This window comes from Fukomys damarensis, unplaced genomic scaffold, assembly GCF_012274545.1.
Source record: "Fukomys damarensis isolate Sample0158 unplaced genomic scaffold, DMR_v1.0_HiC HiC_scaffold_19, whole genome shotgun sequence".
NCBI classification, from domain to species: Eukaryota; Metazoa; Chordata; class Mammalia; order Rodentia; family Bathyergidae; genus Fukomys; species Fukomys damarensis.
Genome location: NW_022900931.1, coordinates 61,170,224 through 61,240,962, shown reverse-complemented (window position 1 = coordinate 61,240,962; position 70,739 = coordinate 61,170,224). Strand labels below are relative to the sequence as shown.

The 70,739-nt window shown below is 48.0% G+C and overlaps 2 protein-coding genes and 1 pseudogene across 2 annotated transcripts; 1 reads left to right on the top strand and 2 right to left on the bottom strand.

Annotated features, from left to right (window-relative positions):
• Positions 1–466: 466 nt before the first annotated feature.
• Positions 467–4,269, bottom strand: Tex101 (testis expressed 101). The gene is given in 7 exon segments (XM_010623275.1): positions 467–710; positions 712–868; positions 1,014–1,139; positions 2,198–2,380; positions 2,505–2,651; positions 2,787–2,851; positions 4,172–4,269. Coding segments are annotated over 6 exon segments (741 nt in total). The 5' UTR covers positions 2,845–2,851; positions 4,172–4,269; the 3' UTR covers positions 467–640.
• A 17,448-nt stretch (positions 4,270–21,717) lies between these two features.
• Cd177 (CD177 molecule) lies at positions 21,718–42,204 on the bottom strand. Its single transcript, XM_033765828.1, has 18 exons — positions 41,642–42,204; positions 41,418–41,558; positions 41,044–41,229; positions 39,978–40,100; positions 39,665–39,784; positions 38,406–38,546; positions 37,966–38,160; positions 37,246–37,362; positions 36,922–37,041; positions 33,757–33,897; positions 33,327–33,512; positions 32,316–32,383; positions 27,945–27,999; positions 27,634–27,753; positions 24,218–24,358; positions 23,396–23,581; positions 23,162–23,296; positions 21,718–22,165 (listed from the first exon to the last, which is right to left on the bottom strand). The coding sequence occupies exons 1-18, from the start codon at positions 41,691–41,693 to the stop codon at positions 21,915–21,917; spliced, it is 2,478 nt and encodes an 825-aa protein (XP_033621719.1). The 5' UTR covers positions 41,694–42,204; the 3' UTR covers positions 21,718–21,914.
• A 2,002-nt stretch (positions 42,205–44,206) lies between these two features.
• On the top strand, positions 44,207–53,549 carry LOC104861772 (annotated as a pseudogene).
• The last annotated feature ends 17,190 nt before the right edge of the window (positions 53,550–70,739 follow it).

Sequence of the window (70,739 nt, the reverse complement as noted above, 5' to 3'; positions counted from 1 at the left end):
CTATCCAGTCCTAGTTCCCTCCCAATTTTTCTTTGTCCACAAAAGGATTATGAGTAATCAAGAGAGGAGGGCATGATGCTGGGCAGATGCCCCTGCCACCAGACAGGACATGGAAGATGGGCCCATTATAACTGGAGATTCAGAGTTTGATTTTTCTCATTCTCGTTCTCCTAGTGAAATACTAGAAGCATAAAACAGATTACCCGAGCCGTAAGATTTGGCTGGGAGTGCTCTGAAGGGGGCTACTGTTAGTCCCTTCTCTAGCAAGCAAAATGAGTTAGCATATTAGAGTAAAGAAAAATCAGACATTAGGTCAAAACATCTAAATTCATGTCTCGGCTCTGCTCATATCTCTAAAGCATGAGAAGCTCAACAGAATTTTCCAGGTCTGATTCCCCGCCTGGAAAATGTGTGGATTGGAGAAGACACATTTTAAGGACCCTTTCAGCACTACAATTCCACTTCTAGTCTTGAAACATACACAAATCTGAAACTTTATTAGACACATCAACTATATCCATGACGGCTCTCTTTCTGTTCACCTTCAAATCGCATATTCTTTTCCACTTATTGGTTACCAGCAGCCAGAAGGCTCCCAGTCAAAAAAGGTTTCTTGGGACCCAGGAGCAGAAGCATCTTCTCAGGCAAAAAGGAAAAATGACTGCAGTAGCAAAGGCAACCGCAGCTCCAACCTCCAGTCTGAAATGGGGACAGGTGGCCCTACTCGCAGCCTGCCGGGCTTGAAGTAGCAGCCGCTGTGGACACTCTTCCTTTATCAACATGGGCCCTACTCTTAAGATCCGGGCCAGCAGCCTACAACCAGCTGTGGCTGTACAGCCCTTCACCTCCAAAGTTGAGTTGATGCCTCCTATGAAATAAGGAAGGATGAGGAGACTAGGTGTTTTGGGAAATCCAGGCCCCCACCCCACCCGGGAATCCCAACTGCCACAACTTCCAGGGGTCTACTTAGATATCTGGTTTTATGAATCCGTCACATGTTCGTTTCAGCTTACCTCCAGAGACAGTAAGTTTTCCTTGATAGCATCGAGTTGTACCACTGGGGCACGGCAGAGAGGGAGCACTGAGACAGGTTCCCAGAGCCACACACGTCGGGCAGTGGAGGGCTGGCACACTGGGAGCTGGAAGGGGAAATAGTACAGAACATGGCTTGTTCTGAAGAAGTCTCTCCTTGCTGCCTTTTCTACCCCAAATGTTTTTGCTGATAACACTCTGCATTTATGACTACAGTCTCCTCGTTCCTCTCCAGCTGATGTTGTGTGTCAGAACCTCATCTACACGACTTCCAAACTCTAAAGGACACAGTTCTAGTATCAGTGTCTACAAGAATAAAAGCATGTAGTACGTTCAAAGCATAGTGGCAAAGGAATGGAAGAATATGAATTTGGTGTTTTCAAAGAGCTGAAACCTGACCTGAGAGGGAGAACGAGCAGAGGTTGGCTATGTGAAAATGGGGTTCAAGTGGGGGTAGCAAAAGCAGCAAGGGCAAAGGCCAGGAGATGTGAGCCAGTTTGATGGATTTGAAGAATTAATTGTAAGACGGTGCAGGCTGATATTCAGCTGGTAGGTTACAGGTAAGGCTGAACTGTATTGTTTTGGTTTGTCCATGGCCATCATTGGAGAATCATTATGGGGAATCAGATTTCCCCATGAGGTCAACATCGAATCTAACCACTGATTTTGATTCCCTTCTCGTCCAATTCAGTCTGTGATCAGAATTGTGAAAAGAATTCATTTCGTGAACCGAGGGACCATTGCATTAGCCCCAGCTAAGTTACAATAAATGAGACGTAGGAGAGGGAAATGAAGGTGCAAAGATAGGCAGGATCAGATTACTACAGGGCTTGAGGCTAATCGGGAAACTAGGCTGTTGTCACACTGTAATAAGGAACCGATCAATAATTGCTAGACTAGACTAATAAGTCCACTGTCCCACTCAGAAACCTACACAGATATCTTACTGCTTAATAAACACAAACCCAGGTTACACTTCAGCCTTCACTGATGTCCCTTTGCTCTGATTCAAAGGTAATACTTCTGAAAAAGACAATTACTCTGGGAGACCCCATTGGGTCTGGCCAATTTGGGCCTATGCCAAATAACACAAACAGGAAAGAAATAGTCTCCTCTGGTGTTCATGGAGTCTCTCTTAGCACCTATTTCCCCTTTCCCTAGGTACCTGAGGTCTCTTCTTGTCTCCAAAATGAAGATACATTCTCTCTGTTGTTGCAAAGGGAATCCTCACAGTAGTTAGTGTAGGAGACTGCCACCAGGCCAGGGGGTGGAGAGTGCTGGATAAATGTCACGGCTTCTGCCCCTGCAGAGACGCAGCCCTTTGTGGCCAAAATGGCAGTCTTGTCTCCTGCTGAGACAGCAGGGAAGGAAAGTGGACAGTGAGTCTAATGTTCGGTCCGGGGAAGGGGAAACAGCAGTGATATGGTTATAATCACCCTCTCTCCCACTCAGCTGCCCAATTCTCATTTTACCTGCTGTAATCATTAGCATAGTTTCCTGGCAAAATGACCTTTTGTTGTCACAAGTCTCAACTTTTTCTGTAGTCCAGTTAAATGTATTTCTTGGGTCGTCTTCTACAGTCATGAAGACACCCTTGTGACAATACAAATGCTGTGCCACTAGGAAGAAAAGGAGATAAAGATGAGCACTTGCCCTTCTCTGGGGCCAAAGTCATTCCTTTCTTTTCTTTATGTTAAACCCCAAATCCATCTTCTGTGACCCAGCTATTCTTCCCCCATATCCCAAATACATACTGGTCAAGGAAGAGGATCCGAGGAGGAAGAGGAACAGCAGATCCTGGAAATGGCCCATGACTTCTCTTAGAGAGGATGGAAAAGGCTGATCAGAATCTATGACTTGAAATTTAAAATGCAATTTATGAACCAGATAGCAATTAAATCTAGGTTTTCAGCAAGTACTGACTGACTCTGGGGTAGATTTATGATAAACAAGACCATAACTTCTGAAGTCTATCCCTAACTAATTGGGGAGTATGGGCAAATTAATAAATTTATCAGTGGGCCAGGGATTTAGCTCAGTGGCACCACACCTGTATTGAAAGTGCAAGGTCCTGAGTTTGGTCCCTGGTAACGCAAAAAAAAAAAAAAAATCAGCAGTTTCCATGCTGATAATTCTCACTTGTTTACCAAGACTGAGAAATTCAGCAAGATATACACTTTAACTTCTAGGTGCAAGGATCTGGGTCCAAAGATCCTATTTCCCAGGATTCAGGAGTCCAAGCTAAAACCAGCACTCTCTAAAGGACTCAATATTTTAGTCTGTCTACTCCCCAGCTATATCAGAACCCTGATTACTAACAGTCCAAACCTATACTATCTAGAAATGTAGGAGTTTGGTTCCAACTGCCTTTTTTCCTCAGGACACAAAATTCCGGGACCAGGCATTCTTCCTCAAACTTGAAAACCTGGGTCCCAGACCACTGTCTCTAAAAGCAAGGTCCAGATCTACAATGATCTACCCTCAGACAGACACAAGAGCCCAGGCTCAAGTTCTTCTTTGCCCAGACCCAGGGATCCAAGCTCCCATTCCTTTTCCCTCAAACCCAGGGGCTAAAACCCCCAGACACAGGAGCACAGGCTCGAGCCCTTCCTCCCTAAGACTCAGGCTTTCAGGCTCCTAAATATTCCACACTGACCCAGGAGTCCAGGTTATGGTCCCTAATCCCTCAATACCCAGGGGTACAAGCCAAGTCCCTCTTCCTTCAGACAAAGGAGTCCTGGCCCTGGGACCTGTACTTTTCAGGTCCTTGTGCGCTACTCCGTAAGATTCAGGGGCCTAGGTCCTAGCTCACCTCCCTCGGACCCAGAGGTTCAGCCCCATCCTCCGCCCTCAGACCTAGAGACCCAGGCTCCAGTCCTCCCTGCAGGATGCAGGGTCCAGGTCCCAACTCTCCTCACTCAGGTCCATTGGTCCAGGCTACACTCCGCTCTCATTACGAGGGCTCCTGTCCTACGTTTTCCTCTGGCGCGGGAGTCTGTTCCCAGCCCCTCTTTCCTCATCAGGGACTCTAACCCCCTGGCCTTCGCTTTCCACATATCTATAAAACAGGGTCCCTTTCTTCCGTTTTTTTTTTTCTCTTCTGGCAGCAAAATTCTTGCTGTGCACCACAGGACCTCACCAGAATCTCACGACGCCAAAAATACGTTCTACGGCTTCTCGGCCTTCTTCGCTCACGCCTTCCAGAAGCACGGAAGGCGGGGCCAAGATCAGCTGACAGAACACTCGAGGTTCCATTGGTTGGTGTTAAAGTAGAGGATGGTCTCATTGGATGAGCCTGGAGAATCGCTGCGCCTCATTGGCCACTGAGAAGCCAACCCTAGCTGCGTCAGAAGATACAATACGCATGCGCTGATGGCCTCCACGTGGAAAAGGTGCGCATGTGCGTAATGCCGTTGCTGAAATGGCAGCGGGAGAGACTCACGGAGTCTTTGTTGCCTGAGGCATGAAATGCAGGAATTGTGGTATATCTCTAAGTGACCTGGCTTCCTCCCTTGGTGGTACCCTGGCTTTTTGAATTTATACACATTAGGAGCCTAGCTGTTTGGTCTTTACTCAGTGAACCAATGGCTCACCTGTATGGCCTCACATGTTCCTGAGTCGCCACTGCCACTCTCGTGTTCTTGGTCCTGCTGTGGGTGGGTCCCCTCATCCACCGAGTAGCGTACTTGCCCTCCTGAGACTTCACTTGCAGCAGTGGCTGCTCAGCCGCCTTCATGCTCTGGTCACATCATCGCACCAGCAACCCCCATGGTCTCCTGGAAGAGGTGAGTGCCCTCTTCAGTGGCGCTTTGGGCGGCCCTAAATTGTATGCACGAGTAGTAACCGATTGATAGCACTGTTGCCATCAGATTTAATCTACGTATCTATGTCAGTATGAACAAAACACATTCAAATTTGTTGTACACAGATGAGAATTGTACCTTATGTGTATGTGAGCTGTCATTGTGTGAAGGACCCACTTTGTGTGCTTTAAGAAGGACTGGTACTCTCCTGTGGGTTTTGGTAAAAGTTAATATTTAGTTGGGTTTTTTTTTTTTTTTTTTTTTTGGGTACCAGGGATCGAACTCTAGTCCTTGTACTTGCGAGGCAGGTGCCAGAACCACTGAGCTAAACCCCTGGCCCCAGTACTTAGTTTTAATAGAGAAAAGGTTACTATAAGAAGGGGATTGACAGAGTTCTTAATTTTTACGTAGAAACATGTTTAACACTTCCAATAGTTATAAATAGTTTATGGCTAGTTACTAAATCCATTAGGAGATAGTAACTTAGCTCACTTACTTCAGGAAGAATATTATGCCCCTTAAGGGCCTCTAGAAATGTTTCTAAAGCCTAAGAAAATTTAAGACAAAAGCTTTGCAATCATATTATATTATAGTCCTAAGTGTTGTATATTTTGTGTCTTTATTGAGGGGATGGGAGGTAATTAAGCTTCAGATACCTTCAGGTCCTGGGACTTTGGGGAAAAGTTCATTGGGGTCTTCAGGGGGCAGGAAGGAGGGAGCACCTCACAAAAGTGTTGTGGCCAATTCCACTCTTGTCCCAGCAATAAAATGAGGGGCTGTGCATTCAAGCTTTAGGATAGGAGGTGTATTATGATGATGTAGGCATGGCTTAGTCTCACGCCTGTTTGCCTGGCACATTCCGAGAGCTCTGTCCACTTAGTCCTGATTTGTGCCTTTTTAACAAGTAGCAGGCTGATATTACAGAAAAGGCAGTGAGAAACTCACCTCAAATACTGGATCTCTGGTGTCTGGCCTCCCTGGTTTTGTCCTTTCTTAGGAACCTATGGGTCCTTGCCCCAAGCCTTTCCTCCCTCAGACCTAGAAGTTCACCTGGGTGCAGGGATCCAAATTACAACTCCCTCAATTTTCAGCAACCAAATATGTCAAGGTGAAAGGATTCCTTTGAATTTCTTTAGAGTTGATATTCTGGGAGTGAAGAGGAAAATGAATTTTTTTTAATGGAGAAAATGCTACAGTAAGAATAATATTGGTAAATTTTTATTTATTTTTTTGGTGGTACTGGAGATCGAACTTGGGCCCTTGTGCTTGCAAGGCAGGCAGTGGAATGACTGAGCCAAATCCCCAGCCCGATATTGGTAAAATTTTTATGTAAAATGTATTAAAACTTTTCAAATGGTTAAACGTGCTCAGGACAGTTAATACAGCTATCAAGAGAAGGTCCTAGTCCATAGGGACCCAGGAGTCTGAACACTCTCTTGTCTTTTCAGGCCCCAGGCTTGTGGCATTTACTTCCCTTGATCTGAAAGTACTCACTTTATCAGAGGGTGGTCCTCCTGGAGTTCACTCTGCCACTTCAGGGATGGGCAGGGTCCTGGCTATCAGTGACCATTGCCAGTGTGGGACTCATGGATTCGTAAGAACAGGAGAGCATAAACAGTGTGGGGAGTTCCACACCGACCTTGAACTCCAGGCTTTGCTGCCTTCCCTCAGCCATTCCTATCTCTGAGTCTGGCCCTGCCTTGCTTCTTTAAATTTCTGTCCCATATGTGTCTTCCAGGATCTGTAAAGAGGTCATCTTCGATTGGCTCTTGGCCTTTGTGTTGGTTTGCTAAGGCTGACATGAAGCAAGTAACAGGAATATGTCATCTTACAGTTCTTGTGCCTAGAAATCTAAAATCAAAGGGTTGGGCCAGGGATTTAGCTCAGTGGCACTGCGCCTGCCTTGCAGGCATAAGGTCCTGAGTTCAATCCCCAGTACCCCCTCCCCGAAAAAGTGTTGCCAGAATCGGTTCCATTTGAGGGTTGTGAGGGAAAATCTATTCCAGGTATCTCTCTTTGGCTTATGGATGGCAGTCTTCTCCCCATCCCTTCTTATCCTCTTTCCTGTGTGTGTGTGTGTGTGTGTGTGTGTGTGTGTGTGTGTGTGCCTTTGTGTCTAAATTTCCCCCTTTGAAATAAAAAGGACTAAGATACAGTATGTGTGGTCCCAACACATATGATGAATATATTCATTATGTATTGCAAACATGTAGTGATAAAAATAAATTATATAGACAAATTTATCCCTTTTTATTTTTTCAAAGCTTTGCTTTTTATCAGTGCCTGTTAGTAATACAGAGTGGTTAGGTTCATTTTGGTAAATTGATACACGCATTTAACGTATCTTGATTTTTTTTCTGTCCCATTACTCTCTCTCCCCTTGTTCTCCCTTCTAACCTCCTTCCTCATCTCCAAAAGTCTACCTTCTGATTTCCTGTCATACTCCCCACCCCAAATTTCTTATATAAGAGAAAATGTGATACTTAACTTTCTGAGTCTGGCTAATTTCACTTAATGTGATAGTCTCTAGTTCCATTCACTCTTGTGTTTTTTTTTGTACCTGGGATTGAACTCAGGACCTTGTACTTGCAAGGCAGACAGCAGTACAACTGAGCTAAATCCCTGGCCCTCCGTCCATTCTTTTACAAATAGCATGTTTTCATTCTTCTTTATGGATGAATAATATTCCATTATGTATGCCCTACATTTTCTTTATCCATTCATCTGTTGATGGACATCTAGGCTATTTTCACACCTTAGCTATTGTGAATCACACTACTATAAACATGGGTATGAATACATTACTATGCTATACTGACTTGACTTCTTTTGGGACTGTGCCCAGGAGTGGTGTAGCTGGATCGAATGGCATTTCTATGCTTAACTTTTTTTGAGGTATGATTTTAGTGACTTCCTTAGTAGCTTACATTCCCACCCTGAGTGTAGGAACGTTCTTTTTACCCAGTATCTTTATCCCCACTAGCATTTATTGGTTTTTGTTTTCTTGATGATAACCATCCTGACCAGCGTTGTAAATGGCCACTTTCTCCCTGTCCTTCACACCATCCTCCCTCTGTGTATTTTTCTCTTTGTGCCCACTTTCCCCTCGTTATAAGGTCATACTCATGTTAGAATAGGGCCCGCCCATTTGCTACCAATCAGTAAAGGCTCATTTGTTTGCTATGGATAGAAATCATAATTAGGCAGTGTAGCTCACTTATGTTAATCGCTCTGAGTATGAGTGCCAGAGCTCTGAGCTCACAGTATTAGGGGCCTTTCTCTCTGTTCTGACAGCTTGGACCGGCAGCTACTAGTAGCCCTCTGATTTTGCCAACAGCTGTTTTCTTGTGGCTCCTGGTTTCCATTGCTCTTCATTGTTCTCTGGATGTTAGCTGCCCGCGGTGTTGCCAGCTCTTAGTGCACCAGCTTAGATTGCTCTATTCAAGATAGAAATCATGAATAGGCAAATGTGTCACCTGAAAGAGTTACAGCATAAGGGTGGACAGTGCAGGGACTGACCTGGGGGGACACAGATCTGGAGTTCTGCTTATATAGGAAGAACAAGTACTCCTGCATATGCACTATCTTGCCAGCTAACTGCAGACTTTCTTAGTCATGGGTATGGGAGGGGCTCCTTGTGGACCAGTTTGAGGATGGCTACAGGGTGTGGAATCATCCGGAGAGGCTGATGGGCACAGTAATGTAGGATGGGCTCATGACCGCAGATCTTGCCATAGACAAGTCAGATGTCTCCACGAGCTGTGTGAGGCATCTGATGTAGCCAGTCACAGCCAAGAGTACTTGTGGGCAGAAAAATACAAAATACCTCTTTGGGAACATTGGACCCTTCACTTCTTAGTCACTTAATTTTAACCTAAGGACATCTGTGAAGACTCCTTAAAAAAAACCATGTTCTGAGATTCTGGGGTAGGCCTTCAGCATGTTAGGGAGACATTGTTCAGCTTGTAACGACAGAGAGAGAGAGAGAGAGAGAGCTGTGTGCCTCAGATGAAGTAGTAAATGCTGCATTGCACATGGAGCATCTCACCTTGTAACCTCTTCTGTCCTGTGGTGTCTCCTAATGCAGCCCTGGTTTCCCTTGGAGGCCGAGTTGAATGATGAGGGAGGGCTTGGAGATGTGAGACTGACGGAGTGTTCAGGGAGTGGTCAGGGGCCGGAGGCTGTACCTAGGGATCCCAAACAGGCCAGCGAGCTGGGAGCTGAATTTGGGATTCTCTGTTGACATGGGGCTCATACATACAGGGCATCCTAGAGGGTCTGTGGATGGGTCACCCCTGCATACCCCAGATTCCTAACCTGATTTCCATATAAGAGTGATGAAAGAGACCCCTCTAGGCACATAGAATCTGATTCTTAGGGAAGGGCTATGGGGTTTCTTTTACTTTCAGGCTTGAAAAGCCTTTGACATCACATTCAAAAAAGCTAGGGAAAACTCTCATCCCACTGTCAGCCCATGCCTGTTCCTGCCTGTTCTGAAGTCATTCACCTTCTTGAGTCCCATGCAGGTGACCTGGTCACAACCCCTCAATCTCAGACTTAGAAGTTACCTAATAAGCTTCAGCGCTGTCCCACTCCATTCTTGACCCCATTTTTGTACAAACACCCTCAGTGTTGTCCTCTCATGAATCTGTGAGGAAAGAGGCTCCACTTTTGGTGACTGAGATCAATAGATCTCCCTGCCTTGAGCCGGTCTCTTCATTTCTGAGTATCAGTGTCCTCATCTAAAAAACAGGAAGGTTAGTAGTGTACAGCAATGGTTGGAAAGCAAGACTTTAAAAATCATGGAAAATTTGCTTCAAAAAAAATCCAGTAGCTAGCATAAAGTGCAACCATCTTTTCATTAACATTTATGACACTAAAATTGCCCACCCACATTATGGTGACAGACCCTACCCATTTTCCATACTCCAACTGGCACCGTGTGACTTAGCAACAAGAAGACAATCATGTCACTTGTCTTTATTTATTTATATATATGTTCAGTACCAGGGATTGAACTCAGGACTTTGCACTTGGCCAGCCAGGTGTGGTGCCACTGAGCTACATACCCAGCCTTTTCTTAGCCATTTAAAATCGTCAGTGTGTTCCCATTTCACTTCAGGTAAGATTTCAAAAGCTTAAAATTGCCTACAGGGATTTTCACATCTGGCCTCCTGCATGGATATGTTTGTATCCTCAGTGTCCTACCCAACAAGAACATGAGCTTCATGATGGCAGGATTTCTGTTTTAATTTCTTTGTTGCCCAGCATCTATAGCATGGCTGGGTGGCAGAAGGGACTCCTTAAATTAATATTTGTAGCTGGGGATTTAACTCAGTGGTTCCGCTGCCTGCTGCACAAGTGCAGGGGCCCAAGTTCAATCCCCGGTACCAAAAAAAAAAATAATAATAATAATATTTGTAGATGCTTTGGTGAAGGAGGCTTAATGAGGCGGTAACACTTAAAAGCCAGGACTAAAACTCAGTCCATTTGATTCAGGCCCCGAACTCCTAACACGTGTGCTTGCCCTGGTTTTACCTTGTTGGCTGCTTTTCTCACCGGGACCACTGCCCAATGTCTCCATGGCACGGGGACAGGCAGCCCCATATATTCTAGCCTTAGCTGAAAATCTTCTTCAATATGAGCTCTTGCCATGGCCCATTTTGGAGAACCCGTTCTTTTACATCTAGTGCTCTCCTACCCTTTGCATGAGCTGTTCCGTCACCCTGGAATGCCGGTCTCTACTCCAGTTGTTCCCTGACATGGTGCTGTGGCCTTAGCGTCTAATGCATACTCATCCTGATGCTCAAACTGCTGATGTCCAAAGTCACTTGTTCATGCTTTTTGTTTTTGTTTTTGTTTTTTTGTAATGGGGATCAAACTTGGGACCTTGTGTTTGCGAGGCAGACGGCGGCACCACTGAGCTGCATCCCCAGTCCCTTGTTTATGCTTTTGTGCTAGGAATTTTACTCTGTGGTATGATGACTGTATGTGTACACACGTAATTATGTTTGCATGCATGTTTGTGTGTGAGCTTGTCTGTCTGTACGCATGTCTGTGTTCACGTCTCTGTGTCCGTGTGTACATATGTGTGGGACACTGGGGAGAGAGCATCCTCATGTCCCTTCCTCATATGCTCTTCCTACCGGGCTGAGAGTATAAGTTCCCAGCCTTCTTATAGGAACCAGCCTACAAGCTGGGCTCAGACCTGACCAAGGGGTGATGAAGATGAAAAATAAAAAGACACAGAAACAAGTTAAAATCTGGGGCACAGAGGGGCTCACGTCTCCCTTCGACATAGAGCCCCAGTGACTGGCACAGCTTGGCTTTATCACTCAAACATGGGTAAGAGCAATTGGAGTCCCGCAGGATTCTCTGTCTCCCACCCTCCACCGTACTTCTCCCGGCAAACACCTTCACCTCAGGTGTTTCTACTTTTCCTTGCATCACGGCGGCACACTTGCACGCCTTCTTCCTTCTCAGTGCTCACCAAGGAGGCCAGTTAGGCCTGGTTCTTTCCATCTGATCGCCGCACTTTATCCTCCAGCTTCTTCCTTTTTCAAGCCTCTGCAGTCTCAAAGCATCTCCTCCATACATCATACATCCCCACCAAAGGCTGAGCCCCGCTGGCTTCTTTCTCAAACAGGAAAGAAGCTTTCTGGAGAGTATATGGTAGTAAAGGAGAAGAGAGAAGTGGTAGAAAAGACCCTAAGGAGGGATAGAAGGATGTTTATAGAATTAGGTAAAGGTAAGAGAAAACAAAACAAAACAAAATACACATACAAAGAACAAAAGCAAAGCAAAACAGAAAACAAAGGAGAAATTTCTCTGTAATTTTGGATGCGTGATTTTCTTCTGGGATCTACAATTTTGGGGCAGTGTCCAAGTCAAGATGTGTACCTCCCCATGCTGGTAATAAAGAAGGCAGTCAGATCCCAGATCCATTCTGCGTGAAGGCACCAGCAGGTAGTAGGATTAGGGTGAGAGCATCAGTTCCATGACTTTCAAGTGAAGAGCAACTCAGGCTAAGCCTGCCTCTAGCTATGTGTAGGGTGGCTATGCATTATATTTTCTTTTATTTATTTATTTATTTATTTTTGGTACCAGGGATTGAACTCGATCCTTGTGCTTGTGAGGTAGGCGGCTGAGCCACTGAGCTAAATCCCCGGTGATGCATTACATTTTAAACCCCCAAGGAGGTCTCCTTCGAGCTTGACTATGGCTACCTTACCATGGCTGTCTCTCACCCAGTCACTGTGGGACCATAACACTGGGAGCCCTGAAGTGAAACCTTCCGGTGGCTGATCTTGAGTTCTGGGTTCAAACAGTTAGTGTTTCTCCAGAATGGTGTCTGACCAAAAACTGTCTTCAAGGGATATGGCAGGTGCTTGTACTAGAGTCACTCACCAGCTGTTGCCTGTCAAAGCAGCAGGAGCATGTGGGAGAGAATCCCGTGTGCTCCCTGCAGCTCACAGCACCCATCGATCCATTCCTCAACAGCATTTCTTTCTTCCTTCCTTTTTGGTACTGGGGATTGAATTTGGGACCTTGCACTTTCAAGGCAGGCAGCAGCACCCTTGGACTGAATCCCTGGCCCCACAACTGCATTTCTATTTGAAGCCCTTTGGAAACACCAGCTTTCACTTTGACTTGTAGATTTGGTCTGCCTTTCCCATGAGCCACAAACTGGGAGCCAGGAGAAAATACAGATTATCCCCTCTCTTCTCTTTGTTGTGTTCTGTCTCTTCAATTTATCTGTAGGCTTTAATTTTCCTGTTAGATCCTTCCGGTTCCTGGGGATTTCTTTCTTTCTTTCTTTCTTTCTTTCTTTCTTTCTTTCTTTCTTTCTTTCTTTCCTTCCTTCCTTCCTTCCTTCCTTCCTTCCTTCCTTCCTTCTTTCTTTCTTTCTTTCTTTCTTTCTTTCTTTCTTTCTTTCTTTCTTTCTTTCTTTCTTTCTGGTTCCTGGGGATTTCTTTCTTTCTTTCCTTCCTTCCTTCCTTCCTTCCTTCCTTCCTTCCTTCTTTCTTTCTTTCCTAACCACCACGTTATTTTTCAATGTCTACATTCCAAATCTTGGAGAAGCTGAGTTATTGCTTACCACTCTGCCATTTTCTTAGAAGTTCCTCAAATTCACGTATTGAAACCCGTCTTCAATGCAGTACTATTAAGAGGAGGAGATTTTAGGAGGTGATTCTCTGGAATGGGATAGTGCTCTTTAAACACCCCAAAGGGAACTATTGTGCCTCTTCCACAATGTAAGGGCACAGAGAAGACACCCTTTATAAGGCATGGGCGCAGCCAGATTCATAACCCATGAAAAAGCATAAGATTCTGGCTCCTAGCAGTCACATTACGGTTCTCTGTTTTGTGGATTCTGCTCCCACTGTTCCCTCAGCACCAGCGGTACCAAATGGTTCTGTGGTGTCCTGGGGGATAGAGAGCATGGTCTGACATCCTACCAAGTAGCTAGGAGTGGGCTCACCATGGCCTGCTGGCCTTGCCACCACTTCCCACCAGATGGGCTCTGACAGTCTCAGGAGGCTGGGTTTCTTCCGGCCCTGCACCATCCTGAGAGGCAAAACACGTCACCCTCTGTAGCCAGATTTCTAAATGGAAGCGAGTCGTTGAATTCTCTATGGACTTTTGGTTTGTGGAGGAGTTTTAGTTATGTTTCTTGGTTTTATTTCAGCCGAACATGTTTGCTTTTGTTTCTTTGAAGGATAAGTGATCTATGTGCATATTCACTTTTTAAATGTAAATGTTTAAAAGCAAGCATTTATGTGTTTCCACGACTGACATCTGCTTCAGACCTCATTCTCTCCCTCTCTTCCACCCTTCTCTTCCCTTTTCGTACTCTTGTATTGGTTCTAATAAATGTTTTTTTTAAAGGAATGGGCCCATCCCTGACATTAGATCTGCAGTCATATTGATCTTGAACTTCTTCGCCTCAGAACTGTAACTTTTAAATTACCTAGCCTAAGATACTTTTTTTCTTTTACTACAGCCCAAACAGATGAAAACATAATCCTTTGGGGAGGGGAAAGGCAAGAGACAGAAGGTGATGGAAGGTGTCATTTTAGATGGGTGCTGAGGAGACTCTGAGGAAATGATATTTGAGTGGAGAGATGAATAAAACTGTGAACAGAATTTTAGGTAGGGTACATCAAGTGCAAAGGTCCTGGGGTGAGATGATAACATGCTTTGATTGTTCATGTTTGTTCATCAAACAAGCCAGTGAACCTGGTGCTCAGAGGATGAGCAGGGATTGGGGGCGGTTGATAATGTGATATCAGAGAGACGGCTAGAATGTCATGTCTGCAGGGCTTTGTGACTGTAGAGAGATTCCAGTGTTGCTGTGAGATGGGAAGCTGCAAGATGCTTTCTGGGAGCATCTGAGTGACATGACTGATGTCTTTAAAGGTTCACTTGAGCAGAGAGTAGCAGAGGGAAAAGTGCAGGTAGAGTGCAAATCACTGAGAGTTAAAGTAACGGTGGCACTTTGACCCTAGGGCAATGGTGGAGGACATGTTGGTCTAGCGGATTTCTTCGGATGATCTTGGAAAGCAGCATGAAGAACAGGTGCAATGTAAAGATGAAAATATCCAAATGGGAATGTTAGTGTGCAGCGAGAAAGCCTTCTTGGTACTGAGTTCCTCGTCACCTGTAGTACAAAGGCAGATTTGAGTTGAGGACCAAGCCTTGGGCATGAGTGAAAAATGTGAATAAATTAAGTGCTGTGAAAGTAAATTAACATTGAGATTGAGCCTGAAAAGTCCCTGAACAGACAAAGCCAAGTGAGCCTCATAGGAGACTTTAATATTGTTTGATTTGCACACATAAGTGAAGGTGAATTTGACCTGTCTCGTGTAAATCCCTTTGTGAAAGAAAAGTAACACTTAAGCTCAACCAGTCAGAAGCTTTCAACAGTCTTACAGCTAGAGACTTACCAGTGGCATAGAATAAATAAGACAATTGTGTATCTGTAGCTAATTCACTATTCTCTTTGCTCTACATCTGTTTCTACCCTATAAAATCTTTTGTCTGTCATTTTCCTCCTCTATGGGATAAAATACCTGACGCCCAAAACTTAAAGTAGGACAGGTTTATCTTTGCTCACAGTTTGGAAGTTTCAGTACTTGTGTAGTCAGCAGCATGGTGGAAAGGGCTGAGGGGAGGAAAAGTGCTTTCACCGCCGAGCAGACAGGAAGCAGCAAAGGGTAGAGCCAGGGAGGGAGATAAACCTACTAGGACACCCCCCATTGATCCATGTCTCCTGAGCAGACCCTAACCCCTAGCACCAGGCCAGCTGTAGTGTTCCTGTAATCCACTCACCTTGTACAAGTCCCACTTCTGAGAATTCGGGGCTTTGAGGGGTCATCCAGATATAAGCTGTAACAACTTTCCCTGTGAATTCCCTGTGTGCAGTCCCCAAACAGCTTCTAGTTTGGAGCTGCCCAATTCATGAATCATCATTGCAATAAATTCTCTTTAAATCAATCATCTTGTGCCTTAGTTTATTTAACAATGTTTAAGTACCAACCTGTGCTAAGCTAAAGGCACTGGTGGAGAAGGAAGTGTGGCCTCGGACACAGCACAGGGACTTTAGGCTGACCAATCTCCCTGCACTGTGATTGCCTGTGAAGATATCCTCCCTCCTCTGTGAGATAAGCAGCTCTTTTTTTTTTCTGGGTGGATTTGAGACAGGGTCTCACTATGTAGTTGAGACTGACCTGGAACTCACTATGTAGCCCAGGCTGGTCTCAAACTCACAGTAATCCTCCTGCCTCAGCCTCCCGAGTGCTGGGATTACAGGCGAGCACCACCACACCCAGCAACCAGCTCTTTCTTGCGCAGAAGCCTGGCACCTGGGGCAGACTTCTCACAAAAGAGTCTTGTTTCCCTCCACATCCACCAGAGTGAGGTTCCACACAGAGCACGTAGGCCTAGTAGGAGCAAGCCATACACTGAGTGGGCCGTAGGACCTCAGCAGACAGCATGGGCCTGAACCCTGTAGCATGCATGGCAATTTTTTTGTTTTGTTTTGTTTTGTTTTGTTTTTTGTTTTTTGTTTTTTGAGACAGGGTCTCACTATGTAGTTGAGACTGACCCGGAACTCAGTATGTAGCCCAGGCTGGTCTCGAACTCACAGCGATCCTCCTGCCTGCCTCAGCCTCCCGAGTGCTGGGATTATAGGCTGTTGCCACCACGCTCGGCTGGTGGCAGTTATTTTATTTATTTATTTTTTGCCTCTTACCTCCAGATCCAGCTTTCATTCTCCTGCTTATGAGTACCAGAGCTGGAGCTTGCAAATGTTTCAGATCCTCTTTCCCAGGCATGAAGTTGCCAATAGAGGGTGCTAGAGGGACGGTGCAGGAAGAAAAATTTCTCTTCTAGCTCTAGGGATAGACTTCACCCTCTACCTGCCATTCCTTGGCGAGGGGGGCACTTTGAGTGAGCTACATGTCCAGCCCTTTCTGTTTTATTTTGAGAAGGGTCTGCTAAGTCACTAAGTTAGCAGCTGGACTTAAACTTGTGATTTTCCTGCTTCAGCCTCCTAAAGCGCTGGTGTTATAGGCTGATGCCACCATACGTGACCTATATTAAACTTTCTTTGTTGAAATTGTTTATGGTTTCTGATTTCTGCCTGGACCCTGTGGATACAGATTCAAAAGGTGTGATAACAAACATGAGGGCGAAGATGGCTTGATAGGGCCAGATTCTTTCACATGGGCTGTGGGATTGAAGGTGTTGGCTCAGGTGCTTAGGAATGACTTTACTAGTCGGCTGGATTAATGGGGTGATATCTGGAGTCGGTTCTCAGTCTTGCATGGCACACTGGAGAGAGAAGGAGTTCAAAGTTTGTGGGGGTGGGAAAGCGTGAATGGAACTGGCTGCTTGTGTGCAGGCTCCTCAGCTAGCTCCTGCCTGCAACCCCTAGGAGGGCATTGAGAAATGCACTGAAGCAAAAGAAACCCAAAATATAAGCTGGGCGTGGTGGTGCGTGTCTGTAATCCCAGCACTCGGGAGGCTGAGACAGGAGGATCACTGCGAGTTTGCAAGCAGCCTGGGCTACACAGTGAGTTCCAGGGCAGTCTGAATTACATAGCGAGACCCTGACTCAAAAAGAAAAAAGAAAAAAGAAGAAACCCAAAGTATAAATAATCTAAAGAGCAAAATAAAAGATAGATGATAGGAAATAGGGAGGTAGATCTTTTGCAGAGGGGAAGGCAATCTAGGATTGAGGGAGAGGGGAAGGGAAGGAGAGAAGAGGGAAGTGAGAGGACTAAAATTGATATACACCAGCCACGTATGCAGAACGTATTCATTATGCATGGCAAACGTGTACTAATAAGCTTTTTTAAAAAAGGAAATACATTGAGCTCTGTAGAGGCTCACCCTGGAGGCAGAGGATGCTTGTGAGGAATCATGTGATGGAGTTGGATTATCCAATCACAATGGTAAAAAAAGAGGCTCTTGGAGAGAGGTGGTGACGCTGAACATTCAGAAGCAAGGTGTTCCCGACACTGAGAGGAACCACAGAGCAAAAGAAGCTCAGAGTATTTTCACAAGCAGGGACCTGTGGGGATGCTAAATGCCCCGGGAAGGGGAGAACCCCTAAAAGTGTACTCAAAGAGATGCCAACAAAGTCATACTTGATAAATTGGAAATGTTCTCTGGCACAGGAAGAAACCTAACTAGAATGGCCCCAGTGACCTCTTACTCAGTTCCCACGTGGAGCCAGCTCACAGTTCTAGATCCCACGAAGGAGGAAGAGGCTGGGTCTGCTTGAGAAAGACCCTGCTGGGCAGTCAATCATATAGACAGTGACTCTTCCCCTCCCAGAGGGTGCCAGAGCCCTCTGATTGAGAGTTGGGCACCTGTCAAAGGGAAACCGCTCAGGCTGTCCACAGGATTATGTGCATGATGGGGATGTAGGCTCCTCTGTCACTGTGTCAGGGGATAGACTCACCCTGTGTTACTTGTGTCACTCCAGGGTGTATCAGCTGCATAGACAACAGGAAATCCCCACAGAGCTTCCCCCATCCATGGAGTGGGAGCCATTGTAGTAGCAAGGCAGAACGGTAATTCTGGCACCATCACACCCCTGAACAAGAGAGTGAATTAGATGCGATAACGAACCTTTGGGAGAATTCCTGAGATTAGCACCAACATCATCTGAGAGACTCGGGCCTCTAGACGGCTGCCATATTTCTATGTCGTGCCTGCTTGATCCACTTTGAAAGGATTGGGGAAAGGGCAGGGGTTATGGAGAATGAAAGTGGCGATAACAATGGCAACTGTGGATCTGGCTCTGGGTTCTTGGAGACTCTGGATGTAAATCTATCGATCTAACACTGAACTTTTTCTGTCTTTATTGGCAGAGATAATTAGAAACATTACCATTCATCTTCCAGATACAAGAGTTCACCTTGGCTCTGTGGCCTCGTGGCTTTGTCAGCTGTCTTGCTCTTTCTCGAGTTCAAAGGGACTTTGATTACCTGCTTTTCTACAGGGTATCATGCTGGTCTGCTTCATTCATGACATTATGTCCATTTCAGTGGACATAAAAGACAAAAAGTAGAAAGCACGCCTGAGGACTGAGAAATTGTTTGTCGGCAGGTGGGAGAGAAACAGTGCAAACATCCGACTTCCTATTCTGTTGGGTCCTACAGTTTGGGACATGTCTGAGTATTGCTTCTAAGCCAAGACACAATTTTCTGCACCTTGCATCGGAGCCATGAGGAAAGACATAGGTCTTCTTTGGGTGATAGAATATAGTACATTTTGACAAGCTTATCCACATTTGTCAGGAAACTGAAAAGACTGGTAGTTCTGATTGTAGGAAGTCCAGATTGGAAACCCAACTGTCCTGAGGCTCAGGCCATGTGCCCAACAAACCTAATGTTATTGAAAGTTTCTGTGACATTAGAAAAAAGTAAAATAATTACAATGCAAGCCCTCAGGGTTTTGGATCAAATGGATGTCTCCATCTGCAGATAACTATCCTCAATTTGAAAAGAAGCTCCTGGCTATTGCTAGACCCACTGGACTCTGAACACTTGACCATAGACACTAAGGGCACCGTGACCTGAACTAATCGCCACGTCCCAGGTGCTGTCCGGGCTACCAAGCTATGGCATTGGGCATGAACAGCAGCATCTATCATCCATGGGAAAAGTGTCATGAGGTCAGACTCAGGCCAGTTGGAGGGCATGGATGAGTGTCCGGTGGGTGGCCTAGACTTGCACTGGCCCCTACTCTTTCCTCTTCTTCCCCTGCATCGATAGGCTTGTGGGAGTCCTCTGTATCCCCTGTACAGAGGATGGAAAGTGTAGACCAGGTTGATGCATAAATCATCACGGTGAGCTGACACCGTGCAGTCGTGCATGGACGCTGCATCAGCTCCCATTGACGGGTGGCCCTGAAAGGATATTGGGAATTCCTCCAAGCGGGGAGAACTTTGGGGTGTGCCTTGTGTGGACAGAGGCACTGCCACAGGCCCAGTTCTGCATGGACCCATCGTGGGTGCTCTTGCCAGGGACTTGTAAAGGATAAGAATATAAAATGCGGAGAGGGGAGTATGCAGAAGGTTCTCCCGAATGGGCGAGGGTGTGAACTACCCATGCCACACACAGGTGCCCACCAGAACACGTACATGGAACAGGGGGTCTAGTGTGGAACGGAAGTTCAGGACACTTCTTCCCCGTCAGAACTTGCACAGTGGGTCCAGGTGAAAAACGGCCATGGAGATGGTGCCTTGTATGGCTACAAAACAACCTGGCTTCACTCTCTCCCAAGAACTTGGCTGTTGGCTGTACTCGGTGCCAAACAGGGACAGGCAGAAGCCAATGCTAAGACCTTTTTAAATGACCTCCCTGTACAGGGCTGTCTGGTGTCAGGAAGCGGGTCGCTATCAGAACAGTGTCATCATGGAGAGGAGTAGGCTTTAGCTCCTAGCATGGGTGTGTTCCAGTTTGCGCTCCTCACCCTCTATTTAGTAGTTCTGCGGACACCACCACCATCCGAGAGCTTCGAGAGTGACCTTTCTGTTGCTACAGTGTCACATCAGTATTGCTTCCAGCTAGGGGATGTATTCAAAGCCAAAGGATGTGACATAAAGTGGTACCCATGGGACTTTCCCACTCACCCCACTTGAGTGATGCATGGCTTATCAGAATGTGGGATGGCCTGAGTGGCTCATGAGGCCACCAGATGAGACATCATAGCTAGAAATTGGACAGCTTGCTGTACACAGTAAACTAATCATGAAACTGTTGTCCCACTTCCTCCGTGGCCAAATGCATGGGTCTAGGACATACGAGAAGGATAAGAGTGTGTCCCTCCTACTGTTGCACCTGGCAACCTATAGAAAGATGTTTGCTTATATTCCCGGTGACCCTGTGCTTGTTTTTGTTGTTTGTTTTTTGAGACAGGTTCTCACTTTGTAACGCATATTGGCCTTGAACTCACTATGTAGCCCATGCTGGCCTTCAACTCACCACGATCTCTCTGCCTCAGCCTCCTGAGTGCTGGGATTACAGGCGTGCACCACCATACCTGTCTGTGGCCCTGTGGTTGTTTGGATGAAGAAGCCTCTCCGAGTTCTTACTGATAGAAAATACATGTGTCCTCAAGCTATTTTGGTCACCTCATCCGCTGAAACAACCAACCAAAACGAGGGCTGCCGTACTGATCAGTGAGTGAACCTGATTAACAGGAGGAGGTTGGGTTCATGTGTCAGGGAGACTGTTTGGAAGACAGGCAGACCCTTGGGAATTTTTTCCTCATTCACTGGAAAAGTATGACAAATCAATAGAGGCAAGATCATCCATTGCCCACTCCCCATATGAATGAAGATTTGGTTCGTGTATCAACATCCTGGCAGGTGGCAAGGTAGTACTGATGCGTATTAGAAGAAGGCAGCTCTGACTGCAGCCACGTACACAGCCAGGACTTCACAGCTGTTCTAGGTTTTCTCCTCGTCTTCCACTCACGGTGATGACTGGTGACCCATCACCTTATGAGCATGGCTTTATTGTCACTGTCACCCCACTTAGGATACTTGTGTGATAACTCACTGGATGTATATGGCTTCTGCACTAAGGACTCTGACTTCTGTGGACAGAGGAAAAAGGTGGGTGCTGAGGAGGAAAGGGTGAACTGTAGCTGACAATTTCTGGTTCCTTCTGCAGGTTCACTCTTTTCCCGTTACTCCTCTTCTCTGTGCTGTGTTTGGCTGACCTATGGGGACCACAGCAGCGAGATGTCCTGCTTTGTGTCTTCCACCTGGGGTGCAGCTAATGGCAGGGCCCCAACAGGAAAACACTGAGTGATCTTGAAATATTCGTTCCCAGCTTCCTCCCTGTGGTGTCACAGGCTGGATGTGTTTTTCAGCCTGAGATCAGAGGTTCTATATGGTAATTATTTCTAAAGCACTCTCATTCCAGCAGTGACTCCTTCTCTTCACCTTTTCAGGCCTAGGACTGTAGCAAAGACCCAACAGTAACAGCCCTAGGAAACTGTGCTAACCCTTTTGTTCTTGACTACTCTTACCCCTTACATCCATTACCCCCTGACCAGCCCATCTTCCAGTTACTCAGCTGAGATGAGCCCTTGGTTTGTGCTGGGAGCCTGGCCAATAAGGAAGACATTCGTGGTCACAGTGCACCTTCATCTCCCATGCCAAGGTGATGCCAAAATACTTCTGGCTACATCACCTTGAAGGCTGTGCTACCACCCAAGCTGGAATGAAGATGTGAACCAGACCATCAAAGGGCAGACCTTGGAGATTCTCTCTCTGAACTCCTTTTCTGTGTCATGTCCTGACTTCCCCTTATACAGAAATCTGAGTATTAGGAGAAAGGACACAGTCTTTATTACCAGACACACGTGGCCAGTACTTGAATGTCCCCTTTTCCACAGGGACAAGTTCAGCTGCTCCCAGGCTCTCCTGTATGTTATTATCAGGTGAAAGAGTGTGTAGGTGTGTGGAGACATGATAATTCATGGATGGGAAAATAACTTGGTGTCCCAGGCCAGGAGGCTATGAGGTTACAGGGTTCAGGTGGTCAGGTGGGGCTAAGGATCATGGAAAAATGGATTTAACAGGGAGGAGAAAACCCCACACCAAAGAGCTACAGATAGCCCCAGGCCCACTACCCAAGCCATGTAGCAGGCAGGGGCACCTCTATTTAGTAGAAGATGCTCTTTCATCTTTCCCTCAAAGTCCTCCTCCACAGAGAAGATCCCAATCTTCTGGACTTCATTCAATAAGGATCTGGAACTTTCAGGCATGCAGCCTTGAACGCCTAATGTGGCAGACAGTCCACCTAGATGGCGAAGACAGTCATGGAGGACACCTAAGTCCTCAGACCCAGGAGTCCAGCCCCTCGTCCTCCTACCTGAGTCACAGAAGTCCAAGCCTCAGCTCTCACTCTCTCAGGCCAGGAGCGCAGGCCCCCAGCCCTGCTCCCTCAGACTCAAGCTTCTAGATTCCTGGCCCTTCTTCCTCTCACCCAGGAGTCCAAGCATGAACTCGCCAACCTCAGCCCCAGGGGTCCAGGCCCCCAACCCTTTCCTTCAGAGCAGGGGTCTAGACCCTAGCCCTCCTCCTCAGACCCAGGAGTCCAGATTCCAGTCTTCCTCCTTCAGACCTGGAAGTTCAAGGTAGCATCTCTTAACTCACACCAAAGGACCTAGGTCCTGGCCATGCACCGGAGATCCATAATTTGGCCCTCTTCCCTCAGAACCAGGTGTTCAGGTCCTGGCCCCAACTACCTCACCCTGTGCTTCCTGTCACCAGCCTCTCCTCCCTCAAACCCCTGTGTCCAGGGTCCAGGCTACAGTCTCTTCCCTCAGATGCAGAGGTTCATTCCCCACCTTGTCTTCCCTCAGGTACAAGAGTCCAGTTCCCAACCCTTCCTCCCTTAGACCTAGGGATTAAGATCTCCAGCCCCTTGTCCCTCAGACCCATGGGTCCAGGCCTTAGCCCATATCCAGGAGTCCAGGCTGTAGCCCCTCATCCCTCAGACCCAGGAATTGAGGCTCCCAACTCCCCACTTTCAGACCCATGGGTCCAGACCCCAACACTTCTTTCACCAGGTACAGGATTCCAGTCCTCTGGCCTCTCCTCCCTCAGACCTAGGAGTTCAAACACCTATCCATTCTCTCTCAGACCCGAGTCCAGGCCCAGGAGTTTAAACCCAGCCCCTCCTTCCTTGGATGCAGATGCCCAGACACCAGCCTCCTTTCCTTAGTGGAAAGACCTTTTCTTTCCCATGCTACGGTCCTGGGTTCCATCCCCTTAGTCCCTGGGACCCACTCACCTCCTTGGACATAAATTTTGCCTGTATAACAGTGATTGATACCATTAGGGCAGGTAATGAAGTTGGAACCCTGTGAGCAGGATCCACCGAAATTCACACAGATAGGACACTGTTGGCTTCCTGGGACAGGAGCAGCTGGGAGACACAGAAGGCAGGGTGCTCAGCTCTACTCTCAGCTGCAGGTACTCAGCTTGAGCCCTGAGTGACTGTATTCCTCCTCCCTGGATCCCATACCTGGCCTGGGGAGCGAGTCCAGCAGGACGCTGCTGCTTTGGGCGCTGTTGCACAGGATGGAGGAGCAGAACCAGGCATAGGAGGCGACCAGCACTCCAGGGGGCCCGGAGTGAACGAGGACAGTGGGAGCATCCTGTCTCTGAGGACTGCTGCAGCCTTTGCTCCCTGCGAGGAGTGCTTTGTGTCCTGGGGTTGGGATAAAAGAGTAAAAGAAAGCTGGGCTGGAAAGAGTGAAAGAAAGCTGGGACGCTCTGAGGGCAGCTGGGGCTTTGGAGAGAAGGATTTGCATCCTGCGTACTCCCCCTGCCCTGCTGCTTCTTAGATCTCTTTCAAATGCTGCCTTGCCACAGAGCCTTCCCTGAGCACCTGTTGCAAAATTGCAGCTCTTGCCTTACCACTGTCCCTTTCTTACTTTCCTTGCTCAGTTCCTCTGCAGAGCTCTTTCCTGCATCCCCTTCGTTTATTCTCTGCGTGGTTTTTCTTCCTGTTTCCCCACTAGCATGTAAAGCTGCAGTAAGGCAGCGCAACAGGCTCTGTGGTTCCTAAGCTGGCAGATGGACTAAATCACCGAGGCTCCTCGGTCCCAGCTCTGTTGCCAGCCCTTAGTGAGTGAGGATGACCGAGTCTATCCTCACAACCGCCCAGCAGGGCAGGTACTGTCATTGCATTGCTTTGCTCCCAGTTTATGTCAAGAGAAACCAAGAGACAGAGAAGCATGGAGTTGGATTGAGACCTCCAGGCATGAGGAGAAACAGGTGGGAAATTCAGCGTGGAGAGGCACTGGACACAGTGGGGTGTGCTGTCCCCTCTCAGCACACACACCTACGTCTATGAGCAGCAGCGTCTCCTGACACACCTCCCCAGGTTTACAGTTCTCTTGCGCATTTGTCGTCCATTCCCTGGGTTCTTGAGACAAGCTTCTCGCCATCTGCAGCATGACCCCTCGATTACAGGTCAGAATAGCTGGGGAGAGGAAATCACCAGAGTCTTCATGAGCCAGGGAACCTACCGTATATGTACCTCCAGGTCCTGGGCTGGGGAAGGTGACCAAGTTGTGAATCACACTCCACGTTCCCTGGCTGTGGAGTCCCCCAGATCTGGAAGGAACTCAGAAGTCTTAGCTCTTCAGTGCCAACCCTGTTCACTCTGTTTCTGCCTGAACACATGCAGGGTTCACTTCCCATGGTCCTTTGAGGAGGTCAGCTTCTCCCTGTGAGTCTGAGAGCCACACTGGCTCATCCTTATCTCCATCCCAAACCTCTCTACGCAGGCTTCAGTGTTCTTCCCAGTATAATACTGGTAGCTGAGACCATAGGTTTCTTTTATTTTATTTATTTGTTTGTTTGTTTATTTTTTTGGTTTTTTTAGACAGGGTCTCACTATGTAGTTGAGACTGACCTGGAACTCACTGTGTGGCTCAGGCTGGTCTCGAGCTCACAGCGATCCTCCTGCCTCAGCCTCCCAAGGGCTGGGATTACAGATGTGCACCACCACTCCCGGCTCATAGGTTTCTTTTAAACTGGAAACCAAATGTTGTTCTAAACAAAAACTGCTCAAATGTCTAGTGTATACTAAGTACTTGCTTAATACTCAGCTATAGTAATTTCTGTCAGTGGATTAGGCCCTTTGATCTTCATCTTTGACTGGATTGTCTCATTTCCTCATGATATCCCCTGAAGTAGGTGGAACCATTATCATCAGCATCCCCAAACCAGCAAAACAGAAGCAAAGGACTTGTTGAGTAGCTTGCCCAGGGTCACACAGACAGTAAATGACAGAGTTGCCTGGGAACTTGGGTGTTCTGGCTCCTTTTGCTCAGGGTTGGGATGGATGCTGTAATTCAGTCACTGTGACCGTCTTCATCTGTCTTGGTCCTAGTGGTCCACTGGAGTTGAGTTTGAGACTGAGTTTTGGCTTCTGCTTGAACAGTGACATGCCCCAGGATGCAAATACTCTTGGCTCTCAGACTCAGTGGCCATAAACTCATGTAAACTTTGCAGCAGTCCCATGATAAAGGGCTTCTCATTTCTAACTTCGACACATGACAAAATTATGTCTCTGCTTTCCCTTCTCTTAGAGCCGGGCCTTTGCTCTCCTTGCCTCACTCCTGCCTCCCTTCTTCCACATCTTGGTCAACAGCAACTCTTTTCTTCCAGTTGCTCAAACTGAAACATTACATTCATTACCACCAATTCTTCCTCTCACACCCATGTTTCATCTCTCAGGAAATCCTTTGGGCTTATGCTGCAAGACGTCTCCAGAACCTGACTATCAGCCGCCATTTCTACTGCTTCCTCCCGGGTCAGAGGTCTCATGGGCTCTCCCTCGCCCCCCTGATGAGTCACATGTGCTGCCTCTAAGCCCCTCTCTGGTCCCTCACCCTATTTCTTAACCAATAGCCACAGGGATCCTTTCTAAAGGAAAGTCAGTCAACCAATCCCCTGCTCAGAAGGTTCCCATGGTTCCCAAACCATTCAGTATAAAAGTCTTGGTCCTTAAAGCGGCCCTGTGTGTCCTGGCCTCCCCCTCCTTCATCATCCACACAATCCGTTCTCATCTGTCTTGGTCACAGCTCCGTCTGGACCATCCTTTGGGCTAGGAGGTGCAACACAATGTCAGGGAACAAGTGGAGAATGAGGCATTCCGGGGGGGGGGATCGAAACTGCGCAGGCAAATGAATGGGGTATGGAAAACGGGTGCAAGAGCTCAGATTATACACCTGGGGCGTGACTGTAGCCTGTATTTGGGAAAAGCCAAGACCTAGACTGGCCTCCTAAGGAAGTAGTCAGGGTTCTGGTGAGAGTGGAGGGTCAGCACAGCCAAGGACTTTCCTTCCGCCTCAGGACCTCTGCATGCGCTCCCCTCCTTGTGTCTAGAACAAATCCCAGTGTTATGAGCTTTGTAACATGTGCATAGTGTGCAGAAGGGTCTGCATGAGATGTTGCGATTTCTAACACTCAACTGATGCTAGGACTTGAGAGCTGGTTCACTGGCAGAGCAAGTGATAAAGATACCGCTTTATCGCTCTGATAAAGATACCAGGCTCTTAACTTTAATGCTTAAAGCTAGTAGATCATGGATCTATATTAAGAACATTTAGTTGTAGCATAGTAGCTGTGTTCTGCGCAACACGTATGTGGTTTGTGTATACCGTTGTGTGGAAGCCGGTGTGGAATGTGAGGGGTGCATGCATGTTGTATGTGTGTTATGATATAGCCTGTGATATGTGGGGTATGTGTCATGTGTGTTCGGCGGGGTGGGTCTTCTGTGTATCTGTGTTTTGTTTGTGTGTGGTGTATACGGCATGTAGTATGTGTTCGGTATTTTGTGCACTGAGCGCCCCTTTTGGAATTTACAAGGTCTGTAGCAGATGTTCAGTTTATGAGGGGCACATGTGGGGGGCAGATGTGCACTGTGTGATGCGTGATGCGTATGAGGAATAGTACGATGCGGACTTGTGCTGGTTATGTTTCTTGTGTCTTGTGTGTGCGTCTGTATTTCTAAAATGCCTTGTAGGTAATGACTGTTACCCATCCTCAGAGATGAGGGCCAGACCCTTAGAACCAACATGAAACAACAGCAAACAAAATGTTCCAGACTCTGTCCCCGCATCGGCCTGCCATCGCTCCACCCCTCAGCCTGCCTTTGCTCCACCTGCACTGGTCCACGGTTCTGGACGAATCTTCATTTCCCACACACCCTCGTTGTCATAAACATCACCAGAACATTATTGTCTTCTTCTGAGCCACATTATCTTCTCCTCTGTCACAGCTCCCATCACACGAAGCCATGTCTCTCCCAACCCTGCCCAGGGACACTTTTAGGCAGGGCAAGGTCTGACTGGTCTGAGGGATTCTGGGAGACCCTGAGATCCAGCTCGATTTCCCTTAACATATCTGTCCAGGGAATTCAACCCAAGATTTGTTGGATGAACTCACTCTGCTCACTCTAACGTGACACACAGGTGAGGACACTGGGGCAGGAACAGGGAAAAGAGGCCTCTGTCTCACCTCCCTTTCCCACCCCAACTTTCTTTTCCCTGCAACTGCCCTTATTGAGACAATCCAGGTACTTTGCATCTGTAAGGTGGATCCAGCAAAAGCCACACTTTGCACACACTTGAGTAATTAACATCTACGCTACTTGAGGCTGTTGACTTGGGGATGAAGTCTTTTTGTGTCTAGTGACAAGCATTGTCTTCCCTATGGCCACCGCCTTGTTTTCCATTTGTCACTCACCTGCTCTAGGGCTACAGTTCTCACTCACATCCAGGGACCCGATGACCTGGGTCCCATTGAGCAGGTTGCAGCCTGGCTGGGGCATACAGCCCTGGACTCTCAGATTGGTGGCGATGCCCCCTGAGAAGGAAGGACAGGGAGACCGACAGAGATGCTGACCTCCTGGACCACCCAGTTTTCAGAGCGAAGGCCAACCCCACCCTCCTCTGAGGCCCATGTCCTCCCCCAACTGAAATTTGCTTTTCAGAGACACATCTCAGTTCCCAGTGGTCCCAGTTCCGTCCCCATTAGACCCGAATGTCCAGGCTTACCTCCTCCCAACCTGACCACTCCCTTGTAGCAGTGAGTGTACCCTGCTGGGCAGATGTGCTGTGGGGCATTTTCTGGGCAGTCATTTCTAGACAAGCAGGCCGGACACAGCAGGGACCCTGGGACTGGAGAGGGACCAGATAGAGTGAGGGACATGGACCAGGCTCTCTTTAGCCCCCACACACCTGTGCTGGTCCAAACACCAACCTCTACCCTCACAATGCCCTCCGGGGACTCACTCTTGCAGCTGCAAGGAATTGCGGATGTGTAACTAGTGAGAGAGAAGGAGTCACAGGGAACGTGAGCTCCTGAGAGATGCCTGGGCTGGGCACAAGAGGGCTGCTGGGAAACAAGGAGGCAGTGGAACAGGGCCCTTTTGAGGTTAAACACAGGCACAGCCTTGGCCAAGGTGGCACGGGGGCCCCTGGAGGAAACCACTGGCTTCCTCCACAAGTTTACTAAATACTCCAGGTAGATAAGATGTTCTCTTCACAGACTATTCCAGAGGATAACACCACAAAACATTGCCCCAAACTCTAACACCAGGCTGGGAAAGAGAACATCACAGCCCAGCACTGCAGCGGAGGGTACAGAAACAGCCCCAGTGAGATAGGACTGAACCGAACCAAGCAGTATAGGGAGGACTGGAAAGAGAGCACATCACCATTGCGGCCAGCGGCTGAATTGCTGCCCCAGTACCCACAGCCAAGTTTGGAGCCCCAGCACTGTGCGGGAAAGCGGTGGGGAGAATAGACGGGAGGGGGCGGAGCAGGGGAGAGCGACCCAGGAAGAGATGCAGAGTGAGGAGCCGGGGAAGGAGGCTGCAGAGGAGCAGTCGGAGGGCTCTGCTAGCCCTGAGCTAGCAGAGCTGCTTTTCAGCCACAGTGTCTGTAAATAACCAGCCCTGGGCTCGCGTCAGCCCTCAGCCCGACTGTCCTCTTGATTCTCCATTCCCTCTCTCCCTGCGGGATTCCTGCCTACCTCTGGCACCTTCGGACGCAGGTGGGGTCCAGAAAGCCTCTGTGGTAGACAGGTCATTGCAGAAGTCCCTATGGCGGCACACTCGGGTGTAGGAGACCACAGACAGCCCGGGGCCAGCCCTGTGCCAGGTGACTCGGGGCTCCTGGTCCTGTGCCTTAGTGCAGCCCTTGTTGATCACCACGTTCGCTTGGGGCCCTGGGTGGAGACACGGAGGCGGGTTGGGTGGTGTCCAGGGCTCTAGGGTGCTAGAGAGAATGTGGGGATCATGCGGTGGGTGAGATCAGGAGCGGCAGGACCTGGGCCCCCACAGGGCTGCAGCTGCTGCTATAGAGGTGATGCTATCCCTGCTGTTGGGGGAGGGATCCCAGCGGTCCTGCTGGGATCTAGGGCTGGGCTGAGCGGGAAGGTACAGATCTCAGCACTTCAGTGGCCCTTCTCACCGTTCACTATGAGAACCACAGTTTCTTGGCACCCCTCGCCAATCCCACAGGCCTGCCAGCCAGTTGTCCAGTGTACTGGAAGATCTGAAACATCTGTTGTGGTTTCTGTGTTTCCTTTCTTGCATTCCAGAATCTCCATACCTAGGGTGCAAAGAGTTGAGCAACACAGGATGCAGGAGAGTTGAACGGGTTTCTCTGCCCAACCTCTGGGGAAATCCACTCGAAGGTCAGGTTCCCATTTACAGGGAGCAACAAGCTGACTTCCCTTAGCCAGCCAGTAGCTGCGGGAGGCTGGAGACCTAGCTGTGAGCGACAGGCAGCTCTCACGAGGGAGACAGACTGAGACCCCACAGGAGGACGTTTGCTGATCTCACTCTGCTCTGTCCTTGAAGCTCTAAGGGTTACAGAGATGCGGGCAGATGGGGAAACTGGGTCAGGGAGAGGGGAGAACATGCTCTCAGCAGGGAAGCCAGGACTCCAGTTTCTTTCTCTTCTCCAGCCTCTGACCCCACTTCTCCTGCGAGCCTTCCTACGAGTGTTCTCTGTGACCGTGCAGCTGTCTGCTGTGTGCCTGTCTGGCTGCAGAAAGTGGCTGAGTGAGGACTCCTCCCCCAGAACGTGTGTGTGACTCTGCTTCTCTTTGGTCAAAGCTAAAGCCCCAGCAAGTCTCTCCCTCTCCTCCCCTCTCCTCTCTCCTGTGCAGCCGGGCTACTAGGCTGCTCCAGGACTGTAGGGAGGAAAGAGGACGGTAGAGAGAAAGGGGTGGGGACGGTAGGGAAAGGCAAGTGGGAGAGCCAGGGCCACCCAAGCTCAGGGATACGTGGAGTAGAAGTGGAGGCAGCCGGTCACCCTGAGCATCGTTACAACAAGAAGTGCTTCTCCAGTCACATCTGCAGGGTCCCATTCAGAGCCACAAAGCCCTGACTTTCCCACTCACCCCCCTGAGCGCAAGGACAGGCCACTTCGATTCAGCTGGTCCCGCAACACTTAAAAATGCTTCCAGTGGGATCCTGTCCTGTCCGTAGGCCCCCCGGCCACACTTGCTCTCCCTGTCTCCTTCACCTGCACACGTACGTCATGAAGCACAGTGCCTTGCAATCCAGGAAGCCCCTCACTTAGCCTGAGTGAACATCGCCATCCGTAGGGTTGTTGGCTTTGATGTGATGAGTCCGCAAGCTTGCAGGTTCCACACTTTTAAGCACCGTCTTCCCCAACCCAGCAGCGCAGCCCACAGCCCAGTCTTCCCGTGTGGGACTCACCTGACCTGGGTCTGCAGTTCTCACTCACATCCAGGGACCCGATGACCTGGGTCCCATTGAGCAGGTTGCAGCCTGGCTGGGGCATACAGCCCTGGACTCTCAGATTGGTGGCAATGCCCCCTGAGAAGGAAGGACAGGGAGACCGACAGAGATGCTGAGCTCCTGGACCACCCGGTTCTCAGAGCGAAGGCCAACCCCACCCTCCTCTGAGGCCCATGTCCTCCCCCAACGGAAACTTGCTTTTCAGAGACTCACATCTCAGTTCCCAGTGGTCCCCGTTCTGTCCCCCTAGGCCCCGAGATCATTCACAGGGAGAAACAAGCTGACTTCCCTTAGCCAGCCAGTAGCTGCGGGAGGCTGGAGACCTAGCTGTGAGCCACAGGCAGCTCTCACGAGGGAGACAGACTGAGACCCCACAGGAGGACGTTTGCTGATCTCACTCTGCTCTGTCCGTGAAGCTCTAAGGGTTACAGAGATGTGGGCAGATGGGGAAACTGGGTCAGGGAGAGGGGAGAACATGCTCTCAGCAGGGAAGCCAGGACTCCAGTTTCTTTCTCTTCTCCAACCTCTGACCCCACTTCTCCTGCGAGCCTTCCTACGAGTGTTCTCTGTGACCGTGCAGCTGTCTGCTGTGTGCCTGTCTGGCTGCAGAAAGTGGCTGAGTGAGGACTCCTCCCCCAGAACGTGTGTGTGACTCTGCTTCTCTTTGGTCAAAGCTAAAGCCCCAGCAAGTCTCTCCCTCTCCTCCCCTCTCCTCTCACCTGTGCAGCCGGGCTACTAGGCTGCTCCAGGACTGTAGGGAGGAAAGAGGACGGTAGAGAGAAAGGGGTGGGGACGGTAGGGAAAGGCAAGTGGGAGAGCCAGGGCCACCCAAGCTCAGGGATACGTGGAGTAGAAGTGGAGGCAGCCGGTCACCCTGAGCATTGTTACAACAAGAAGCGCTTCTCCAGTCACACCTGCACGGTCCCATTCAGAGCCACAAAGCCCTGACTTTCCCACTCACCCCCCTGAGCGCAAGGACAGGCCACTTCGATTCAGCTGGTCCCGCAACACTTAAAAATGCTTCCAGTGGGATCCTGTCCTGTCCGTAGGCCCCCCGGCCACACTTGCTCTCCCTGTCTCCTTCACCTGCACACGTACGTCATGAAGCACAGTGCCTTGCAATCCAGGAAGCCCCTCACTTAGCCTGAGTGAACATCGCCATCCGTAGGGTTGTTGGCTTTGATGTGATGAGTCCGCAAGCTTGCAGGTTCCACACTTTTAAGCACCGTCTTCCCCAACCCAGCAGCGCAGCCCACAGCCCAGTCTTCCCGTGTGGGACTCACCTGACCTGGGTCTGCAGTTCTCACTCACATCCAGGGACCCGATGACCTGGGTCCCATTGAGCAGGTTGCAGCCTGGCTGGGGCATACAGCCCTGGACTCTCAGATTGGTGGCAATGCCCCCTGAGAAGGAAGGACAGGGAGATGGACAGAGATGCTGACCTCCTGGACCACCCAGTTCTCAGAGCGAAGGCCACCCCCACCCTCCTCTGAGGCCCATGTCCTCCCCCAACGGAAACTTGCTTTTCAGAGACTCACATCTCAGTTCCCAGTGGTCCCCGTTCTGTCCCCCTAGGCCCCGAGTGTGCAGGCTTACCTCCCCTGAGCTTGAGCACTCCCTTGTAGCAGTGAGTGTACCCTGCTGGGCAGATGTGCTGGGGGGCATTTTCTGGGCAGTCCCCGTTAGAAAAGCAGAGGGCGCACCGCAGGCTCCCTGGGACTGGAGAGGGGACAGACAGTGAGGGGCACTGAGAGGGCTCTGGATAGCAGCAGGTGTCTTGCCTGCCCCTGGCTATTCTGGTTCAGGTAACGCAGTCTGCTCAGTCTCCACCCCCTCACCTACATGTTCTCAGTGGTGCTTCGCATGCAGGCCTGGCTGCAGGGAACTAGGGATGTGTGAGCAGTGAGTGCGCAGGGGCCAGAAGGAATGTGCGCTCCTGAGGGGCACCTGGCAGAGTGCAGGAGGATGCTGGGAAACCCCGAGGGAGAAGAGGGAAGGGGTCTTCTCATGCTGGACCCACCCAGCCTTGGCCAGGGAAGGGAGAGGGTGTCCTGGAAGAAACCACTGGCTTCCCCCAGGAGTTCTGCTGAACCATTCGCATAGATGCGGCGCCCTGTTCAGAAAATACTGCAGAGGGGAAAAGCACAACATTGCCCCCACTCTCATGCAACACCGTGCTGGGACAGAGGAACATGACAGGCCGGCTCTTCAAGAAGAGGAAATAGAAAAGCCCTCACGGAGGTAGCGCTGAACCAAACCCAGAGGTACGGGAAGAAGGACTGTGCAGCCCGCCCACGCGAGGATCACGGTCAGAGGCTGACCTGCTGCTTTCATATCAGGAAACCAACCACGTTTGTGCTCAGGAATGTTGGAAGAAGCTGGCAGGGGGTGACTGAGGCGCATGTGGGCAGCACAGTGGGGGCTGGGGAGGAGTAAGGAGGAGCTGAAAAGTGAGGGCCCGGAAGGGTCCAGAGAAGGAAGGAGCAGGGGAGCAGCCAGGGAAGGGTGTAGCCAGTGAGCCAGCCGCGCTGCTGTTCAGCGGTAGGGTGCCTGTGAGCAGACAGCCCCCACCCTGTGTGCTCACGTGGACCCCTCAGCCTTGCGCCCTTCCCTCCGGACAGCCCTGCCCGGCCTCCTCCATCACTCCCGCCTCCCTAGGTACCTGCGTCAGAAGGTGAGGTCCAGAGTGGGACTGTGGAGGACAGGTCATTGCAGAAGTCTCTGTGGCGGCACACGCGGGTGTAGGAGGTGATGGAGAGCCCAGGTCCTGCCCTGTGCTCGGTGACTTTGGCCTCTTGGTCCTCTCGTGTCGTGCAGCCCTTGGAGAGCACCAAGTTCACTTGGGGGCCTGCGTGGACAGAGGATAGCAGGCAGGGATCGAATGTGGGTTGTGGGTATCTAGAGGGAAAAGTTGGGCATGATAAGATGGGTGAGATGCTGGCGCAGAGGGTACTGGCCCCCAGGGGTTTGCACCTGCTTAAGGAGGAATTCGGTTCTGAGTACTGTGGTGGGAACCTCTGGACTCTGTGGTAGGGATCTTTCGTGAGGGAATGATCGGGTGGAACAGCTCCTAGCAAGGGGGTCCCCCTCACCGTTCTTTATGAGCATCACTGTTTCTTGGCAACCATCACCAACGTCACAGGTTATCTCCCCAGCCGTCCATTTGAGCGGCAGTTCTGAAGCATCCCTCACGATCTGTAATGTACCCCAATTACAGTCTCTTCTGTGTGCACCTGTTAGACAGGGATAATAAGTCCATTTGAGCAGCTTTCCTTGTTAGGCCTCACAATACTAAGGCATCCCAGGACAGGAGCAGAAGTCCTCTCCAGTTAAGGTCTAAGCCTCACTCTCTGAGATTCTGCAGCTTGAAAGGCTTAGACAGCAGTGACTTGTCTTCTCTCAACTGAGGAGTTCAGGCCCTCAGGCCCTCCTCCCTGAAACCCAGAATCTAGGCTCCCAGATGTCTCCACAATTAGAAACGAAGTTATCCTGAGCCCCGCAATTCCAGCGTTCACACCCCTCATCCTCTTTTCTTCTTGTGCCCTAGTTTTGTGTGTCCCCTTCCCACGCTGTCTCATTGTAGCCTGAGTGCAGTTTCCTCATGTCACAGCATCCTGGCCTCCCTCTAGCTCCAGGGTCCTAACTGCTCCACTGCCTGTGAGTGCACTGTCCAGTCTGCTGCGGCTTGTCTCAGTTATTCTGCCCTAGTCCCTGCCTCCAACTGTCCTCCCACTTCTCTCCAGCTTTCCATCCTGTATCACCTTTCTGTTTATTCCCCTTTTCATGATTCTTGAGATTTCCTTCTTTTCTCACTCCTTACAATACAATGTAGTCCGTGGAGTTCCTTCTGGGAGGGAGTGGAGCTATACCGTAGGTAGGTGCAGGGGACAGCAGTACTGATTATGCCCCCAGCGCAGGCTGTAAGCAGTGCAGGCTGTAAAGAGTTGATCCCACAATTGTCTTGTTAGTAGAAGAGAGTCCAGCCAAAGCCTACATGCAGAGGTCAGAGTAACTTACACCCAAATTCTATTCCCACAACGAAAACCTTCTTAACTAGAAGGACAATGTTCTAATTACAACTATATATTTTGTCTATTCTGTTCCTAATTTGAGAATGCTTTGTCCTACCCTTTTTGAAGCTTACTTACATTAAATTTTATAGAAACCACACAATTGCATGTCTTTCCATGTAGTTGTGCCCTTGCATGTAGCTCACCCTTACCCCAATTGATTACCAATAAAAATCAGTAGCTTGACTGGACAGTGCCTTTGTCAGTTGCACTAGCATGGGCTGTCCTGGATCCCTGCTTTAAGCCTTTCTTAGTTCTGTCTTTTAGTTTTTTTTCCCTCAGGCTGTGTTGTACACTGGGCAGGAGACTGGAGCCTACAGCAGAGGTTTCCAGTAATGTTTCAGGGGTCCCTAGTAGGAAGGGGGAGGAAATGGAGGCCCAACATCTATAAAGAGTTATATTCCTTGACAGTGCAAGATTTCTTTGCCACAAAGAGATTGGAAAGGTGGTATACTAGAAAACTAGCTTTTCAAAAAAAAGAATATGACCACAAATGTTTACTCATTTTTGTTATGTGAATCTTCCCAATACATAATGCAACCAAAAAGTCAACCCATTCCCAAAATTTCTCCATATTTAACAACTTCCCAAGCCCAAGCAAACCACCACTGTGGGTAGTTACAAGACAAGGAGGAGTAAGGGCTCTCTGTCAGTGCCTGCAGAGGCTACATGCAGATGTGTGTGAAACTGGAGAGGAAAGAGATGGAGGGTGGCACAATAGCAGAGGAGACAGAGAAGTGAATAGCTATGCACTTGTTTTTGACATCTATATACTTTTTTTTTTTTTTTTGAGTCAGGGTCTCACTATGTAGTTGAGACTGACCTGGACCTCACTGTGTAGCCCAGGCTGGTCTCAAACTCACAGCGATCCTCCTGCCTCACTCAGCCTCCTGAGTGCTGGGATTACAGGCGTGCGCCATCACGCCCAGCCATTGTATTTTTATTTGTGCTTGAAATTTTAATATCTGCCACACAGTCAGGGATATGTGTTTCTTATCTCCTGCTGGGTGTATATCACCTACATGCCATGGAGTCCACTGCCATGGAAAAACTGATAAATTCCCTACAGTCTCTACTGCTCCCCTCTTGCACACCAGGGCCTGCACACCTGTGATCAAAGGAGCAAATCTCCTGCCATATTGGTGTAACACCAGTGTAACACCCAGCCCATGTCCCCAGGACTCTCAGACTCACCAGGGAGATAGATTGAAACACAAATCAGAATGCTTGCTCTCTCCTTGAAGCTTTTAGAGGTACAGTGATAAAGAAAGATAAGAATGAGTCATTGAGAAGTAGACAATGCTCCCAGGGAAGCCGGGATTCCTATCTCGCCTCATTTCCTCTCCAGACTTCACTTTGCCGTGCAACGCTTCTAAATAAAACACTCTAAGACACTGTCCATCTGTCGGGTGTGTGTCAGCCTGGCTGCTCAACCTCCCCTGGAGGTTCCACGTAACACTGCCCTCTTTCAAACCCGAAGCCACGTTGATTTTATCTCTGATCTTCTCTCCTGTACCACAAGGCCACTGGGGTGCTCTAGAACTATGGGTGGAGATCGCTGAGAATGACAGTAGCTGGGGAAAGCGGAAGACCCAGGGTTATTGCAAGCTCAGGGGAATAGAGAATTAGAAGTGGCAGAAATCAATCATCCTGGCCATGACAACGAGCAGGTGGCTCTGCGGTGAGGGCTACACAAACTCACAGGCAAAGTCACTTTGCACATTTAACCTTGCTCCCCACCAACCAGCGGACCTGGACAGTCCACTCTAATGAGATTATTTAAAGTAGACAGTCCACTCTAATTTAGTTGGTGTAGGATCATTTAAAATGCTACCATTTGGGGCTGGGGATTTAGCTCAGTGGTTCTAGCACCTGCCTCGCAAGCACAAGGTCCCAAGTTTGGTCCCTGGTACCGTAAATAAATAATAAAATGCTACCAGTGGGATCCTTTCCTATACATCTGTCCCCTGAACTACATTTCTACTCTCTGTCCTTCATCTGGACACATCATGCTGGCACTCTGTGATCCAGGGAAGCCCTCACTTTGCATGTGCCTGAGTGATTTCTAAACATCTACGCAACTAAGAGGTGCTGGCTTTGTATGATACTTTCCAAAGTCCCGTAGTGACCATCAACTTCCCCAAGCTGCACTGCAGTCCTCTGCCTTGGTTTCCCAGTGGGACTCACCGGATTTTGAATTGCACTTTTCACTCACACCTATAGGCCCAATTTTCTGGGTTCCATTAAACAGGTTGCAGCCTGGCTGGGGCATACAGCCCTGCACTCTCAGATGGGTGAAGATGCCCCCTGAGAAAAGGACAAAGGGACAGTCAGAGATGCTGACCCCGAGGACCACCCAGTTCTCAAGGTGAAGCTCATCTCCAGGAGGCCAGCCCCGCCATCCTCTGAGTCCCATGCCCTCCCTCAGCTTATCTTGAATCCACAGAGACTCAGATCTGTGTTGCCAGAGCTCCCCGTTAATCCCCATAGACCCCGAATGTCCAGGCTTACCGCCCCTGAGGCTGACCACTCCATTGTAGCAGTGAGTGAACCCTGCTGGGCAGATCTGCTGGGGGGCATTTTCTGGGCAGTCATGATTAGAAAGGCAGATGGGGCACTGTTGGCTCCCTGGGAATAGAGAAGGGACGGAGTGAGGCTCTGATTAAAACCACATCCTTACTCCTCACCTGGCTGTGCTGGTCCAAATCACCGGCCTCCACAGGCCCCCCGCTCATCCTCACACATGCCCGCCCAGGGCTCACTCTTGCTGGTTCAGCTGCAAGGAATTGCGGATGTGTGACTAGTGAGAGAGAAGGAGCCACAGGGAACGTGAGCTCCTGAGAGATGCCTGGGCCGGGCACAAGAGGGCTGCTGGGAAACAAGGAGGCAGTGGAACAGGGGCCTTTTGAGGTTAAACACAGGCACAGCCTTGGCCATGGTGGCCCGGGGGGCCCTGAAGGAAACCACTGGCTTCCTCCACAAGTTTACTGAATACTCCAGGTAGATAAGATGTTCTCTTCACAGACTATTCCGGAGGATAACGCCACAAAACATTGCCCCAAACTCTATAACACCAGGCTGGGAAAGAGAACATCACAGCCCAGCACTGCAGCGTCTGTAAATAACCAGCCACAGTGTCTGTAAATAACCAGCCCTGGGCTCGCGTCAGCCCTCAGCCCTACTGTCCTCTTGATTCTCCATTCCCTCTCTCCCTGTGGGATTCCTGCCTACCTCTGGCACCTTCGGACGCAGGTGGGGTCCAGAAAGCCTCTGTGGTAGACAGGTCATTGCAGAAGTCCCTATGGCGGCACACTCGGGTGTAGGAGACCACAGACAGCCCGGGGCCAGCCCTGTGCCAGGTGACTCGGGGCTCCTGGTCCTGTGCCTTAGTGCAGCCCTTGTTGATCACCACGTTCGCTTGGGGCCCTGGGTGGAGACACGGAGGCAGGTTGGGTGGTGTCCAGGGCTCTAGGGTGCTAGAGAGAATGTGGGGATCATGCGGTGGGTGAGATCAGGAGCGGCAGGACCTGGGCCCCCACAGGGCTGCAGCTGCTGCTATAGAGGTGATGCTATCCCTGCTGTTGGGGGAGGGATCCCAGCGGTCCTGCTGGGATCTAGGGCTGGGCTGAGCGGGAAGGTACAGATCTCAGCACTTCAGTGGCCCTTCTCACCGTTCACTATGAGAACCACCGTTTCTTGGCACCCCTCGCCGATCCCACAGGCCTGCCAGCCAGTTGTCCAGTGTACTGGAAGATCTGAAACATCTCTGATGGTTTCTATGTTTCCCTTCTTGCATTCCAGAATCTCCATACCTAGGGTGCAAAGAGTTGAGCAACACAGGATGCAGGAGAGTTGAACGGGTTTCTCTGCCCAACCTCTGGGGAAATCCACTCGAAGGTCAGGTTCCCATTTACAGGGAGCAACAAGCTGACTTCCCTTAGCCAGCCAGTAGCTGCGGGAGGCTGGAGACCTAGCTGTGAGCGACAGGCAGCTCTCACGAGGGAGACAGACTGAGACCCCACAGGAGGACGTTTGCTGATCTCACTCTGCTCTGTCCGTGAAGCTCTAAGGGTTACAGAGATGTGGGCAGATGGGGAAACTGGGTCAGGGAGAGGGGAGAACATGCTCTCAGCAGGGAAGCCAGGACTCCAGTTTCTTTCTCTTCTCCAACCTCTGACCCCACTTCTCCTGCGAGCCTTCCTACGAGTGTTCTCTGTGACCGTGCAGCTGTCTGCTGTGTGCCTGTCTGGCTGCAGAAAGTGGCTGAGTGAGGACTCCTCCCCCAGAACGTGTGTGTGACTCTGCTTCTCTTTGGTCAAAGCTAAAGCCCCAGCAAGTCTCTCCCTCTCCTCCCCTCTCCTCTCACCTGTGCAGCCGGGCTACTAGGCTGCTCCAGGACTGTAGGGAGGAAAGAGGACGGTAGAGAGAAAGGGGTGGGGACGGTAGGGAAAGGCAAGTGGGAGAGCCAGGGCCACCCAAGCTCAGGGATACGTGGAGTAGAAGTGGAGGCAGCCGGTCACCCTGAGCATTGTTACAACAAGAAGCGCTTCTCCAGTCACACCTGCACGGTCCCATTCAGAGCCACAAAGCCCTGACTTTCCCACTCACCCCCCTGAGCGCAAGGACAGGCCACTTCGATTCAGCTGGTCCCGCAACACTTAAAAATGCTTCCAGTGGGATCCTGTCCTGTCCGTAGGCCCCCCGGCCACACTTGCTCTCCCTGTCTCCTTCACCTGCACACGTACGTCATGAAGCACAGTGCCTTGCAATCCAGGAAGCCCCTCACTTAGCCTGAGTGAACATCGCCATCCGTAGGGTTGTTGGCTTTGATGTGATGAGTCCGCAAGCTTGCAGGTTCCACACTTTTAAGCACCGTCTTCCCCAACCCAGCAGCGCAGCCCACAGCCCAGTCTTCCCGTGTGGGACTCACCTGACCTGGGTCTGCAGTTCTCACTCACATCCAGGGACCCGATGACCTGGGTCCCATTGAGCAGGTTGCAGCCTGGCTGGGGCATACAGCCCTGGACTCTCAGATTGGTGGCAATGCCCCCTGAGAAGGAAGGACAGGGAGATGGACAGAGATGCTGACCTCCTGGACCACCCAGTTCTCAGAGCGAAGGCCACCCCCACCCTCCTCTGAGGCCCATGTCCTCCCCCAACGGAAACTTGCTTTTCAGAGACTCACATCTCAGTTCCCAGTGGTCCCCGTTCTGTCCCCGTAGGTCCCGAGTGTACAGGCTTACCTCCCCTGAGCTTGAGCACTCCCTTGTAGCAGTGAGTGTACCCTGCTGGGCAGATGTGCTGGGGGGCATTTTCTGGGCAGTCCCCGTTAGAAAAGCAGAGGGCGCACCGCAGGCTCCCTGGGACTGGAGAGGGGACAGACAGTGAGGGGCACTGAGAGGGCTCTGGATAGCAGCAGGTGTCTTGCCTGCCCCTGGCTATTCTGGTTCAGGTAACGCAGTCTGCTCAGTCTCCACCCCCTCACCTACATGTTCTCAGTGGTGCTTCGCATGCAGGCCTGGCTGCAGGGAACTAGGGATGTGTGAGCAGTGAGTGCGCAGGGGCCAGAAGGAATGTGCGCTCCTGAGGGGCACCTGGCAGAGTGCAGGAGGATGCTGGGAAACCCCGAGGGAGAAGAGGGAAGGGGTCTTCTCATGCTGGACCCACCCAGCCTTGGCCAGGGAAGGGAGAGGGTGTCCTGGAAGAAACCACTGGCTTCCCCCAGGAGTTCTGCTGAACCATTCGCATAGATGCGGCGCCCTGTTCAGAAAATACTGCAGAGGGGAAAAGCACAACATTGCCCCCACTCTCATGCAACACCGTGCTGGGACAGAGGAACATGACAGGCCGGCTCTTCAAGAAGAGGAAATAGAAAAGCCCTCACGGAGGTAGCGCTGAACCAAACCCAGAGGTACGGGAAGAAGGACTGTGCAGCCCGCCCACGCGAGGATCACGGTCAGAGGCTGACCTGCTGCTTTCATATCAGGATACCAACCACGTTTGTGCTCAGGAATGTTGGAAGAAGCTGGCAGGGGGTGACTGAGGCGCATGTGGGCAGCACAGTGGGGGCTGGGGAGGAGTAAGGAGGAGCTGAAAAGTGAGGGCCCGGAAGGGTCCAGAGAAGGAAGGAGCAGGGGAGCAGCCAGGGAAGGGTGTAGCCAGTGAGCCAGCCGCGCTGCTGTTCAGCGGTAGGGTGCCTGTGAGCAGACAGCCCCCACCCTGTGTGCTCACGTGGACCCCTCAGCCTTGCGCCCTTCCCTCCGGACAGCCCTGCCCGGCCTCCTCCATCACTCCCGCCTCCCTCGGTACCTGCATCAGAAGGTGAGGTCCAGAGTGGGACTGTGGAGGACAGGTCATTGCAGAAGTCTCTGTGGCGGCACACGCGGGTGTAGGAGGTGATGGAGAGCCCAGGTCCTGCCCTGTGCTCGGTGACTTTGGCCTCTTGGTCCTCTCGTGTCGTGCAGCCCTTGGACAGCACCAACTTCACCTGGGGGCCTGCGTGGACAGAAGGTGGCAGGCAGGGTTGGAATCTAGGCTCTAGACTTCTAGAGGGTGGGTTGGCATGGTCAGCTGGGTGAGATTTTGATAGGAGTGGACGTTCCTCTGGAACCCTCACTATGGCTGCTGGCAGCAGAAGTGCTGCTCCTGGGAGACAGCTCTTGGCCAGGAGGACCCCTTCTCACCATTTTCTACGAGTACCAGTGTTTCTTGGCAACCTTCGTTGAGTTCACAGTCTGTCTGCGAAGTTGTCCACTGGAGCGGCAGCTCTGATACGTTCCTTACCACCTCTATTGTGCCCCACTGACAGCTCAGTGTGTGGACACCTGGAATAGGGAGAGCAAACCCATCTCAGCAGCCTTCCTTTTAGACTAGGCAAATACTCCTCCCACATGGGCTCTTCACTCACTGGGCAGCAAGAAGGTGATCCCCAGGACGGCCAGCAGTGGTGAAGGGCTCATTTCCAGGTTGTGGCTGGAGATCCCCTAGAGACTGTCTCACCAGGAAATCCGACCCTTTTATACCTCACAACAGCAAGGCAGCCTGGGAAAGGGAGTGTGCTGCCCCTCCAGGTACAGTCAGGCTCCGCCCTCTGAGTGGGTGCTGTTTGAAAGTCTTAGATTTCTGGACCGTCCCTCCTCTCTCAGACTGAGGAGTGCAGGCGCCAGCCCCCTTCCCTGAGACAGCAGAATTCGGGTCCGTAGAAGCCCTCGCAGTGAGACATAGAGCATCTGAACACCGAGGTCCTCCTCTTTCAGACCTCTAGGCCTCTTTCCTCGTCAGCCCAGCTGTGGGTCTTCTCCCCGGCCCTGTCACCGAGTATCTTGGGAGTACAGTTCCTTCTTATCAGCCCACCCCAGCCAACTCTAACCCCAGTGGAAGTGGCCTAACTTCTCGGGACTTTCACAATCCTGAGTGGCTTTTCTTTGGGTTCTCTCTGACTTGGTTTCCGCTCCCCTCAGGCTCTCCATTGCTTGCTTTCTCTCCCCCCCCCATACGTATTGCTCTTTGATTCCCTTTTTTCATGATTTTCAAGCTTTCTCTTCCGTCTCCTCATAGCACAACAGAGCCCATGGAGTTCTGCCTGGGAAGGAGTGGAGGTGCAGCGTAGGCATGGGGGTGGGTAGTGGCAACATCGATGAAGAATTAGGATATTCTCTGGCATTGCAAAACTTCTGTGCCACCAAGATATGGCAAAGATGGTCTACCAGAAAAATAGCTTGTCACAAAACCATACCACAGGTGTTGACTTATTTTGTTGTGTAAATCCTCCCAACACGTCTGATTTTAAGCTCCAGACGTTCACCGACCGGTTCCCCAAATTCCTCCGTGTGTGTCATTCAACTTTCCAAGCCTAGGCAAACCATCACCTTGGGCAGCTATGAGACAGGAAAGAATAAGGGCTCTCCGTCGGTGACTGCAGACACCAGAAGCAAACACACATGAAAGCATTCAGAGAGGCAGGAGATGGGGCTAGAACAAGAGCAGAAGAGAGAGAGGTGAACTTTGGAATTTGCATCTACATATTTGTTTCTGCCATCTGTATGCACTGCGCTCTTATTTGTGTTCACAAATTTAATATCTGTCACCCAGGTAGGGACTTGTTTTTCTTATCTCCCACAGTGTCTATTTCACCTGCATACCCTAGAGAGGATATTCAGTAAGTGACTGAGCTGGCGGGGATCAGGAAGACCCTCCTGAGAAGGTGCTGTCGGGGTTGTGAACAGAATGAACACTGAAAAGTGGCTGTGGACAGACACACAGGAAGAGCCTTCCCGACAGAGGGAGGCTCATGTGCCTCGTGTTTAGCTCAAGCTTAGTTTCAGCAAGGACCAAAAAAAAAAAAAAAAAGGGCTGGGCATGGTGGCTCACACCTGTAATCCCAGCATTCGGGAGGCTGAGTCAGGAGGATTGCTGTGAGTTAGAGACCAGCCTGGGCTACATAGTGAGTTCCAGGTCAGTCTCAACTACATAGTGAGACCCTGTCTCAAAAAAAAAAAAAAACAAAAAACAAAACAAAAGGCAGGTGGCAGGACTGTCATGTGTGAGAGTGACAGAAGATATGCACAGCATGGCTGGCTGGGCCTGGCAACGCAGGAGCAAGGCACATTATTAAAGCCACATTCTTGGGCATCTTGCAGATCTGGTGAGACCACAGCAGAGGCTGAGATGGGTCTGTGTAGCCACAGGTCTAACTCTCCTCCGTCTGTAAAGCCCTCCTATCAGGCCCTGCTCTGGGCTTTTGACTGTGGGCAATGAGTTATTGCCACAGATGGCCTTCTTTCTCTGTTCATGAGTCTCTTCTCTAAAGTAGGTGCAATGGTTACTGCGTGGGTTGTAGTGAAGATTAAAATCTGCATGTAAGCCAAGGCAGGTTGTCCACAAATGATAAGGATGGTTAATATTATGGATCCTTACTCTGCTCCAGGACCTGGTCGAAGTATTCACTCAAGCATGACCACAGCTACAAGAGGCCTTATTAGTAGCCCAGTTTTGTAGGTGAAGACCCTGAATCCCACAGTGACTAAATAAAACGCCTTAGGCCACCCAGTTTGGCATAGATAACTGTCCACCAAAGATCTACACTTCCCTTCCAGGGCCCGGGACCACATTTTCCAGCTCCCTTACCTCTAGGTGAACCCTGTGACTAATTGCTACCCATGTTCCATGGGTAGCAATGACTCCTGTTACTTCTAAGTCTGTGTTTGAAAAGAGATTGTGGACGTCAGGGTGACTGATGAGACAGGCTCAGAGTGACACAGGGAAGAGAACAGAGCCTGCATCGGCCTTGGTCTCTGGGTCTCTGAGTAAAGCAGAGCACACCGTCCCCCTCTGCCAATACTCCGCCTAGTACTCACGGTACAAGTAAACCATCTGTTATGTTTAAGCCATGGAAACGTAGTTTGACGCTGCGTTTGTTACAGCTGCCAGTGCTCACCTATAATACCCACAGCAAGAAAATACTCTTCTTGAGATGAGTATCCTAGAAGCAGAGACTGAGACGGGGGTCCTCTTCAAGTCCTTCATTGAGGGAGAATTCTCAAGGGAGGAGCGGTGTGGGGAGCAGGTGGGCGGGGGGATAAGGAAGGGCGCGTCTCAGCAGGAAACTTGCTGCAGTTAGATCCTACACAGCTGCACCGCAGAGCGGATCACCATGGCTCCGGACCACCGTCTGCATCCCCCCGTCTAGTTAGACCTGACCAAGGCCGGTCCCGGAGCTAAGAGCGCGAAGAGTGGGCAGCTCGTTCGGTGAGGGCTTTCCCACTGGGTCAGGTAATTCTGCAGAGCAGGGGAACTGATAGCTTATGAGCCCACACCGTCTGGTCAAGGAGAGGTGGGTGAGATACACCATGCCCACTTCAGTGCTGGACACAAGCCCGATGCTAGGGGCCGGCTTCTAACAAACAGTCAACCACGGAAGCGGGGTCGGTATTCCACAGACAGCAGCTTCCCAGGGGCATGGTACGAACACAGACAAGCACCACCGTTTATCAGCAGCGCCGTGGCATTGCACAGTGAAGGGCCCTGAAGGAGATCGTCCGCAGCGCTGCCAGTACTGGGTTTCACCGCGCTTTTCCCTTTCCCTTTTCTTTTTTATTCTCTCTCTCTCTCTCTCTCTCTCTCTCTCTCTCTGCCTCTTTAATTTTTTTGTCCTCCTTCCCCTATGTGATGAAACAGTTGCAAAATTCTTATAGAACAAGATGTGGAAGCTGGGCTGAGAGAAGGAAAGGGCTTGCCGAAGGCTTCTGAGTCAGCTGCAGTCAAGATAAAATCAGTTCTGGGCCCTGAAGCCCAGGGTCTGGCTGACTCATTCTGTTACTGTCTCCTTCACTTTGCAAGTTACTACAAGCCCAGGTTGCGCCAGAACTTTCTCCAAATATTTGCCAATGGAAGATTAAGCCAGATCCTTTGGTCTGCACTTGGGTGGGGCTTCGTCCACCAAGACAAATGTTACTCTGTGGAACTACAGCAAATACTTTCTCCATGGAGATAAATCTTCCAGAAAACATACTTTTTTCTCCCTGAGACTTTCTTCACTTGCTTTTAGCCAAAAGGCCGAGAAGCGATACCCTGAGACTTTCTTAATGATACGAGAAAGAAAAACTTCCTCTCTTCCTCTCTGGGCTTCCCCAGTCCCAGAGACCTCGTCTTGAAAAAAGGGAGAGGGAGTTGAGGGTGCAGCACCACATGAAGGGCCTGGGCTCATACTGCAATGCCAGAAAAGGAGGCAAAGGAAGAGGAAAGAGGAATAGGTGGGGAAGAAGGATAAAGAAGAAGAGGAAAAGGAGAAGAAGCACCTCCAGTCTCACCTTCTCAAAAATTACCCAAGAGTGATCTTTCTTTCTTTCTTTCTTTCTTTCTTTCTTTCTTTCTTTCTCTTTCTTTCTTTCTTTCTTTCGTACCGGGGATTGAACTCGGGTCCTTGCACTTGAGAGGCAGTCGGCCGAACCACTGAGCTAAATCCCAGGCACAAGAGTGATATAGTGATATTTCCTGGTTTTTTTATTTTTTATTTGTTTTGAGACAGGGTTTCATTATGTAGTTGAGACTGACCTGAAACTCACTATGTATCCCAGGCTGGCCTTGAACTCACAGCGATCCTTCTGCCTCAGCCTCCCGAGTGCTGGGATTACAGGTGTGCACCCCCATGCCCGGCCAGGTTCTTATTTACAACTCAGTAGCATCCACCCTTACAGTCATACCAGAGTTTAGCTGGGCTGCTTCCCAGTTTGGGACTATTAGCAATAAAGCTACAGTGAATATTCATGCACAGATCTTTAGGTAGACATATGCTTTTGTTTCTAGGGGAACATGTTTGCAAAACATCTGTCCGATGAAGGACCTGCCACTAGGATATATAGAGAATGTTTAAGCTCAGCAATAAGAAGCAATAAAAAAGATTTGAACAGGTGCTTCACCAAAAAAAGAAAGAAAGGAAAAAATAATGGTGACTATAGGTGCCACTCTGGAACTGTTGGAATGGCTAAAATGGGCAAGAGTGACCACACCAAGTGATGGCAAGGATGTGAAGAAACTGGAGCTCACACACTGCTAGTAGGGATATAAAATGAAACAACTGCTTTGGAAAATAGTCTAGCAGTTACTTTAAAATTGAAGTCTACACTTACCATGCAACTCAAAATTCCATTCTATTCCTATATTATACTTGCTAAATGGAAATCAAGTGGAATTATCTTGAAAAACATTTGGATCTCTGTGAGTTCAAGACCAGCCTGGGCTACATAGTGAGTTCCAGGTCAGACTCAACTACATAGTGAGATAAAAAAAAAAAAAAAAAAAAAAAAAAAAAAAAAAAAAAAAAGAAAAAGAAAAAGAAAAAAAGAGCCTGTTGCTGCATGAAAGTTGATGCATAAAACTGGCGCGTGCACTAGAGAGAGATCACGGGATTCCCTGAATCCACAGATGTGGTGGAGGAAGAAGCAGGAGGAGTAGGCACCATGGGATCTGACCACCTGCTGGCGTTTACCTGCCTGAGCCTCATCACGAAGCACCTTACCCTCTGGATGCTGGGTGTCACAGTTTGCCCACGAAGCACCGGCACGCGATGCACAGTTTAGGTCGCAATGCCCTTGGTGTCCTGTGGTCAGGCATTCAGAGTCCGGGGGCCCCAGTCACAGCCACAACCTACTTCCCAAACAGTGGGTGGTCATCTGCAGAAACCATGGGAATCTCCTGCTAGAGCTTCTAAGAGGCGCCGTGAAAAGATGTGCCAGGTTTTAAACATAGAGGCTCTTTCATTAATTTCTAAATACACTCGCCCAGGTGTTATTTAGAATAGTATTTTACAGTTCCACTGGGGAGATTTTGGTGGGGAGTGCGGCGGTCAACTTCTGATGCAGTCCTACTGTGCTCTGAATTGTTTGTCCTTTTATAATTTATGGCTATTTCCTAGATGGCGTATTGTCGATTATCTCTGCTCTTTGATATTTAATGAATCTGCATTTATCAGAACCTTGTTTTGCTGCTTCGGAGGCAGCATGGGATTAGTCAAGTCCTATTTCCTTGGACAGGAAGTAAGGGTTTTGCCCCATTGTATTTTTGTAACAAGGTAACAGGGTTTTAAAAAATCTATTGCGAGTGATTGGCCCATTGCAAAATAAACTGCAGAATACTCTAGAAGAGGAAAGTACTGGAATGCAGAGATTTTTGTTGTTTATTTGCAGACACAGTAACCAGCTTGGCACTCATTTGATCTTCGTGTGTGTGTGTGTGTGTGTGTGTGTGTGTGTGCATCTGCACCCTGGGGTTGAGCCCAGAGTCTTGTGCATGCTAAGCGTGTACTCCACCACTGAGACACACTTTTAGCCCTCATTTGATTTTCTAAAATAAATATTGAGTTAAAGCCAATTTCAGCTAACAAAGAACCAAATTTTAAAGGTGTTTAAGGTCAACCAGGGTGACTTTCAAAGATTAGGGGAAACAAAAGCGTTAAGAAAAAAGAGGAGAAGAGAGGAAGAGACATGAAAATAGGAGCAGGAGAAAATTAGCTACAAAATGAAGACGATGACAGAGGAAGTAGAGAGAGAACAGGGAACAGCCAAGGTTTATAAAAGGTGAAATTTAGGTCACCCGCTCCCTTCAGTGTCCCTTTGTCAAAGATAAGTGTGTGAGTGTGTTTGGTGTTGTTTCCATCTCTTCTCATCTGTTCCATCAATCGTCAGATCTGTTTTTTTGTTTTATTGTTATCTATTTGTTTATTTATTTTTGCTTTTGTTTTTGCCGGTACCGTGCTGTTTTTAATCACATTAGCTCTGCAGTATAATTTCAAGTCAGGGATTGTGATGCCCCCGCCTTGCCTTTGTTGCCCAGGATTGTTTTTGCTCTTCTAGGTTTCTTCTGATTCCAAACGAATTCTAGGAATGTTTTCTCTAGTTCTGTGAGGCATTTTGATTGGGACTGCATTAAATCTGTGTAACAATTTTGGGAGTATGGCCATTTTTCACTCTGTTCGTTCTTCCTACCCAAGAGCAAGGGATGTCTTTTCATCTTCTGATATCCTCAACCTCTCCACCCTGCTGTTTTGGTTTATACCAAGAATGTTTCCAAAAGGCCCCATGCCCTTATAGGGAGGGTTTTAGTGAGCGGATTGGACCATGAGGACCCTATAGCTAACTTGCTGTCGAGTCAGGGCTTGGCTAGGGCAGGTGGTCATCACAGGGGTGACCAGGAAGGGTATATCTCCCTCCCCGGCTCCTCTGTCTCTGCTCCCTGACCACCATGAAGTAAGCCATTTTCCTGCACTCTGCCCCTTTGCTCTGTGTTTAAGTCTGCTAAACATGGGCTGAAACTGTGAGTCAAAATAAATTTCTCCTCCTTTTTTTTTGGAAGAGATCTTTTATTTTATTTTACTTATTTTTGGTAACGGGGATCGAACTCGGGGCCTTGCACTTGCGGAGCAGATGGTGCACCGCCGAGCTAAATCCCCGACCCGAACGTCTCCTCCTTTACATTGTAGTTGTCAAGTATTGTATCTCAGCAGTGAGGGAAAGTGACGAAGATAAGCAGCTTCGACTAGCGGATCCATTTCTCTGCTTCCATTTATTCCCTTCCACTTTCTCCTCTAAAGTCATTTTTTCATCTTCCCCTTTCACTTTTAAAATCGCTTTGGCAGAGGTCTCTAACATCCTCTTTTATTGCTAAGCTTTCCAAGCACGCTCCGGGTTTGCTTTGTAGCATCTGACACTCTACTGGGCATCTTTCCTAGAATAACCTTTCTGAGGATAAACGCATATTCTTCATGATCAACCCATGATCAATCTTGGGTTTATCCCAAGATCTAAAAATTGGTTTAATATTAAAAATGGACCCATATATTTTATCACATTAACCAACCAAAAAAGACCACATGATTATTTCAATATAGGTAGAAAAGGCATTTGACTAAATCCAATTTCAGAGGGGAGGGATATTGGGTATTGAATTCAGGGCCTCGCAATTGCTAGGCAAGCACTCTACCACAGGATATCACTACACTGCCCAAGCTGGTCTCAAACTTGTGATCCTCTTACCTCAGCCTCCCAAGTAGCTGGGAATATAAGTGTGTGCCACGCTGCTTGGCTTCAAATTCATTTCTGATAAATCAGAAGCTCTCAGCAGGTAGGAGTTTTCTCAACCTGATAAAATACATCTACACAAACCCTACAAATAAAATCATACTTCATGGTGAAAAACTGGAAACTTTCTCCATACAGTCATGGGAAGGAAAAGATAGTGGTTCCCATCTGGTTCTGTTTGGACCAGGTACATTTCTGGTACTGGGGATCAAACTCAGGTCCTTGTGTTTGCAAGGCAATTGGCAGAACCACTGAGCTAAATCCCCAGCCCCTGGACCAGGTACATTTCTGGTCAGCATAGTACTGGAGATTCTTACTGGGGTAAAAGTGAAAAAAAAAAAAAAGAAGTAAAAGACCTCTCCAGATTAGATTAGAAAAGAGTAGACATTCTTTCTTCCCAGGCATGATTGGATATACAGGAAAAAAAATTCAAAACTTAAAAAAAAACTTCAAAAAAGGTACTAGAAATTGAGGTTAGAGAGGCAGTGGAATAAGTGGAATAAAAAACCAATAAGAAAGATCAACTATATTCCTATACTAGCAACCAGTGTTTACTCAGAAATAGGAGATTAAATAGTAATACCATGTCATTAAAACGTATCACTATAATTAAGATAATACCTTAATACATCATATTAAGGCACAGCCTGAATATTTCTTATCCAAAATGCTCAGAACTGAAAGTATTTTGGATTGTATCAAAGTAAAAAGCTCTTACACAGCAAATGAAACAAGAAACAGAGTGGAGAAATAGTCTACAGGGTGAGAAAAAATTTTACCAAGTATACCTCAGAAGTCTAATATCTAGAATATATAAAGAACTCAAAAAATTAGACTTCTCAAAGTAAAATGAATAAACCTTTCTTAGAAAAAATACACATTGCCAATACATACATGGAAAAAAAGTTCAACATCTCTGGCCATTAGAAAAATGCAAATTCAACCAACGCTGAGATTCCATCTCCAGAAAGAATAGCTCTCACCAAGAAATCAAATAACAGGGCCAAGGATTTAGCTCAGTGGTTCCACCACCTGCCTCAAATGTACAAGGCCCTGAATTCAACTTCCCATACCAAAAAAGAAGAAGTCAAATAACAAATACTGGTGACACTGCAAGGAAAAAGGAACCCTTCTACCTGGGAATGTAAACTAGTACGACCACTACAAAAATCAATATGGAGACTCTTATAAAACTACAAATAGAAATTCCATTAGGTCCAGCTGTTCTCCTTGTAGATATCCTCCCCAAAAGTTAAAGTAGCCATGGTACATGGGGGTGCATCTAATTCATAGCAGCACAATTCATAATAGGTAAATCTTAGAAAGCCGGGCATGGTGGCACACACCTGTAATCCCAGCACTCAGGAGGCTGAGGCAGGAGGATCGCTGCTGTGAGTTCGAGACCAGCCAGGGCTACACAGTGAGTTCCAGGTCAGTCTCAACTACATAGTGAGACCCTGTCTCAAAACAACAACAACAACTACAAAAATCTTAGAAGTGGTTGCTTCAACAGACGAATGGATAAAGAAAATTTGGTATTCATACTCAGTGGAGCACTACTCTGACAAAAGAGGGATAAACTTGAGTCCTCTGTAGAAAAACGGGTGCACCTTGAGACCATAATGTTAAATGAAATAAATCAGACACACAACTTAAATATCACATTTCTGTTATGTGAGAAACCTAAAGCACAAAGAGCAAAATAAGAAATAGATAATAGGAATCAAGGAGCTCGATCTTTTGCAGATGGGAAGGGGGCCAAGAGATAGGGGAAGAAGGAGAGAGAGAGAAGGGCAAGGGGATTAAAAAGAATTAAGATGTGTTATGAACATGTACCAACTTCCTACAATGAATGCAGTCATTATCTTCAAACAAATACTAATAAAAATTAAACTAAAACGAGATTGAGAACTGGGGTCAGCACACCATGTCCTGCAGGCCAAATTTACAGCCTGTTTTTATATAGGCTACAGAGAACTACAAAAAAGGATAAAACCAGGCATGGTGGCACACACCTGTAATCCCAGGACTCAGAAGGCTGAGGCAGGAGGGTCGCCTCAAGTTTGCAGCTAGGCTGAGCTACACAGCGAGACCCTGTCTCAAAAACAACAACAACAACAACAAGAAAACCAGAATAAAGAGGAATATGCAGCATAGAAAAAAAGTAAAAAGTAGAATCAAGGAAGTTCCTATTTCAAACAGTTAATTTCTTGAAAAGGCTGCTAATGATTTTTTAACCACAAGAAACACAAACATTAGCAGTGGGAAAGAATGGACATAACTCTAGCTGTGGTCAAGATCAATGAGTTCTCTTTTTTCTTTTTAATATCCTGGTTTATTTGGTAATGGAGGCACATGGCTGCAGGCCCAGCTTCTCAGGAAGCTGAGGCAGGTGGGTCACAAGCTTCAGGCCAGGTTTGGCTAACAAGACCTGTCTCAAAAAGAGCCACACACAAGTCTGGTGCCAGAAATCAGAATGGTTGTCATGTCTGGGAGGGACAAGAGAGTGTCTTTGGGTCAGTGTTGTAGTCCTTGATAGGGATGGTGGTTTCCTGGCAACATTCATTTTACTTCCCAGAAAAGGAGCGGCAAAATCTCTTTAAGTAGAAAAGCAATGTCCATAACACATGAAAAAGCAGCGCTTTCAAAACACACACACAAAACTCTTTCAGAGAATAGAAACAATATCCCTTACTCATTTTCCGTGAACTTATCCCCTTTGGGTCAAAACGAGACCAGGAAAGCTTGAGGAAGTATCACTGCGGGTGCTTCTCATGAACAAAGGGGAAAATCCCTCATCCAGTCTCACCAATGTGGAACAGAAATTAGAGCCGTGCGTTCTTTTCCTGGAATTGCAGATGAGTTTTACACTTAAAAGTCATTTGCTGCCTTTGAGGACATTAATAGATGAACTGTAAAAATTGTAATTGTCAGAAAGCAAACAAAACGGCTTTTGATTCATATCCATTTGTGATTTAGAAAATGCAGAGCTACGAAAAGAGGAATCCCCTCGCAAGGCATATATAAACTCTTAAATAAAAGCTATGGCCAGGTGTGGTATTCCTGCAATCCCAGCTACTCGGAGGCTGAGGCAGGAGGATCAAAACTTAGAGGCCAGAGGGGAGGAGGACGAGGCGCAGTCCCGGCCCCCTCCCCTCACCCACACAGCTCTTCCCTCCCCTCCGACCCAAGGCCCTGGCCGCTACAGGGGGAGGCACCACACCCAGGGGGCGGAGCCAGTCCAGGCTACTGTGTCATCTTTGAAAACGCTAGATGTGGGACAGTGGCCAATTTTTCCCCTTCGTTCTGAGGAAGAACTGCAGTTAATCCGTCAGGCTTGTGTCTTTGGCAGTGCTGGCAATGAAGGGTTATATATGACAGAGAATGATGAGATTTTTGCGCTTGGCACAAACTGCAGGGCTGTCTGGGGTTAGGTGACGTCCAGAGCACCCTTGAATCTTGGAGACTGGATTCTTGTTACCTTTTTTTTTTTTATTATTGCACCAGGGATCGAACTGGAGACTGGATTCTTTAAGTGACCAAAAGATAGTTTGCCTCAGTTATGGGAGTGGTCCACACATCATCCTTGCCACAACAGAAGCAGAAGGTCATAATGCATATAGCCAGCTGGGCAATGGGACAACTAGTCATGGTTTAGTGCCCTGTCGTGTCTCTACTGATTGTCAAACAAATAAGTCACTGAATTTGTCTGTGGGTCTTACCATTCTTTGGTCCTAACATCTGATGGTGAGGTGTATGCCTGGGGCTATAATAACTCTGGGCAGGTAGGATCTGGATCCACAGCTCGTCAGGCGATCCCTCGATCCCTCGCAGAGGCACTGGCTGCTTACAGAATAAAGTCGTGGTAAACACAGCACGTGGGCCGATGCACTCAGTGGCAGTGGTGACACTGGGGAGGTCTACGTCTGGGGTTACGATGGGAACGGGCAGCTGGGACTGGGCAGCAGTGGCGACCAGCCCAGCCCCTGTGGAGTGGCAGCCTTGCAGGACGTTTGTGTACAGGGGGTTGCCTGTGGCTATACACACACGTTAGTGTTAACAGAGGAAGGTCACATGTATGCTTGGCGTGCAGATTCTTACAGCCAGTTGGGCGCTGGCAAGAAAAGTAACCAGTCCTATCCAACCCCCGTCGTTGTGGGAAAGGACAGGATCGTAGAGATCACAGCCTGTCACTCCACCCACGCGTCCGCCGCCAAGACCCAGTGCGGGGCCGGTCAGTGACCATTCCTCACCCGAAAATCGTTCAAAAAAGCTCTGCCAACAAACCATTGAGCAAGAAATCTGTGAGGAGAATGCTATCACTCTGCCCTCAGCTGCTATTGTTCTGGAAAAAATCAGTAAGTGACACACAGAGAGGCAGCAGAATGGAAGTAAAAGAATAAATTTACTCATCGATAAGGGCCGATCGCACATAAGCTGTGCCTGGATCGACGACGCACTGGGTTACAGCCCCTCCTTTTATAGGGTTTTACAGCCTTGATTGCATTTGGGTGGTTGCATTCCATTCTCACAGTTCCAATCATGGTCACAAAATAGTTCATCTTTCCAACCCGGATGTAACAGTTCTTCGCAGTTGGGGAGTTTACCTTTAAGATCCGCCTAGTTATCTATTCTAGTCCATAGGAAGGGGGTATTCAGGGTCAGGGGAGCAAATGCTAGCAATGGGTTCTTTCATTTAGACACTTTTACGATCAGGTGGCTTCAGTCCCTTCGGAGCTCAGGACCTTGCTGACCCTGCTATCTCAGGGTCAGACCAAAATGCCTCAGTCAGCAATGAGCGCCTTCGGTGCCTGTCAGTTCTGAGCTAAACAAAGCAAACTGCTGTGAGAGACAGCAGAAGCCACTTTATGTTGTAATATTTTATAGGCTTTTGCTATTTATAAAGTCTTCCCTATCACTATGAAATACCATGCCGGATTTAGAAGAATTCTGCTTCAGGTTTTGCATAAACCATCAGATTGTTGTAACACAGGCTTCAGGGTTTGCAGAAATGGACGGAGATCTCCCGAAGAGCTTCATCGGCAAAGCCAGCAGAGTTGGAGCATTTCAAAATTGATCCTCACCTGCACAAAAGGACAGAGTTTTGGTGACTTTCTGTTTCCCCTGTGGAGAAGCTGGTGATGACTAATTCTTAGCAATGTTTATGATGAGCTAGGTTTGGTTTTTATCGAGACAATGATAATGGGTCTTATCCATCTGCTGAAGTCAGAGTTTAAAAAGAAAGCACTGAATGGTGCGATCAGATAGGGCTGTGCTCAAGGAAAACCAGGCAAATGTCTTATTGTATCTGCCCTTTTTTTTTCTTTTGAGTCACTTTATTTGGATAGCTTTGGTACATTGGCGTATTGGTTGGTGCCGTTCTGGCCAATACTATAAAGCTAGATAAGCACTGACTTCGCTATGACATTTTCAGATCCAGACAGTACCTTGCACATAACAGGCACGCAAGTAATTTATTGTAACTATTAAAGGTGGCTTGAGAACAGATTTGTTTATGGAATGGAATACTGGATTTAAAATAGCCTATAATTATGAAGGTTCATATTCTTCTGATACACTGTTCTGAGGAAGCGTGATTAATTTAGTGCAGGGATGGTGAACCTTTTCGAGCTTTCAGGGATGACAGCTCACCACGGAACATGTGCCATCGGTTCACCACCCCCGGTGTAGATCGTTCACTGGGATTCGCGCAAGGCCTTAGCAGTTAAACTGTCAAAGGCCCAAGGGCTAATTTTAATTTTCTATTAATTCTGAGTCTTTGATTACTTGTGAGATTACTGAAATATTATCTCTATACAAAGTTTATTTCAGGGGGCCAGACTGGGCAGTTTAATGAGACCCTGTTTCAAAAATGAATGAATGAATAAAAATAAATAAATATAAAAGCGCTGCAAATGTAGCTCAGTTCAATGCCCAGGACTAAAACTTTAAAATATTCATGGGAGGCCACTGGCTTGGATCAGGGATGTATGATGGTTCCGACAGAACAAACCAGTATGGAGTCACTCCTGCTGAATGAAACAAGTTCGTGAACACACTCCTGCAACAAATGGCTGAGTTCCCATTGGTTATGGCAGTTGAGTGACAGGCAGTCACAGGTGTCAGTTGTAGGCAGCCAACTGATCCAAAAAAGACAAAGCAGTTAACGTCTACACCTCACTCCTGGCTCTACACCCCATTCTATTTTCTACCCATAAATATCACAGGACCATAGTTCTTTAAACACACACACACACACACACACACACACACACACACACACACACACACACACACACTCAATGGGCTTCTGGAGACCTGCACAGTGTCGTGGGGCGGTTAGCTCAGAGACCTCTGTGAGGGCTGAAATAGATGGCAGGTTTCAGAGAGGGCAGGAGCGTGGGCGTTGGAGGGAGCGGGCAGCTGACATACAGGGAAGAAGGAACACTGTTCCCAACACAGGGCACACACTGTGCTCTGCGATGGCTGCACGTACAGCAGATCTCCTAGGCCAGGCTGAGGGTGTCCCGGTGCCAGCCCTGCAGGAGGGTATGGAATCCAAGTCTGTGCCACACATGGCTGGGATGGAGGTTCATAGTGACTCCAAGTGTACCTACAATTCCAAACTAAAAAGGCTGTGCCTATAAAATAAGAAAATACCTTCATGTTTTCTATTGAATTGCAAGTCCCCACAGCATAATTACCATCATCTAAATTAAATTAATACATTCAGTGACTTCCTGGGCTCCTCCCCCAGCACGCTCAGCCTGCGCATGTTGTGCCCAAGTCGCGAAGTCCCCAAAGACCACCAAGGAGTCATGTCCGATGCAATTGCAAGAGGAGTTTATTGCAAGCTCGAGCTTGGACTCTCAGGTGTTACCGTCACAGCGGCTTCAGACTGAGAGCCCAGATCCAACTTTGAACCAAGGTTATATAGGATTTTTCTGTTACTATTTTTAGTTTTCCCTTGTCATCAAGAGGGCACATTGGAACATGACCTAATGCTTACATTTGCAAATTTATTATGGGGTGCTGGGAGGGTACATATTGGAAAGTTACCTAAAGCCTTTAAACAATTAAGTCCTCTTTTTCAGTAGACAATTAATTCCTCTTTTCTGACTTTTTGCTAACTAAGATATATTACTATTTATGTCCACTATAATTAATTCCTATATCAGCTATAACTAATTCCTATACAAAGAAGCTTTTATATCAACTATACTTAATTCCTATATTAATTGAATTACAAAAAGAAGCTTATCTTAAAAACAGGAACAGAAGCAGGGTGGAGATGCCCGAAAAGAGGAACTGCAATTGTCAAAGCACAGAGAAACTACCACATAGAATGGAAACTGTCACACAGAATGGAATTTTTCAGAAAGGAACTTTTGCATTTGCTCTATTCTGGGTAAGAGGCATGGAGCCCACCATGACCTGGAAACTTGGTCCTCACACACACACTTGCAGGATGGCGGACATAGTCCCTGCCTGCCTTTTTCTCCCTGCTCAGTGACTGGCACTTCCCTGGGATGACTGATGATCAACACTCAGAGCCTGAGAGCTGCTCCCACAGCCGACCAGGAAGACGGGCTCCACCTCCCCCCAGCCACTCACACCGGTGGGGACTCGAGTGTGGTAACGGCACCCCAGGGCCTCAGAAGAGGTGGGCAACAGAGCCGCACTGTGATACGGACAGTGAGCTGGTGTAGGACTGAGGGCCTCAGGCACGAAGAGAAGCAGCAGCTGGGAGCTCAGGAGCGGAACTGAGGAGCCTCGGCCAGAATTCCTGAAAAGGTAGGTTCTGGGATGTTTGCAGGGACGAGGCTGGATTCCCAGAAGAGCTCCTCTGGCCCATTGTCTCCGTCTGTAAGATTCATCAAGCTGTGTATTTTCTGGCCACCCAAAAACTTGCCTCTCCCACCTGCAGGAATGGCAGCCACTCCCCATGCCCACCTGCAAGAACTCACCTGGGTTCCACCATGGTCTGTTTCTAGGAAGAGGTCCCAGGATCTCCTCTATCCTGCATGGCAATGGTGGGAGAACTAATTTTCCCTCAGTTACCAGAGTGGATGCACATGAAGTCGGTGGGCAGGACCACACACTCCCACCTCATGTTCCCGACTCTAGGTGACGGTGAAGACCAGGGACTCCCTGTCCCGTCAGACTCTGATGGGAATCTGTGCCATGGTGGCTGTCGCATCCCTCCTGATTCTCCCAGGTGAGGGCACTGCTCGGGGGACCTGGGAGAGCCTCTCTCGCTATAGAAGGCCCAGGGAAAGGTTCTCCAGCAGCTCTGTCAAGGCCCCGATCCTAAGTAACAAAGACTTTGAGGACACTGACTCCTGTCCTTTCCCCCAGTGGCCACACACAGGCAAGGGCACCTGTACCTCGACTATTAGGCCAGTGTGCCTGACTGCTCACTCCCTGATGACCTGGGCACTGGTGTTGGTCCCAGGTTACCACTCGGTGCCACCACGCCCTTCATGTGAGGATTCTTCCTTGGTCCCTGATGCCTTTTCCAGGGGCTTCACCCTGGGGAATCCAAAGCCTGTCTGGAGAACCACTAGTGAGCAAAGAAAGTAGCTGCATTTGTCTTGAGATGGTTGAGGGTCTCATCAGGTCAGGGAAGGGCGTGTGCGCCCTCTAGTGGTCGCTTCCTGCCAGAAGCGCAAAGGGGGGTTCGATGATGAGCGACTGACCCTGGACAAAGGGCAGGTGCAGAGGATGGAAGAGTAGATGCAGGAGGAGCGGGCTGGGGCCAGGAGTTGATGAGAGAAGTGCCCAGGAGCAGCGTGAGCGGACATCAGCCACCTGACACGGAGTAGGGCCCCGGGCAAGGGGCTTGGTGTCATCGTGCACCCAGTGGTCAGTCTTTGTATTTACAGCGGGTCTTGATTGGCCCTGGGTTTTTCCTTGTATGACCTGGTGTACTTAAAGCGTTGCCAATTGCCACAGCCACATTCTTGGTCTTTTCCTGATCCCTTCTCCTTTCGTCCTCATCGAGAGCCTGACTGTTGAACACAGAAAAAGCTGTGTCCAGCATTGGGTCACGTGGGTCTGGGGTCCCATTTGTAAACCTACCTGAATCTTTTGAAGATAGTGGGTTGCCAGCTTCTAGTGGAGTTTTTGAGGATTTATTGGCTGAGGGTTATAAAGAGTAGGTTGGGGAGACTGTCCGGTGTGTGTGCGCACACGCGTGTGTGCATGCGTGTGTGTGTGTGTGTGTGTGTTATTGGAGAGGTGGGAGAGGCCCATAAGTGTCCGGTGGGCGCGGCAGCGCGTGTGTGCGTGCGTGTGTGTGTGTGTGTGTGTGTGTTATTGGAGAGGTGGGAGAGGCCCATATTCCGAGAGAAGACGGGATTCTGAGGATGGGGCCATCAACGATATTCCTTGACTTTTTTTTAATGTACATAATTCGTAGAGTGTCTTTCTGTACCCATTTTATACAGCCCGATGGCAAGGAGGCTGGGATCTGCGCGGTGTTTCCCATGGAGTGTCCAGGGGCCTGGAGAGAGAGAGAACTGCCCTCTGTGGTCTGTCAGAGGGCACCCCTCCCAGAAGGCAGCACAGCCATGAGTCCGCGAGCAGCCTTTGTGAGACTCAAGCACTCAAGTGCTCTGTCCTGAAGTGGTGGTGACAGCAGTGTCTTCACCGGAGCTCGCTCAGCCTTTTCACTCTCCGTACTGTGGCCCCCTGACTCCTTAGGGAGAAGGCTGGAGGCCTGGGACTTCTCTTAGCCCCTTGAGAAATGGCAGATCAGGGCAGAGACCTCCCAGGGTTCCCCTGACCATCTGGGAAATGATATCTCTTGCAGTCATTCCATCGCTGCCTTGGTACTTTAAGGAAATAGAGGTAGAATGTCCCTTGTGCACTTGAGTGGAGGGGAAAGAAAGGCTTATAAAGTAATTGCCTGAATTTTTGAAACGAGGGGTTCCACCCTGCCTCAAAATCCTTCCTCTCACCTTCAGACTGACTCCTATCCTATTTTAATAGCCCCTCAGAAGTTTTTCTCCAAACTCCCCAAAATGAAACAACTTGGGTGCCTTGCCACCCTAGTGCTTAGACCTCTCCTCTTTTGCCATCATCACCTCTGTTCGTGGGTGGTCTTCCAAGGGTAGCATGTAAGCCCTGCACTTGTGCCGCATTATCCGGCAGAGAACAGGGTCAAAGTTGTAGTAACAGGAAAAATACGGATTTCTCAGTAAGAATAGCCTCCGTGATCTTTGGAAGAAAAAAGAAGCTTGCAACCGGAAGATGTCATGGCGGACGGTGGTGTCTTGACAGGTGACTTATTTGAAGTGCAACATCTCCCCCTGCTGGCCAAAAGGCAGGAGAGCAGCAGAAAGCTGCAAAGCCGTCCAGCCCCAGTGCCAGGCCAGAGGAGGCCATAGGGACTGGAAAGGGCTGGAGCCGCGAGGGCACTGGGAGTGAGCAGGGTGAGCGCGAGGGAAAGAGGAACAGCCACGCACAACTGGCGGGAAGCCGCGCCGCTGGTACCCAGACCAGGCCCCGCGGCCGGTAGGAAATAGGAGGCAGCCTCGGATCCACAGGTTGAGGCCAAGCTTTAGAGGGAGTCGCTTTCTGCCTGGGCGCCCCTGACCCCAGCCCGCACTGAGGATGCAGGGCGCAGCCGCGCATGCCTGGGGCGCTGCCCTCACCTGCACTGACCTCGTGCTAATTGCAGAGATTCCTGGTCCCCAAACCTTTGGGCCATTTTCTGCCCCAGGCGGGCTGTGGGCGTGCCGCGCTGCTGTGCCACCCTGCCTTGGAGCCGGCCAAATGTGGACTGAAATCTCTACAAACTGGGAGCCGAAGTAAACCTTTTCTCCTTTGACTTTAGGTGTTGGGTATTTTGTCTCAGCAACGTGAAAAGTAACCAAAACATGCCCTGATCTCTTGCCTCACTCATTTTCATAAGGAATAGGACAAAAAACAAGTTTTGGCTGCAAAGGCAAGAGAGCTTCTGTCCTCTGACCCCACCGCTCATTGATGTATATATAGATAGATAGATAGATAGATAGATAGATATAGATATAGATATAGATATATAGATATATAGTAGTAGGAATCGAACTCAGGACCTTACACTTGCAAGGTAGGCAGCGGCACCACTGCTCCAAACCTGTGAGATTACACCTCCTATTCAACTCTTCGGTGTTTTTAGGGGAGACTCTAACCATGATTCTGCACAAAAGCACTTTATTACATACCCTGTTTTTACTGTCATTAAATGAGATCTACTGATGGATTCCATCTGCTACAGGAATTTCTCCCTCCACCCCAGTACCAGGGGTCAAACTCAGGGACTTCTGCTTACAAGGCAAGTTTGGTGCCACTGAGCTAAATCCCCAGCCCAGCTACAGAGATTTCTATACGGCCAGCAGTTGCTTCTCCTTTGCCATGTACTTGATTTCCACCCCTTTTCTACGATGGCGACCAGACTCTTATTGGAACTGCCATGTGGTCCTGCTGGGTCTGCACACAAAAATCAGATGTCCCTTGACATGCCGGTCATACAGTGGAACAAAGCAAGCAAATGTTACTGATGTGCTGTATAATCTATGGAGCCCCATCAATGAGACAAATAAACGGAGAAAAGAAACATTGAGAATAAGTGTCATCATCTAGCCAGCTGCCACTGGACCCGCCAAGGACTTTTTGGCAAATACGTACGCACTGTCACTACTGGACTTCCTGTTCAGAGTCGTTGCCAAACACAACTCCTCCTGGATTTTGCCGAGCAGTGCTACTAAAGTTTATACACCCCTGGTAGACATCCCATGTACTGTTGTTAGATCCTCAAACTTCTCCCTGTTAATATGGATTAACCCAAATTTCTCCTGTTAGCACCTGCTGTTAAAATTCACTAAAACTCACCTCTCATACATATCTCCAGGCATTTTCTGTTTCTCAACAAACTATCCCACTAACCTAATACCTGAACAATGGACAGAATGACTGGAAAAAAGTCACCTGGCCAGAGAAACTCCTGTGAATGTGGAGATTAAAAAAGAGAACAAACCTGGGGTCTGGAGAATCCCAAGGTGTTCGGCTACTTCCATGCTTTTGTCAGTGGGGTGGAGGAGTGTGAGTAAAAAAAAAAAGAAAATCCCAGATTCAGGGATTTAGCTCAGCAATACCATACCTGCTTCACAAACACAAGGTCCTGAGTTCGATCCCTGGTACGAAAGAAGAAGCGGGGGGAAGGCCCAGATGATACTCCAAAGGTTAGTGGAAGTATTATCAGTTGTTAGTGAACAATAGAGTTTAAAACAATAACAGAGATGTGTAAGAGTGCGGCATCTGTAGAGTGACAACTCCCCAAGGTAATGTGAAATCAGCTGGAGCTCTTCTCAAAGCCCAGGAAGATGGAGGCTGACGTGGCTCTGATTATCAGACAGAGCTACACCCGGAGCTGAATCCTGAGCTGGTGTGTGGAACTGATCAAGCCTGCACTGGGTCCTAGCTTGTGGCCACCCTGGCGTTGGCTCCTGTTGGGAATCCGGGGAAGAAGAACAAGTCTTCCTGGAGGCCCAGTGACAAGCTAAGGAGAGCTCATGGGGTGATTCTTGGCTTCTTGGGAAATTTATCTCAGATTCTAGTTTCGTTTGATGGCATCGGCCAAGTAGCAAGTGTAAAATATGTTCTGTGAACGCCTTACTATAGTTTTTAAACTGCTTACAGAATCGACTTGCTCCTCTACTAATTTCTGTTTGTAGTAAGATAGCTTTTTCCTTCAAAGTCATACTGTTCTGGCCGGCACTAGCTGAAATCTAATAACTCTGAGACCAAAGGTAGGGGGAGTGGAGGGAGAGGGAGAGAGGGAGAGAAAGAGAGAGAAGAAAGTTCTAAGTGTGAGCATGTTCGTCAGTAAGGAAAGATTTGCATGGTACAGTAAGAGTTTGTCCCAGAATAAAATGACTTGCATTGCACCAAAATAGATGAGGAAAGATAAGGGCAAAATCAAAAGTTCTTAGGAAGTCACAAAGGGTTTGCAAAAGATGAAACTTATTAAATGAAATTTTATACATGTGACTAAGTAGGTCACCGTAAAAGAGATTATTTATGTGTCACCACGCCCAGCCTAGCCCGATTATTTTTTCTAACCAAACTTTGATGCACTGCTACACACAGCAAAATTCAATCCTCTATGTTTAAAGTGGTATTTCTGATATTTCCCTAAGTACCTGATTCTATTCTTAGTAACATTTACAAGACCTGGCCTAAAAAAACAAACATTTTGTCATTTGTCCAGATAATTTCTCACATTTTTTTTTTTTTTTGCTGTGCTCACTAGGGTTTGTTGTTGTCATTTCATATTACATTATTTTTCTTTTTCAACCTTCTTTTTCTGAGGAGCAAACCCAGGGAAAGTCAACCCCATGCCAATCCTTTTTATTTATTTATTTATCTGTTTTTTGAGACAGGGTCTCACTAAGATTTCCAGGCTGGTCTCGATTGCACTTTTCTGCCCCAGCCTCTAGAGTATCTGTGGTCACTGCTGTGGGCCACTATGCTCTGCAGTTATGGATCTCGTGGAGAACCCTGCTATCTGAAACCTACTCTGTATCTATTTGCTTTGACTAAATAAGCATTTTGTTATTGTGTATGTGTGATGCATTCATACATCGGGTAATACGTCTATTCGTGATCGTTAACACTTTCTTAAATTTATAAAAGATTTAAAGATGTTCCTTGACTTTGGTTAATGTTAAGTTGCGTAGGCTTGTCAGAGATAGTACCGCTCTGATAACTAAATGGATGTAACACTAATTACTTAGAGAATACACCCATAAATGGAGCCCATCCCAGTGATCCTGGTATAGTACTATTTGCTATGCTGTCCCTTGAAATTCTGTAGAAGCATACCTCCAGAAAAAGACTTCTAATCTAGTGCCTTCCCTAGGCCATCACCCATGAAAACAGATGTTCCACATACCCATAAAGTAGCCGGAGATAGCTCAGTGGCGCTGGGCTAGACTGTTGGAGAGAATCGCTCTGGCCCATGGACTCAGCCTGCAGCATAGGCTTCAGAGAGCTATGATCTTTCTGGTTTTCCACAGGCTAGTAACTCCCAACTCCTGGGACAGCAGCAGCTCTGCACTTCTACCTACCAGAGTTCCCCTGGATTCTTCCATTATCTGATTCTACAAGGAGGTCCCTGCCCACCTCCGGGATGCATGGGGCAGCAAGGAAATGCAGTGTCCCCCTGATAACCAGCAGATGGTCCGGCTGACAGGGTGGGCCTGAACACATGCTCCAAGCTCCTCATCCCGTACTAGGGGACAAGGAAGCCCATGGAACAGCTTCTCCCTCCAGTCCTGCTGGGCATCTGTGCCATGGTGGCTGTCACATCCCAACTGATTCTTCTAGGTGAAGTCACTACCTGCGGGACCTAGGCGAATCCAACTCTAGAAGGTTCAGCCCTGCCAAGGCTCATGTACACAGATCCTAAGTGACAGCATTAGACACAGGCTTTTCCGATGTAGCCACACGTAGACAGGGGGACTTGGGCCTGAGGATCCGGCCGAACTTCCCCTCCAGTGACACAGGCTCACGATGGTCTTCGGTGGAACTCATGTATGTTGCATGATCCGTTGTTGCTGCGGGCTAATGTCTCATGTGCCTTTGCCCTCCTTTCAGACTACCAAAAAGTGATGGTTTGGGCGGGGGACTTAGCTCAGTGGTTCCACCATCTGCCTCGTAAGCACAAGGTCCTGAGTTTGAACCCTGGTACCAAACAAGACAAAACAACAAAAAAAAGTGATGGTTTTATGAACAACAAAACCTGCTATTTCTATGTCTCCTTTAGATCGGTCAGGATGAGACATGTGGTTCCTGCCTAGGCAGGACAAATGCCTCTCCTCACTCTTAAGTAGTAACAAGAGGATGGACCAGCAGGACATCTGCAGCTCCTTCAGTATAAGGGCTCACAATCTTGGGGGAGGATGAGTAACAGAGAAGAAGTGAGAGATAGGTAGAGAGGAATCAAGGAAATCATGACTGAAAACTGTACTTTGAGGAAGACTGCAACTTCCAGGGCCCCCCAAAGTTACCCGAGGTAATGTAAACCAGCATTGCTTCGGTTACATTTAGGCCCCTTCCCTTAAAGACCCACCAAACCCCAAATTCCACAGGAACTTTTGAAAGTCCGTAAATTAGCTTAATTGAGACAGTAAAGAGCAGGAGCCTGATCCTAAGATAAAGAAACAGGTTGAGAGATTTTTTTTTTAATGGGATTTATCTACACAACCTAATGCTAATAGTTTCCAGAGATGCTAAAGGCTTGTTTGCTCTCTGTAATAAATTGCTGTTATTCACTACCTAGACTTTGCTTAAATTATTTAAAATTTGACTTTAAAAAAGCCACTTTGCTTTTACAGAAAAGCCTTATAAAGTTCAGAATCAAACACATGGGGCTTTTCCACCTCAAATGTGTTGTAAGTTCTTATCTAGCTGTTCAGGGCTCAGATCTATATATGATATAGTTTGAGACACAGATATAAATAATCACATGAGTTTTAAAACTACTGATAGGGCTGGGGATTTAGCTCAGTGGTTCTGCTGCCTGCCTCGCAAGCGCAAGGACCCAAGTTCAATCCCTGGTACCAAAAAAATAAAATAAAATAAAATAAAAAAAAAAACTACTGATAAGCTATTTGGAGATGGCACATTTATAATGACCTAAAAGGTGTGTTGCTGTTGTAAACTGACCATATATCTTAACAGTATGTCTTTTGAGTAAAATATTTCTAATTACAAACATTTTGTACCGAGGAAAATGTTTTAGAAAAAAAATTTAAAATGTAACATGCAGGGATTAGGTTAGGATCTTTGATTAGAACAATAAAGCTTAGGATAAGGATCTGTTCTTAGTAAAATTTACAGCAAAAATGGTACCAAAAATAAAATAAAATAAAATAAAAAATAAAACTACTGATAAGCTATTTGGAGATGGCACATTTATAATGACCTAAAAGGTGTGTTGCTGTTGTAAACTGACCATATATCTTAACAGTATGTCTTTTGAGTAAAATATTTCTAATTACAAACATTTTGTACCGAGGAAAATGTTTTAGAAAAAAAATTTAAAATGTAACATGCAGGGATTAGGTTAGGATCTTTGATTAGAACAATAAAGCTTAGGATAAGGATCTGTTCTTAGTAAAATTTACAGCAAAACTTTAAAAAGAAAACTTTTACATTTGTCAGAATAATGTGTTATGTTCTCTACTATCTTGCCCACTTTAAATGTTTAGAAACACTAAAGCCTTAGGAAGCTCATGTTTACTTAGATATCTGTAAAAGGTGTGTTTTGTGATTCTTGAGAGCTAAACTACTCTTCTGTGTAATTTGCCACTTTAAAAAATTTTTTTTACAAATGTAAGTGTCCTAGTGTCCTAGTATATAGCAATCAGTGGTGACTGTCGTCTTTATATGCTGTAAAAGTAACTGAATTATTTCAAAAATTGCTACCTGGTGTGTAGTCCTATAATTGACAAAAGCTGTATTTCTCTTGAACGATAAGACACAGTAATTTTCAAAAATGTATTTTCATAGTGGTTAAAGTAGACATCGAAGTGCCCAGATAGATGTCAAGTAGTCCCACCTGCATGCCTGTTCTGAGTTTTGGTTTGTTTTTTTGTTTTCGGTATGGGGGATCGAACACTGGCTCTTGTGCTTGTAAGGCAGGAGGTGGAACCACTGAGCTAAATTCCTGGCCCAACTGCTTGGAGTTTTTGAAGTCTGGAAACTATAAATTGAAACATATAGTTAAAAATACAGGGTCCAAAATATAGCATTAGAAAGAATAGTGATCCCGATAGTTAATAACTGTTTCCATCAAGAGAAAATAGAAATCCAAGTCCAGACCAAGATACCCTGGAGGGCGAGGGTCAGACAGGACCTAGACTTGTTGAAGGTGTTCAAGGGCTGTGGACACCTTGCTGGAGCTGCCTGGAATATACACACGGCTCTCTGTGTCAGTAATAATGTGCATTCTGCTGTGAGCTGCAGTTGGAGATCTCAGGCCATCCTCTTTGGAGCACTGCCCATTGCATTAGTGCTTAAGAGAGATCCTCTGCACGGTGTCACCGAGGGCACTCTGGGAACAGAAAATGTCATGGATGAAGAGAGCCTGTGGCGGCCGCCCCAGGGCCCTTTGGTCTTGCTGCTGGACCAACTGAAAGGATGAGTTTGATCCTGCAGGCCTTCAACTCTGGGGGCAACCTGATGGCCAGTGATCCCCGTCGTACACTTGGCAGGACTTGGCGGCGTCCTGCCCTTTCGAAGGTGACCCTTATCTCATGCTCTGTGGAAACGTCCTGGCCTTCCACAGCCATATCAGATCATGAACTGCCTTTAGAGCCTTAGGATACTGGGCCCGCCCCCCCAGAGGGCAGTGCTTTTTTCTAACCTCATTTGTCTTTCTCCTGGATCTCTTCCTGGTCCCAGTTACAAAAGACCTCAGTGGTTACCTTGCCTGGGACATCTAAAGAACTATCAGGACCAAGTGGGTGTTTTTTTTTTGGTAACTTCTTATTTACATCAGTGGAAGTTTGGGTTATAAATTTATCCTTGAGGATTATTTCTCTCTCTAAGGAGTCCGGGAACAGAGAGATGTATTTAGTTAAAGGGTCTTGGAGTCATTTTTAGAAAGACTGAGGATTTTCTTCATTGCCCTGATTCATAGTTGATAATTTTAGGGCTGGGGATTTAGTTTAGTGCTGCTGCTGCTTGCCTCACAACTGCAAGGTCCTGAGTTTGATCCCTGGAACCGCCCCCCCAAAGTTGATAGTTTCAACTTGGAGCTTGGAGAGTGTCCTTTGTAAACCCTCAAAAATGTAGACCTGAAAAATGTTTGCATAGTGGGGATCCTCTCCTGGGACTGCCTGTTTCCCTGTGCCATATGATTTCTCCCTTTCCTTTAGATCACCAGGCCTCTCATAATGAATTATATGTAATTCATCTCCAAAGACCTCTGCCACCTGTAAGGCAGCTTGCTTTCCATTGGGGGATAGTGTCTGACTTAACATGAGCATAACATTTCCAAGTTAGATCAAAAGGCTGAATTAAACCTTGAAATATCTCTATGTACTTATCAGTATCATCAGAAAACTTCTATAAGTCCTGTTTGATCTGTTTTAGATCTGCCAAGAAAAATGGCTCAGAGACTTGGATGGTGCCAACTTCTCTCCCTCCCACATCCTGGAGTGGGTATAAACCCCCTCTGGAGGTTTCCTTTTCTCTGAGCAGCGTCAGAGGTTCTAAATAGGGCAGAGGAGGCAGAGATGGAGTTGTTTGAATTCTTGTGGAGCCTTGTGGGGCCATAAGCATTATGGGTTCACATTTATATTGTTGAAAAAGTTGAGGGTTATCCCAAAGTGAAACATTAGTGGACATAACAAACTTCCAGTCCTTGCTTTTCTCTCTCTTACAGAACAATTCAGACTGAAAGATGGTGTTGTAATTTATACTTCCCTCCAGCTACCACTTTTTCCCATCTCCCAGGGAGCTTACAGGCCATGCACAGGTGCAGAAAAGGATTAAGCAATGTTTCTTTAAAGTCTGAGGTCAAAGGAGTCCCAATATCTCAGCATGTGCTCCAGGGAGGTGTGGGAAACTGAGGTTGGCAGCAGTGGTCTCATTTTGAAAGATGAGGAGGGAGAAGGTGTCCCTATCGATCCCCCTTGGGCTGTCCCTATGGCTGAGGTGTCCCTCAACTTGTATCCCTCCAATGCAGGCAGCTATGCGCTGGAGTTGCCAGAGGAAATGGGTGGGGCGGACTGTCCACCCTCACGGGCACATGTGCCTCTTTTCCTCACGATCCTGTGACGCCGTGGTCCGTACCAGCTACTGGTTTCTCCTTTCCCAGCCCCAGTTTACATCTCTGCATATACATCTGGATCGCAGCTGCTGTCCTCCCTGGTATACTCCAGAGAGATCAAGACAGGAGTGAGCGGTTCCCTGGAGACCAGTAGGGTTGTAGCAGTTACCTCCCTTACTATCTGCTGTGGCCCAGATTTACCATCAACCCCGCAAGGGTCCATAAAATTGTTTGCTGTTTTATCAAGGAAATCGCCTGTACTTTATAAGCAGGGACACTGACCCCCTCTTGGGAGACTCATAGTCCTCCCTGTTCCAGCCAAGAATATCAGATGCCTGGTAAGTACCTTTGCAGGCGCTATTCCTTCTGGAGGAGAGCAGTAGAGGGAGGGGACATAAGAGTCCGAAAGGATGGGCCTAATCCAGCAATATTTTCCTACACAGGGCACGAGAACTTTATCTACCGGGCTCAATGCTGCCTCCCAAGCCTCTGTATGGACCATCATGTCATCTGCAAACAATGACAGCTTAACTTCTTTATTTCCTATCTTTATTCCTTTTATTTCTTCCTCTTGTCTAACTGCTGTGGCTAATGTTTCTAGAACTAGATTGAACAGGAGTGGTAAATACCGAATAATTTCTCTGGTGTGAGAACATGAAAATGTCAATAAGGATCAAAACGTATAACAGATAATCTGAAATAGGAAGCAAAGGTCAAAAGGGGAAGGGGGGTGGGAGGGGGAGGGTAAAGGAAGAAATATGAGAAAAGGAAAAACTGGAAACAGTCTTTGTAAATAGGGAGGGGCGGAGGGGGTGAAGGGAGGGCAGAGGAATGGGGAAAAAATGAGAACTGAGATCATGTAAAGGTACAAGATCCCAGTGATGGCTGTATACCTGTATACCTAAAAAGTACCAATGAACTCAATTAAAAAACCAAACCAAACAAAATCTGGGGGTCAGGGGTTGCAAATGGAGAAATGGGGGAGGAAAAGAAAGCACTCTCCAGCCTGGCTCTTACCTCCTTAACCATCCCGGATGGATCCTCAAAGCTTTTACTGTCCAAGCCAGGTTGGTGTCTCATAAAGTCGAAGAATGAAACTGGAAAAAAGAGGCAGTTAAGAGGAGTGTTTACTGGAGGTATATGATAAAAGAAAGCTCTCAATAGGCAGAAAAGAATCCCAAAACAAGGTTGCCAGCCTGGGCTTTTTGTCCAGGGTCTTCTGTACCTAGGTGGTCAGGTCTCTGGCCATAACAGATCAAGATGGACTTCGCCTAGAGAATTTGGGTCTGGACTGTCCATGTCCTAATATGACTGAAAGAAAAATGGTGCGTGCAGTGGCCGAGAACTGATCAAGTCCTCTGCCCCGCCAGGAAGCTTGGGGCTTAATTAAGGAGCACAAAGTGAAAGGGAGAAAGTCAGTTGTAGCAATCATGCCCCTGTGTTTTCCTTTTTTGTTTTGTTTTGTTTTTGTACTTTTGTTTTGTTTTGTTTTTGGTACCAGGAATTGAACTTGGGTCCTTGTGCTTGCAAGGCAGGAGGCAGAGCCACTGAGCTAAATCTCCAGCCCTTCTCTGTGTTTTCTTTACATTCCCTAGCTTAGTGATCTATGATTTGTGTTAACCCTTAGCTCTGTATGCATGCTGATTTCTTTGTAAGGCTAACTAGTCCTACTTGATCTGAGGCCTCTGAGGCCTCTGAGGCCGTGTCCCTTCCTAGCTGACTATTTATAAGCTAATAGCTAAACAACCTCTTATAGAGTCATGCATTAGAAGCTAATCCAAAGCCTGATGAGGAATGATTGCTTAAAACCAGGAGCTCTAGATCAGGCAATTCAACAGAGTATTGACATGGTTTTAAAAATAGATGATATGAGCTGGGCATGGTGGTGCCTATCTGTAATCCTAGCACTTGAGAGGCTAAGGCAGGAGGATTGCCACAAATTCAAGGCCAGCCTGGGCTACATAGTGAGTTCAGGGCCAGCCTACACTACAAAGGGAGACCCTGACTCAAAAAACAAAAACAAAAACAAAAGCCAGATGATATGAAGATGAATAGATAGGTAGATAGATAGGAAGGGTATTCAAATACAGAGTTTTTTAAAAATATGATCCAAAGTAAGCTAAAAACCATGACAAAGAAAATAAGATTTGGATTGTAATCTTTCCTTATTTGAAAACTTACTACAGTGGTATAGTAACCAAAATGATGTGGTACTTGAATAAATATTCACATATAGACCAAGAAAATGGAATCGAGCATTTAGAATAAGTGCCCATATTGGTCATTTGATCTTTGACAGTTAATGTTACTTAATAGCTGAAGAATAATCTTTTCAAGGGGCTGGGGATTTGGTTCAGTGGTTTGATTGCCTGCCTTGAAAATGCAAGGTCCCAGGTTCAATCCCTGGTACCAAAAAAAAAAAGAATAATCTTTTCAAAATGCATTGCAACCGTTGAATAATGACATGCAAAAGAACAGTATTTTGGAAACCTACTACTCACTATGTTAAAAAATTAACTAAAATTGATGAATGACTTAAACGTAAGTGCAAGTTTCATTTTCTTTTTAAAAACTATTAGGAGGGCCAGGGATTTAGCTCAGTGGTG

Excerpts from the sequence above, each read along its gene's own strand:
- Cd177 (XM_033765828.1), bottom strand. The coding sequence starts at position 41,693 with ATGAGCCCTTCACCACTGCTGGCCGTCCTGGGGATCACCTTCTTGCTG. Across the intron at positions 40,101-41,043 it reads GACCTCACCTTCTGATGCAG|TCCCAGGGAGCCTGCGGTGC; the intron begins GTACCGAGGGAG and ends TCCCCTCTCCAG. Across the intron at positions 38,547-39,664 it reads GAACTGCAGACCCAGGTCAG|GTATGGAGATTCTGGAATGC; the intron begins GTGAGTCCCACA and ends TTTGCACCCTAG.